We start from the raw sequence: 72089 nt of genomic DNA, 5'->3' as shown, positions 1-72089 counted from the left end.
TCCTCCTCATTTGTTTGGTCTGGTGGGTTTTTACTCTGCTCCTTCATCTCCTGAATATATCTCTGTCTTCTCATTTTGCTTAACTTACTGTGTTTGGGATCTCCTTTGTGCAGCCTGCAGGTTCATAGTTCCCATTGTTTTTGGTGTCTGCCCGCAGTGGGTAATGTTGGTTCAGTGGCTGGTGTAGGCTTCCTATTGGAGGGGACTGGTGTCTGTGTTCTGGTGGATGAGGCTGGATCTTGTCTTTCCGGTGGGCAGGACCATGTCTGGTGGTGTGTTTTGGGGTGTCTGTGAACTTATTATGATTTTAGACAGCCTCTCTGCTAATGGGTGGGGTTGTGTTCCTGCCTTGTTAGTTGTTTGGCATGCAGGGTCCAGCACTGTAGCTTGCTGGGTCTTAGCATTGAGACAGAGATCTCTGGGAGAGGTCTTGCTGATTGATATTACATGGGGCTGGGAGGTCTCTGGTAGTCCAATGTCCTGAACTCAACTCTCCCACCTCAGAGACTCAGGCCTCACACACTTTTGGGAAGTCTGAGGTCTTCTGTCAGCATTCGGTAGGTATTCTGTAGGAGCTGTTCCACATGTATATGGTTTTTTTTTTGTTTTCGGTATGCAGGCCTCTCACTGTTTTGGCCTCTCCCATTGTGGAGAACAGGCTCCGGATGCGCAGGCTCAGCAGCCATGGCTCACGGGCCCAGCCACTCCGTGGCATGTGGGATCCTCCTGGACCAGGGCACGAACCCGTGTCCCCTGCATCAGCAGGTGGACTCTCAACCACTGAGCCACCAGGGAAGCCCCGTACGTGTATTTTTTATGCATTTGTGGGGAGGAAGGTGATCTCCACGTCTTACTACTCAGCCATCTTGAAGCATCCAGTGTGCTTTTTTTAATATGCAGTTTCAAAACATTTTTTTTAATTTCCAGTAATAATTTCAAGTCATATTGGACAGCTTCCCAATTCCCTGCATCTGAGTGATTATCATTTATTTATTTCCTCATTGAGTTCCTTGTTGAGAGACATTTAGTCTATTTCTCAACATTTCTTGTTTCAGGCAATGGTGCAATTATGTTAGATCTTAGACCTCCAGGGCCAGTGTATGTACAGGAAACTCACATAATGTGAAATCACTGAGCCCATGGGAATGTGTAGATTCAGTGTTAGCAATAGTCAAAGGGTCAAGAGGTTCAGTGAAACAAATTTGGTAATATACTGACAATTGTTGAAGTTGGGTAATGGGTAGTATGTGTTCATTATGCAATTCTTTCCCCTTTGTGTATGTTTGAAATTTCTCATAATAAAAGGGTTTTTTAAGGTTTGGTTCTTGGTGTTCTGTATGATTAAAAAATTACAGGAAAAAAAGGCTGGTTTGTTCTCAGGTAAATGGCAATTTAGTAGAAAGGATGAGATATATAAAAAATAACTCCAGCACAAAGTAGAGACTCCTAGAAAGAGAACTTAGAAAACAGAAAGAAGGCAGGATAAAGAAAAGATTCCTGGTGTAGGTGACATTTAAGTTGAATCTTGGTGAGAGGAGGATGACAGTGATGTCAGCCTGGGATGGAAGCTTATGTGGAAAGACAGAAGGTGGAAAGTTTCAGAGCACAGGTGAGGGTTGCAGAGTGAGTTTTAACTGGATATTGTGATGCTTAGAAATAACAAAAGTGAGGTCAGTTCATTCACTCTACATGTATTTCTTGAAAATGTATGATGTCCAGGTTTTGTCCTACTGGGGAAACAACTGTGAAAACAACAACAACAAGAATATCCACCTTGTGTAGTTTTCATTCAACTGAAGGGATTCAGTCAGATAGTAAACAAATAAATCAATAAATATTACTGTAATTTTGGAGAAAAATAAATCAGGGAAGGGGATCAGGGTGAAGGGAAGGGGTTGCATATTAAATAGGCTTTATTTCCTGAGAAGGTGACACTTGTACAAAGACTTTAAGGAGGTGAGGATATGAGCCAGGCACATCTGGGTGAAGAGCATTCCAGGTAGAGGGACAGCAGGTGCAAAGCCTTAGGGCAAGGCCGTGACTAGAGTGTCTGAGCAGAAGCCAGGAGGTCCTGTGATGTTCAGGAGTGAAGTGAGAGGCAGAAGGGTAATAGGAGAAGAGTCAGATGAAGGGGGACCCAACTGTATAGGGCCTCAGGGAACACTGTATGAGATGCTATCCATTGGAAGGTCCTCAGCAGAAAAGGGACATGATCTCATTAATGTTATAAATGAGTTACTGAAGCAGCTGTGCTGAGAATAGCCTTTCTGGGGTGAGGATGGGAAACAAGAGTTGATGAAAGGGGACTAGTTAGATGAATCTTGCAGTAATTCAAGCAAGAAATAAGGAGGCTTGGGACCAGACTGGTTGCAGTGGAGATAGTGATAAGAGTTATGATGCTGGACATAATTTGATGATAGAACTGATGAGGTTTGCCAACAGTTTGGATGTGGGATGTGAAACAACTGGTCAACCAGCATGATTCCAAGGTCACTGTCCTGTCAGAAAAGATGGAGTTGCTATTAACAGAGATGGAAACAATGCAGGTGGAGCATATTTGAGTAGATTTAGGAAGGTCAGGTTTTCAGCTTTGGACATGTTAAGACTGAGCTTTTTATTGTACAGCCTTGTGATAATGTTAAGTAAGAATCTGGTGATCTGGGGTAGATACGTGAGCTCTAGATAGAAATGACAGAGTTGACACAGGGCCATACCAGATCAGAATGATGGAAAACTATCAGCATAGAGGTTTCCTGAATTAAATAGAGTGAAAAATAAGAGATTCAGTGATCTACTTCAAATTTCTTTTCAAACTTTTGTTTCAAAGGTTTGGAGGACACTGGGATTGAGTTTGAACTCTTTGGCATGCTTTCTAGGTGCACCCCCTACAGAAGCTTCATGCTGAAGAGAAAAGCAGAAATGACCTCCTTGGAGAAGTCGTGTCTGGGGTCTATGGACAAAGGCTTCTGCTCCTCTACTAGACACAGGATTAACATAGCCTAACATTACCTTCCTCTCTTGCCCCCTGCAGCCCTAACAACACATTGGTGCCCAATGCCCTTTAATAAACCCCTCTCTTTGAAACACTGGAGTGATTTCTGATAGTCTTGTCAGTCATAGTAAATGGGTAGCACTATTGGATAAATGGTGTTGAGAAAACTGGTGAACCGTTATGTAAATTATAGATAGGTCTCAATGTAATATGTCATCATAACATAAATTATAATATCACTTTCTTCACTCTATTCCAGTTAGTCCTTTTATTTTAAGGACTTCCTTCAGCCCATGCATCTAAAAATGAGACACAGGACTTCACTATAGTCTCATCTTTCAACCCTCTTATACTATCTAACAACCCAGATTTCTTCTCTTCTAACCCCTCACCATTGCTCTGTCCTTGACTCTCTCCTCAACCACTTTATTGTAAACTCTGAAACTTTATTATAAACTCTGAAAATGGTGCTCTCACTGGGCCCTCCTCTGACTCACTCTCCCACTAACTACCTCCAAATGTGCCCCATTGGGAGTCTTCTGGCTACTCTCCTACTTAGATTTTTCAGGACTTGCTGTTGCCTGAAGTACAAATGCATATTCCAAAAACTGAGATGGGAAAACCTTAATGGTCCATGACCCTCTCTTCCAAACGAGAGAGGAAATAGGGTACAGATCCCATACATCACTCAACACCCCCAGCCAGGCCTGAGGTCGACTTTGCAATTCAAACACATTGATATTCCTGTAGCAAAATGTGTAGAAATTTATGTCAAAGAGAGTGTAAAAAGAGTATAAACGGATTCTCTTCAGTTGAGGTCAGGTTTGCTGCCGTTTCAGTTTTGGTGCCAAATTTAAGAAGAAAGCCTTTCACTGGTAAGAGCTTTATGGATTTTGAATTGTGGGAAAGGTCTGTAGATTAGTGCCTGAAGAAAGAAAGTGATGTGCTATTTTCAGCACAACCCTATCATGCTTCAAGTGAACCAAGAGCAGGTAGGAACAAAACAACCTTGACTTCCTTCATCACAGGGCTTCAAGGCTGAAAGGGAAAGTGACCCCTATGCAAATGGTACACAAATCTATGAATAGTCACAAGTATGTTTATTGCTTTGAAAGAGAAGTGCAGGAGGCATGGGGGATTTAAGTCACGCACCCTGACACAGGAATGGAAAAAAGGGTTCCTTGATAGAGCAACATTTCAGGTAGATACTAGGCTTGATTATCTCATAACTGTTCTATAAGGGTTCTTCAGTGTTTGTGCTTACTTGTCAAACAGCTCATGAAGGCAGGAGTCCAACCCACATTTACCTTGCACTTGGCCTTATGCCAAAAGGCAACATTTCTTATATCACTTGTGTTGGAGTTATATCTCTGCAACTATTTTTAAAACTGGTCTATGCATGTAGAAATTTTAAAACCTGCAATTTTTTGGACATTCTTCCCATTGAGCAGTGGGGTCTAGGCCCCTCCCTATAACCAGAGCTGACATGCTTCTTACTTGTCACTGACAGATGTTCTGGAAATAACACTGTGTAGTGTCCAAGGTTATGGTAGAAAAGGCCATGAGGCTCTGCCTGGACACTTGTCTGTGCTACCTTCAGCCACCGTGGAAGAGTTCTGAATGCCCTGAGCCTGTCCTGCATTGAGGAAGCACAGCCACATGGAGAGGTCTCAATGGAGTCAAACCCAGCAGACATGGGAGTGAAGTCAGCTAGAGGATTCCAATCCCTGGATGTCAAGGGAGCCCAATCCCGTGAGTCTTCTCTGCTGAAGCCCCACCATCATAGAGCAGATGTGCCCTGAGTTCCTTACCCTGTGACCATGAGCAAAATAAAGTGGTGTCTCATTCCACTATTATGGGGAGTTCATTTTTTAAAAATTTTATGGTAAGAACAAAAAGAATGACACATCTGTACAAAATTCAAAAGGAAGAATAGAATGTACATTAATATCTGAATTTTCTTCCTTCTCTGTTCTGCAGCCTTCCAGGTTCTGTCTCTGGAAGGAACCATTGCTAAGTTTCTGTCTTCCTTCCAGATTTATTAATTGGACTTTCATATAGCAGTGATACTGTGACAAGCATTTTTCTAAGGGCTTTACCTGTATTTACTCATTTATTCTTATTTACCATGGATACTCAGGTGACAGCAGGAAGAGAAGTCCTCTCTTCATTCTGACTGCTCCTCATAAATGGGAATGTGAATTGCTCTTTGTTACTGGCTTTTGAATGCTGTTCCTCAAATCGGATGGTTATATTTTTCTTATTCTATCCCCTAATTCTTTTTCACTTTCTCTCCCAATTTTCTATCTACACACACACACACACACACACACACACACACACACACACACACATTTTTTCTATCAAGCTGGGGGGCATTACAATTCTTCACCAAGAGCAATGCAATATTACCTGATTTTTTTCCACCCTCACTCAGTCACTCCCTCAACTGAGTAATCCTTGGAGAAAATATGCCACCGTCTATATTTTTTATATCTCATCAATAATCCATTTGATATATTAGTTCTAGATATTTAGGGTGAATCAGGAGTGACAGAGATTTATACTATAGCATTCCACACCTTGAAGGGAAGGATACTTACATTGTTTTAAATATGGCAACTCTCTGATCTTTCTCCTAAAATTTCACTATTCATGCTTCAAGGGCCTAATTACTTACCTTCCAATAGCCAGTTTTATAACATTATCATAAGAATGGGTGTAATTTGGTGTTGAATTATGAACCAGAACACACATTTAATCCGAGTTTGGGGTTATCTAAATGTCTTCACTTAGAAAAGCATTGATTATATGTTTTCACCCAACCCACTGGTGATTCTCCTTTCTTAATTGCTCAGTGAATAGCTGGTCTTTTACATACACAGTGACAGGAAAAATGTTCAGTGCATTCACAGAAACTGAGAAATAATTAAGTATATAGATTTAGTTTATAGATTTTTTTGGAGAAAAAGGAGGTACACAGAGAATGAGAGAAGGATTTACATAATTTGATAAATACATGCTTAGAGAGAGAAATATGACTTTTTAAAATTGAATTTCTATTGATACTGATTTTTATTTCATGTGGAACAAATAGTTTGATCTAGAAATATCTGGTGACTCAGGAATAGTAGGAATGGATGGAGATGGGATTTCAATCAAGAGTGGAAGCTCTTTACTTTTTCAACGTGTGAGCTCTGTCCCTATCACTCAGAAATTTTCACTATCAGCTATATTTTTCACTATCAGGCTGTTTTTTTCCTCATATAACTTGTTTCCATTAAAGGAGGGCAATGTGTGGGGCTGGGATTCAACTTTTGAAACAAAATCTGTGCTCTGAAATGCCACAATTGTCCATGGAAACACACACCTGTCTAGAGAGCAGCAGTTGGACCCATAGTGTGCAGAGTTCTGTTTACTCTGAAAGTTCTGTGATGATCCATCGCCATGGTAATGTGATGATGCACATCTTTCTTTCTGTTCCAACTCACACTGTGAGCTGAGAGTTTCAAATTTGGTAATAAGTGAGAAGCTCATAGCTTCCCACCTGGAGTATTCAAGAATGGGAAATCTGTATTGTTATTCTGGAGTTATGTTCATAACTCTTTTCTGAGTGCTGTTCCTTAAAATGAGCTGGTTAACTTTCACTAACAATATTTTCCTCATTTCTCTTTATTCCCCCCACTCCAGTTTGTCTACAGAGTTATAAATGTATTTTATAGTTTTGCTGTATTACTTTTTATATTTTTTTATTCTTACATCTAGCTGGCTGCCTTAATTTTTTTTTTTTAATTTAGAAAAGTGTACTATTTCCCAATGTCGATTTTTACATATCCTTACAGAGAACAGACACAGAGAACACACCCACACTGCTTTCAGGGGATCAGGGGAACGTTGATGCCACTCTAGCAATAGACATTATGGGAAAGGGGAATTGCAGCTCAACTCTTCCGGATATAGATATCAAAATCTGAAACCAAATATTAGCAGTCTAAATCCAGAGATATTTTTAAAAGGAAAAAAACTGGGATTTCCTGGCAGGATTTCCATGGGCTGATGTGGACAGGATCACTGATGGTTTGGGCATTGCCTGGGAGTGTGGTGAGAAGAGACAGTGCCATCTGGTTAGTGGAATGAACATTTGGCAACAGAGGGAAGGAGGGTCCATTTAGTGGTCCTCAGGGGGAGTCCTGGGATGGGGTCTCCGGGCTGTGGGTATGGAGAGGACCCTCTAAGAGGAGATGGGGTTCTGTCCCCTGCCACTACAGGGTCTAGAGAAAGATGAGGAGTTTATAGAGTAGTGACTGGATTTGGGTAAGGAAAATTTGAGCTCCTGCCCATACTCAGCCAGGCCTTGGTCCAAGTTCTCAAACAGCTGCTCAGATCAATAATAAGTGAGACACTGAACATCACAAACTTAATTTCTTAAGCCACCAAAGCACCAGCCCAGATGGCCATTTTCTCAGTTCGTTTGTATGAACTGCTCATCCAGGGTTGGTCAGTTGAAGGGAAGCTAATTCTTGGCAGAGCAGTCATGTGACAGTTGGTTTACAATGTTGTGAGCTCTGAGCCCGCTCGGGAGCCAAACAGACCACTGGTCACTCAGGGTGGTCCACTGGTCATCAGGAAGACTCAATGTGAGAAAGCTGACAGTGTGAAGATGGCACAAGCCAATGTCCACAGCTGGACTTCCCCTGGTTCTTCAGAGGGGCTTTGTTTAGAAACTATTGCAATTTGGATCAGGGATTGAAACATAGAGGCAAAGGCTAGGTTAGGATTTGGACTCTTCTCCTGGCTCAGACACCTCCTCCAGGACATAAATGTGCTTCTTTGGAATGAGATCTGAACCCAGGCCGTCAGCCACGGACATTGCTTTGCTGTGTTTCTTTGTTCCTATAATGCCTCAGCTAAATAAATGTAATAGCCCACAAAACCTGTCTGTTGGGTGTTTTAAGTGCACACCAAACTTCAAGATCTTTCTAAGTCCACCTTTGATTCAGGAGTCTCTTCTGGGCAACTGGTGAATAAAGGGATCAAAAGATTGAACTTGGATAAATTATTATTGATTTCCCTGTGGTCTTCTGCCAGCAAAATGTCAACAGTTCTGTCTATAGTAGTGCATTTCCCAGGATCTTGCCTCAAAGTTATAAAAAGAAAAGGTCATCTGAAGTCAAGAATATCAACTGCTGGCTCCAAGCAATGGATCACAAGAATCCGCGTCTGGCCAAACAACATGGTGCAGCCCATAGACGACAACCCAGTGGAATATCTGTGGATGTATTCATTAAGCTAGTTCAGGAATAATTATTCTAGTTTATTCAGTGTCCCATATTTAAGAAAAAAATTATTAAAGTACTAAGCCATATTCTTCTTTTATTTCATGCATGCAACTTTAAAATTATTGTCAGTAGTGCTATAACTACAGAAATAAAGGTGCATTTACAGCTCAGAATTTGGTTCACGTTTAATAGTGAACAATGCTGAGACATCGACTGATTTTCAAACATTAGCTGAAATAGATCTCTCCCTGAAACAGTGTTTCCTGATTTTTTAAAAAATTATTGGACATTATTTAGAGCAGCTTTATATCAACATGAAAGTTGGACAGATAATAAATACAGAAAGTTCCCATATCCCACCCTTCCAGTTTCTCCTATTAATAACATCTTACATTAGTGTGGTACATTTGTCACAATTAGGGAAACAATTTTGATACGTTTTTATTCATTAAAAGTCCATAGTTTACATTATAAAAAATCACTCTTTGTGCCGTGGCAGTTTTGACAACTGCATAATGGCATGTGTTATCTTTACAGTATTATATAGAAGTTTGTACCAATGTTCATAGCAGTATTATTTCCAATAGCCAAAAGATGGAAACAACCCCAAAGTCCATCAAATGATGAATGGATAAATAAAATGTGATATATACACACAGTGGAATACTATTCAGCCATAAAAAGGAATTAAAATATGCTGCAACATGGATGGACCATATTAATAAAAAGTATTATGGTTAGTGAAATAAAGCAGGCACAGAAAGACAAATATTGTGTTATTCTACTTTTATAGGATTCCTAGAATATTCAGATTCGTAAAAGCAAAAAGTAGAGATTAAGAAGGGCTGGAGGCAGAGGGGAAGGTGTAATTATTTCTTAATTGATAAAGAGGTTATTTGGACATGATGAATAGATTTGGGTATAGAAAACAGTGATGGGCACACAGCATTGTGAATGTAATTAATGCCATGGAACTGTATCCTTATAAATTATTAAAAGGATAACTACTATATATATTTCATCACAATAAAAAAGTTAAAAATCCAATAGGATAGATAATGAATACAGTAGCAACATATACAAATGCATGGAAGCCGAAATGGTCATGTAACTTCAAAAAGTGGGAATTTGGCTGAGTTTGAAAATGGGGCAGTAGGAGTCATGGGAATCTGTCATTGAAACACAGCACGCATTTCACTGTTTACCCTGTTTCAGATTGACTGTTTCCTGTCTTTAGGTTTCCCCTTAACTAGAAAACCAAAGGCTTGGTTTCTTGTTTTTTCCTGCTCCTTTGCCTTCCTTCATCCACCAAGGGGGATGGCCCAGAAGGAGCTTAGTCCATACTTATTAAACAGCCACATCCATATACTCTTGCCCTGTATCCACCTCAAGCAAAGCTCCCTGAGTAATTCCTGAGCTCACCACCAATGTCCTGACAGCTACTCTGTGTCATCTTAGCTCTTGCTGAGGACCTGTTTGGAAGACCTTCCCGGTAATAGGGCAGAGAAAGAGGCCCTGTCTACCCCCAAAGTAAGCTCACTTTTCTTTGTCTGAAATAGAAGGGTTGCTGCATTTATTCTTTTTCAATTGAATTCAGATATGAAAATCTGACAATGTACATTATAGATGATATTTATGATTTCCTTGTTTGGGGGAATGTTGAATGAAAGTCTATTACCAAAACCTGATTGAAGAGGGCATTGAAAAATGACAGCATCAATTACAAACTAGGGCAGTGAGTACTTTCCTCAACAGAAAAATCTCCTTCTTGAAGGAAAACTTTGTATTTGCCTGTCAAAATGGACCTGAGAGATTGTCTATGAAAAGCTGGAGCCTTTGGCACAGATGTCCTCTATGTTTTCTTTGGGGGCCATTGACTCAGCCACTCTTTCCCATTTATTTCCTAAATTCACCAAGAGAACAAAAGACCTGTACCAACAGTGCACAGGATGCTGCTATGCTCACAATGCTTTCTTTTCTCTAATCACAAGTGGATGCAAGAGCAAATGAAAACTGTACATATTCTGGAGCCAGTCATTTGCTGAGCAAAAATCTAGGTGATGAAGAAAGTGGGGCTTACTTGCCTGCTTGGTCTGGAAAGCCTCCTTGATTCCGGGTTCCTGCTGAGAATGAAGGTTGGAGTGTAGTGAAAAACACTGATTTCCCAGAAAAGAAAGATGGGCATGTTGTATGGTCCCTGGAAGCAACCATGTCATTTAATTGGTTGGCTTGTGCATATGAGGGTTGGAGGGTGTTTATATGGGAGTCTAGGTGGTGTGATTGTGAATTTGTATGTGAGTCTGTGTGTGTTTCCTCAGGAGATATTTCCCAGTTATACAGCACAATACACGTTAACATTTTTTTTTAAAAATCTCTTCATCACTGTACACTTTCTGTACATTATTAACTCATTCTTCCCTTATCACAGATGTTTCCAAAGGTTTGTTTAAAATTCCCCTTCCTCTGATGGAAATGGTGCAGAGATGAATGGCCCAAGTTTTTGACCCTCCTAAGTGGGAAAGCCAAAATGTAAGTCCAGCTGTGGGTCCCACTGTTGATTCTCATGGAGCAAGGGATTCTCAGCATCCACGTACGTACATGGAAGTACTAGAGTCTCCAGAGGTCCTAGACACTGCCCCTCATTATAAGGAGGCTCAGTAGTCACAGAACCCAGGGCAGCTCTAGGTGCATTTTAACAGCTGACTTCAGTATAGTCATTAGGTGAAATGCACATGGGGAGCCCACATGTCCCGGGTCAGTTCACAGATTCTGAGAGGTGAGGGCCCATGGAGGACAAGACAGATCAACAACTATCAGTGCTGGGGTCACTTCTTAGCACTTGGACAAAAGTAGATAAGAGTTGAGGAGCTATTTTAGTGTATTTGATAACATTATCTAATCCTTAGAAATGCACATATCCTGTAAGCACACACCCAACAAGAACTCAAAGTGAAACTTGGTTGTTAGCCTGGTGTCCCTCACCCTTGTTGCAAATCTGCACAGCTGGGTTAGATAGTGTCCAGGCCTCCTCTCCATAATGAACTATCCCATTTTTAGATGGCTTGTGCCACTGACTCACTGGACACACACACATTATATAGAAAAGACGAGGCTGAAAAAAAAATACATCATATGATTGATAGTAGCTATTTTTAAATGGTAGAATTTCAGTATTTTCAAATCTTCTATATTTGATTTTCTTAATGAATAAGCATAACAGGCTACTTTGTCTAGGATTCAATTCAGTCCCCCAATACAATTTGCTTTTTTTTTTAATGAATTTATTTCTTTATCTATTATTTCTTTATTTCTTTATTTATTTTTGGCTGCGTTGGGTCTTTGTTGCTGTGCACAGGTTTCTCTAGTTGCGGCGAGCAGGGGCTACTCTTCATTGTGGTGCACAGGCTTCTCACTGCAGTGGCTTCTCTTTGTTGCAGAGCACGGGCTCTAGGAGCGGGCTTCAGTAGTTATGTCATGCAGGCTCAGTAGTTGTGGCACACAGGCTTAGTTTCTCTGCAGCATGTGGGGTCTTCCCGGACCAGGGCTCGAACCTGTGTCCCGTGCATCGGCAGGCGGATTCTTAACCACTGCACCATCAGGGAAGTCCCTACAATTTGCTTTCAATCAAGTACAAGTCTTACAGAAGAGATGATAAATATAGTAGCAGCAGTTGTGGATCCTGGGGGAAGAAACGATCTTGGAAGAAGTCAAGAAGAAAGTGTTCATCTAGCCGAACTTCAAAATAGGCAGGAGGAATCATGGGAATCTGTCATTAAAACATAGTGTGAATTCTTATTATTTACCCTTTTCTAGATTGACTATTTCACGTTGACTATGTTCCCCTAGCTAGAAAGCCAAAGGCTGTGTTTCTTATTTCTTCCCTGTTCTCCTTTGCCTTCCTTCATCCATCAAGTGTGATGGGCCAGCAGCAGCTCAGTCCATACTTACTACCCACCCTCATCCATACGCTCCCACCCATGTCCACATCAGGCAATGCTCCCTGAGTAATTCATAAGCAGCACCCAGAAGGCCCTGATAGTTGCTCTGTCCTCCTCGCTCCCCATGAGGACCCCTTGGAGGCCATGTGCAGTGACAGAAAAGAGGAAAAGACCTAATCTATCCAGGTAAGCTCATCTTTCTATGTCTGAAATAGAAACATTGCTTTATGTATTTTTAAGAGAATTAACATATGAAAACCTGAGCATTTACATTACAGGTGATATAAACAATTTCCTTGGTTGGGTTAATGTCCAGTGAGTCTATTACCAACTGATACCTGAATCAAAAGGGCATTCAAAAAATGATAGCACAAGTTACAAACTGTAGCAAGCTTTTCCCCTGCAGCAATTTTTCCTCCTTGGAAAAGAATTCTGTGGTTGCCAACCAAAATGGACTCGGGAGATACATCCTCCAGGACAAACTCTTGGCTTTTGACCTGAGTAAATTTGCTCTGTCTTCCTTTTGGGTTCCCTTGACTCTGCCACTGTTTCCCCTCTGGTTTTCTACTGTCACCAAGCGAGCAAAAGACCTATATAAATGGGACACAGCATGATCAGATCCTCATGGAGTTCATTCATGTTGCCACAAATGGCAGGATTTTCTTTTTTTTAAAGGCTGAATAATATTCCACTGTATGTATATACCACATATTTTTAATCAATTCATCTGTTAATGGACATTGGGGCTGTATCCATATCTTGACTATTGGTATTATATGTTGCAGTGAACATGGGATTGCAGCTATCCTTCAAGATACTGATTTCATTTCTTTGGATACATACTCAGAACTGTAATTCTTGGATCAGATAGTAGTTCTCTTGTAATTTATTGAGGAACCTTGATGCTATTTTCCATAGTGGCTGCACCATTTTACATTTCTATCAACAGTGTGCAAAGATTCCAATTCTCTACATCCTTGCCAACACCTGTTAATTTTTTTTGATAACATAACATCCTAACAGGTATGAGGTGATATCTCATTGTGCAAATCTCATTTTAATTGGATTTTGTGCTTTTAAAAATTGCATTATGTGTTTTTAAATTGAATTATGTGTTTTTTTATTGCAGTTGAGTTGTAGTAGTTTCTTATATATTTTGCGTATTAACCTTTTTTCAGATATAAGTGTTGCAGATATTTTCTCTCATTCTGTAAGTTGCCTTTTCACTCTGTTGGCTGTTAAAGAGACTATCCTTTCCCCATTGTGTAGTCTTGGTACTCTTGTCAAACATCATTTGGCCACATATGTGTGAATTTATTTGGGGGTTCTCGATTATGGGACATCAGTCTTTTGGCCTGTTTTTATACCAGTACCATACTGTTTGGTTCCTGTGGCTTTGTAATGTGTTTGGAAGTCAGGAAGTATGAAGTCTTTATCTTTGTTCTTCATTCTCAAGATTGTTTTGGCTTTTTGGGGTCCTTTGTGGTTCCCTATGCATTTTAGGATTGTTTTTCCCATTTTTATAAAAATAACATTGGGATTTTGATAGACGTTGTATTCAATCTGTAGATCACTTTGGGTAGTATGGAAGTGTTTAACACTATTAAATCTTCTGGTCTATGAACATGGCATGTCATTCCAATTATCTGTGTCTTCCTGAATTCTTTTGGCAATGTTTTGTAGTTTTCAGTGTACAAGTCTTTCACCTCGTTAGGGGCCTTTGCCATTGCCTTCCCCATTTTCTAATCCATAATCAGAGGCTCATGAAGACAGTGTCCCTCTATCCCCTCTGCCCCTGTTCTCTGATGGTGCCAGGACAAAGACTCCAGGCAGCAGGGAGTCACTGCTCCTCTCAGAACCCACTGCTCCAGCCAGACAGCACTGCCCCTGCTCTCCCACACCCCAGCCATGTCCCACCCTATGACTTTTCCTTGGGCCTTCCCAGGTCCCCTCCTTCCCAGTCTTTCCAAAGATCAGGGCAAACCTGGCAAGTTCCATGTATTGATGTGGCCCTGCTGCTGTGGAAACCCTGTCACCTTGCTTAAGGGAATTTGGACAAGTTACTTTACTTCTAATCATGTGTCCATTCTCTAACAGTTTAGGGAACTTATGGGGTTGTTTAAAGGTTAAAGTGTCTCCCAAGTAAGTTCATCTCAAGCACAGAACAGACACTTCATATGTGGAGTTGGTTGTCCCTCTCCCCACAGGGCCCACAGAATTTCCAGGCTCATAACACATGCTTCTGAAATAGGAAGGATCAATTGATTTATTGGAGTGGGTGGTGGTATATATTCTACGTTTCCTCCAATTTTTCCATATTAAAGACCAATTAGATTGGTGGAGGTTTACTAGGAGAAAGGCAATGGAGAATAATTAGGAGAAACAAAAGAGGGAGGGAAGTGGTAAGGAAGAGGAGGGAACAGGGAGGAAGGCCGTGTTGTGCACAGAAAGGCATGGAGATGGTGACTGCCAGTGAGAGGAACAGGATGACACAGGTGTTCATTCCTGGCCCTATTTAGAGAACTTGAGGGCTGGAAAAGTATTTTGGCATCAGAGAAATGCACGACTCTTTCATTGCAGAAGTGAAACAATGGAGGCCTTAGGAGGCCCTTAGAGATGAGGACAGAACGGGTCCTGAGGTCAGGCTACCTGGTCCCAGGAACATCAGGGCTCCAAGTTCTCACCTCAACTCTAATTCTCTGCCCTCCGTCGTTGCTGCTGCCCTTGGGCCTCAGAATGCCACTTTGGGGATTTTGAAGATGTCAGAAGGGAGATGGACAATCTGCATGTAATTTATTTCCTCTTTAATCTCTTTTTCATTTTCTCTCTTTTTCTCATCCATAAGCTGCTCTTTGTAGCTCTTCCCTATCTCCTCATTCCCTCTTTTTATGATTCTCATCCTGAAGGACATGGTCTCATCCACGCAAGTGAGGTCCCAGGATCTTCAAGAAAATTTAGAAAATCTCTCTGCAGCTCTCCTCTCCCACTTTCCTGGCATCACCCTGGTTCCTGACACCCGCCCCCCCCCACCCCCGCCCCCACCACTGTGTATCACTAAATCATGTTGAGCAACCCTGAGTGGTTCGGCCAGGGAGCTGACCCGGGAATCAGATGAGTTGGGTCCACCCTGCTGGAGGGACCCCCATAAAGTCTGGCACTGCCCTGAGGCCTCCCATATGGGTGTTCTCCTGCCCTGGCTTGCTCTGGACATCCACAATGCAATTTTTCTCTTCCCTCCACCTGTATATAAAATCTCTCCAAGATAAAGAGTAGGAGAAGCCATTTGGGGTGAAGATGACCTGGAAGAGGAAAAGTGAATGTGGAGGGCTGGGGATGAAAAGGTAAGGCAGACAAATACCCATGTTCTCAATCACATCCTTAACTTATTTGTTGGCACTTCAGCTAAACCAACAAAAACACTCAGGTGGCTGCTGTTGTGTGTGATCACGAAAGTGGAGACAAGAGGATGGGAATAATCCATGCAGGCAAGTGGAGGATGTCCTGACCACATCTTCCCAAGGAACTGATACCATTCCTTAGAAGCCCCTGAGTTTGCTAGGTAGCATCTTCCAGCAGCTCTTACATTTGGAGGGGAGGCTGGGGGAACCTGTAGGGCCACCATGTGCTTGAATCCAAGAGGGACCGTTCACATTGTGTTCTTTGTGAATCCCTGGAGTGGTTCAACATCTCCTTCTGCAAGACGTACCCCTGTCTCCTGACCCCTCCAAGTCAGCATGGAGCATCCCCAGTAAACCACAAGGGGTGGCCCTGACCTCCCCCTTTTCAGGGTTCTTGGGAAAAGAGTGAAGAAGACAAAGCCCCTCAGTGCTCATGCTGTGGGACAGCTCACCTGGCCCAGCTCTGCATACCTGGATGCTCTGTCAAGTAGGGGACACTACAGGATCCCAGTCTGACTGAGAGTTGCCAAAACTCCTTGCCACTGTGGAGCCCTGTGGAGGGCCTGGGTCACTTCATGGCACTGCTTCTCATCCTGAGGCTTGAGGTTCTGTAGATGTTTTGTGTGTATGTCCAATTCAAACAGAACAAACACCTGAAGGCAATTCCATGCAATACTCACTTTGGATGAGTTAAAGGGCAGGATTCAAATTACTTCTGTTCCTTTAATTTATTTCCAACTTTGTAACTAAATAACATAAATACGACTGGTTTTATTATACTTTAAAGTGCAGTGTCTTCTGTAAACTTTTTGTGTTGGAATATACTCAAAAGGTAAAATTTATGATTTTATTACCAGCTCATAATGATTTTTTTTTTAACTAAAAAGTAGAGTCAAGTTTGGCTGAGGTGTTATAAAAATGGTTTTGGGGAGAAAAAGCGAGCACTCCAGTTCTCTGTCCATTTCTACTGTGCAGGTCTCAGGATGGGTCCCAGTGAGTGTGGGGTGAAGGGGCAGGGTCACCACTCCCACCTGGGTCATCAGACTTCCTCCTCCTTACAGTCCCAGGTGAGGACTTGGCCTTTTCATCCTGGACTTTCAGAGCCTCCCCTTTCTGCTTTATCACTTTCACCATCCAGGGACCAGTCACTTGAAGGCTGCACAGCCGAATGCACAGGTAAATCGCTCCTAGAGGACATTTATAGACACTCTCTGCTAACAGACAACACCATCAGCAAAGAGCTGCCAAGAGACCCCAGTGCCCTGGGGACTTGACCCCTGGGGATGTCAGGGCCTAAGGTTACCTCCTGGGTCTAGCACACCCATCCCAGGGAGCCCTCCTCCCTCTGTCTCTGCGCCTCCCCAGTGATTCCAGCACCTGTGTTTGTGTTGCAGGTTCTGGTCTGAAACCAATGAAGGTTATGACCTGGATGCCTCAGCCTAGGCCTTGGAGGGGAAGGAGCTTATACAGCATCAGGAGGCTCCATCTGGATGAACAGGAGCGGCTTCACTGCTCATCTCCCAAGACACCTAATTTGGTACAAATTTAGTTTTTCTACTGCATAGATTTAGTATTAGTTATAGATATATATTCTGTAACTAATCAGATATGGAAGTTGTTTATATTAAATGATATTTATCTACTTCTAGTTGCTCTAAAAATATTTTTTAAAGAGAAAAAAGAATGAAATAATGTCATTTTCAGCAACATGGATGGACCTAGAGCTTATCATACTAAGAGAAGTAAGTCTGACAGAGAAAGAAAAACATCATATGATATCACTTATATGTGGAATCTAAAAAAAGAGATACAGATGAACTTATTTACAAAACAGAAACAGACCCATACGCATAGAGAACAAACTTATGGTTACCAAAGGGGGAAGGGGAGGGAGGAAGGATAAATTAGGAGGTTGGGATTAATATATACACACTACTATATATAAAGTAGATAACCAGCAAGGACCCACTGTATAGCACAGTGAACTGTACTCAATATTTTATAATAACCTATAAGAAAAAGAATCTGAAAAAGAGTATATATATATATGAATCACCGGGCTGTACACCTGAAACTAACATGACAGTGTAGATCAACTATATTTCAATAGTAAAGTAAAGAAAAGGAAACACATATACAGAAAAGCACCTTAAACAGAGGTAAGAACTTAATGAATTATTGTAAGGCAGCCACTCTAGTGACCACCACCAAGATCACTCCCTCTCTCATATAACATTCATTTAATCTTAACTGAACAAGGTAACTGCAAACTTAGTACTCACCATCTGTCCTTGTGTCAGTGTCTTTCTAAGGATCATTTTGTTTAAAGTCTGTTCATTCAGTTGATCATGAAAACAATATTATCCTAGACCTTTCATGATGATTTGGATGTCAGGGCCTTTGCTATCCAGTTAGCTTGGCTGCTATAAAATCCATGACTCCTCATTTCTCTCTTTCTGCGTCTTAAATAATTTGCCCTGACACAGAGTATTTCTCTCAAAGAAAATGTTGATAAAATTCTAAATTTTGTTCCCTTTTATGTCATTTGCTTTCTTATTCTAGATGTCTAAAGTATTTTTCTTTTTCTTTAAAGCCCAGTAACTTTACTAGAATATCACTTGCTCAGTCATTCCAAGTGAATGCTCAGTGTTCTCTTTAATAAGCAATTTCAAACCATTTTATTTCCAGAAAAAAGTGAATTATAATGTTTAATATTTGCTTTGTATCTTTGCTTTGTTTTTTCTCTTTCAAATGCCCCAGTCATTCACATATCAGATCTCTTGTGATTATTTTCCACGCTTGAAACTTGCATCAAATATTTTATAATCTCTTCCTTATATTATCTTTCAAGAGTTGCTTCAATAGTTTTCAAGAGTTTCCCCTTTTGCACTTACTGTTTCTTATAAGGAATTATTTGTCATCATGTTTCTTCTAGCTCTAATTTTATTTATGAAGTGATCAATTTTTTCTTCTTCTTTCCTGAGTTGTGTCACTTTATTTCTGAGTTTTTCTAATTCTGATTTATGATGTACTTTCATATCTTGCATCACTTTCTTAATGACTTTGACCTCATTTTTTAAAAAGCACATGACATAGTTTGTAAAGTACAGCAGGAGGGATACTCTCCATGTTTTGCAGTGGCATCACTCTATACTTTTTCTTTGTCCCCCCCCCCATAGTAAGTAACTTCGTATTGATATTGGTATATTCCCATCAATAGTTTTCAGTTAGTCTTTTATATGACATTTGTGATCTTGAATTTGTAGTGAGCAGTATGATCCAGAAAAGCTTTTCCAACTTCACAAAGCTTCTCTCTGATGTTTCTGGAATGTGCTCACAAATGTGGTATCCCGTTCCCTGATATTTCCTGGCTCTGATGCTCTCCCACCCTCTCCTATGGGTCCTCTCTCCCATCACCTCTGTTGTACCTGGCCTAATTTGTACTTCTCTAATTTGATTCCACTCCTGATTATTCCTCCTCCTTGTAAGCCTTGTCTTAAAAGGTAACAGCTGCCACCATCTTCCCAAATCTATAGACACAATTTTTTAAATGGATGTGTATTTTCAGAATCATTTGGATAATAGAGTCACTTTCCATTACATATTTTAAAACATTTCCTTTCTGAACTATTTATTTGACTTATCTTTATCAGGATTGTATTCTTACAACTATTAATTTTTAGTTTCTTCTGGTTTATTTCAGTCATGGCATTTCTTTGTTTTTTTGGTATTTATATTAGAGTCATGCAATTTTAGAGGTATTATTTTTCTATATATTTATTTTTAGATGGATCCATTTTCAGAATTATCTTGTTTTAGCTATGGGGACTTATTTTTAGTTAGTAAATGACCTTTATTTCTAGTCCTTTACATCCCAGATGTGTGCATGCTGGGTCATTTCTCACTAAGCCACAGCTCTACCTGTAAATGGCTTTTGCTATTTACAGGCATATATAGCAGGCTTACCATGGGGCCTTGTATATGCCACAGGATCCCTGAGGACAGTCCTTAAATACTTGCCCATGTTATATTTAAAGCACTGTTTTAAAAATAACTTCTAAAAAGACTTTTTTTACATTTCCTTGACTGATTTTTAAAATGTAAGTCCACATGTAAAAACATGTCAACCATTACAATGCTTGTGAATCCTATTATCGAACAATTTGAAAACATATACATATATATACAAACTAAGGATTGTTTTGATTGAAAACAAAATGTTGCTCTCCTACAAATGGGATCACATTTCAGGATTTCAGAAATGCACTTCAGGCTTCCTGTACCCCAGGGACGTTCTGCTGCTCACTGGCATGGACTGTCATTGACGCAGGTTATTGAACCAGGTTCAAGGATGCATCTGAAACATACCCCCGTGGCATCTCTCTTTAACAAAAGGCAGGGGTCTCTGGCCTGTGTAGTGCTGTACAGGCTACTAATCCCTGAAAAGTCCAGTAAAGACTAGTTGAATGCATGGATGACATGGTATATACCAGTGGCCTCAAGCATGTAGGAACAGCAGGCACTGGGCAGCATGCAGCTGAGTAGGTGGGCTGGCCATCTGGTGCATTATGGGGTCAGTCCAGGGTTAGCAGGTCCCCAAGTGATGATGGCAGCAGAGGCAGCAGCAGTTACAGCCTTAGGCCCAGGAGGGTCTCTGCATGGGGGTGTGCCAGGACCAACAATGGCAGGCTGGCTGCTCTGTCTGTACCTGGACCCTTTCCCTATATCATCTGCACAAATACAAATGCCTAGCCTGAATGCCAGGATGTGAACTGCGGAACTCAGGCAGCAAACTTGATCAGTAAATTCCTGGAAAATAATTGGATGCATGGACATTGCAATAAATCATATCAGGGAGAACAGAAAAATAACAGAATCCTTCAAACAGTTTAGTACTTCTTGTTTGAAAACTGCTACAACATTACAAAGGGAATATCCACAAACTTAGAATAGTAAATTAAATTTAAAGATCATTGCAGTCCACAGAAAAGAACACTTTTTTTCATATGAAGCCCCTGAAGAACCATGTGTTAATGAAGAAGACATTTTTAAAATTAATATTCCATTAATTGAAGATACAGTGGTAGCACGGACTCATGATCGAGGGTCCTGCCAGTGCAGACCCCATCCAGCAGTGAGGAAGAACCACTGTCCACACAGAACTACCCTTCTTATAGCCCTGGAATTCAGGATGGAGGGCAGTTGGAGAGGTAGGTAATTGTAGAAGATGCCTTTTAAACCTGATATTCAAGAGAAGTCCTAGTGTTTAAGAATATTTTTCTGTCATAAGTAGAAATAGAATCTCAAAATAGAAATTAATGGAATTTATTGGAAAATGAGGGAAGACATGTTTGCATAATTCGTTTTGTGGCATAGGTAGTGCATGCCTAATACTTTGTTTCTAATTGTGCTCCTTGGCTCCACGGAGTCTTGTGGGAGGCGAGGTAGCCCTGGGGAGATGGAAGGAGGAAAAAAATTTTAAACAATGTTTTATTAATAAAAAGTTTATAGCCCAGAATGATGTAAAACAAGAACTTAAGTCTCCCCTGTCCATCCCCACCAAAAGTAACTTTTAAAAGCATTTACTTGGGCATAATTCCATAAATCCTGTCAATGTTAATAATATAATAGCCAGTTATTTTACCAGCAAAAGTGATTTTATTCAGGAGTAGCAGAGGAATTACAATTCAGGAAAAGCAAGCTATGATGGACTGTAGGCAAATCCAAAGAACAAGGAAGGGGAACTTGCTTTTATAAGGAAAAGGGAGGAGTTGGAAGGGCTGTGATAACCAGAGTCCATTGGAGGAAGGTGTGAGTCCATAGTATGGAGTCTTTTCAGTGATTGGGCTTCTACTGTGTCTGATTGGCTGATCTGTCATGGAGTGAAGAGAAGTTCTCTTCTCCCAGCTGGATAGTAGAGGTTTCTTTTTACTGGACAAGTAGGGTGTAGGCTGTCTCTTCCTGTTTGGAGTAATTGATGATGCATGGCAAAGTGTGAGAGCTGTCTCTACAGGTCTGTCCCAACTCAATTTTAACTGGGTTTTTTTCATTATTTCCACATTTCCCTCTTTGGATCAAGATATTTCCAAGAAAGCATCAATTCAGGGTTTCTACATGGAGCAGTTTGTCCCTCAGAGCCAGGAAGGATCTTCCCTGGTTGTCAAGTCCCATGTTGAAGGGAAAGTACACAAATCAGAAACTTCATGAGGCTGTGTTGACCCATATGTAGAAATTTCTCAGGCGGAGCAGCAATTATAACCATACTCAGTGTAATAAGGGCAAATATTTTGGAAATTAATGTAAAGAAACAAGTTCTTAGCAGAGAAATAAAAACTATGAAAAAGAAGGCAATGAGAATTTTAGAACTTAACATTTAATATCCAAAATCAAAATTCACTGGATGGATGCAACAACAGTATGGATAAAACAGAGGAAAGAACAGATCATTAAAAATGGTACAATCTGAAGAACATACAGAAAAAAGTTCAACAAAATTTAACAGGGCCTCAGGGATGTGGAGGACTCATCAAAAGTTCTAATTTCTATGCCATTGGAGTTCCTGGAGGAAGGAAGTTTATGCAGAAGCAAATAAATGAAGGAAAAATGGCTGAAAACTTCACAAATTTGTGAAAAACAGATCTAAGAAGCTCAGAAAACCCTCAACGAACACATCATAGTCAATCTGCTAGAAATCAAAGATGAAGAAAATCTTGAAAGCCGTGAGAAAAAAATGACACATTATACAAAAAAAAAAAAAAAAAAAAAATCAATTCCAGGACCTGTGATTTCTCATCAGAAACCAGATGCCAGAAGAGATTGGAATAACATCTTTAAAATACTGAAAGAAAAGAAACTATCAACCCAAAATACTATATGCTGGAAAGTTATCCTTAAAGATTGAGGGCAAAACAAATATGAAAGCAAAACAAAAGCTGATGAAGATAAAAAATAAAGAGTTAATCATCAGGTAACTAGATATAAAATGATGTGAAAGGAACTTCTTCAGAAACAAGTGAAAAAACACAAGAGTTCCTCACGGCCCCCATCCTTACATGGTCCTAGCAACAGGTCAAACAGAGGGCACTTTGCCTTTGGCTGAGTTGACAGCTGAAGGAGAGTGCTTGGAACCCAGCTCTCTATCCAAGGACTCACCTTACCCAAGTGCTTGATGGACAGTTAACTAGACAGGTTCTGCTTCTCAATCTTGCCTTGGGCACTGGGGTCCAGCACCTGCCAGGAGGACTTAGCCATCTCCAGCCTGTTCCCTGTGCTCACCGACTTCCCTTGGCCCAGTGTGGTCCCCTAGCTATCCATGCTTCTGGATCCACTTGCAAGCCAGCCTACAAGTATCCAGTGACTTTACATCTGCACTTTGTCATAGCATCTCTGAGGCAATATTCCATGATCCTGCAGACCCTGCACTCCTTTCTGGGCATCCTTACCTTAATCTGCAAGTATGGCCATCAGAAGAAGGCGGTACTACCTGCTCACACCTGGACAATGTCCTGCAGCTCAATGTCTTCAGTGGGCAGAGTCACTGTGTGGTGCAGTGACTCTTGCTAGTCCCTCCTATGCTGCCCACAACAACCAGGATTGCCTGGGACTCCTGCACAGAGATGATCATGTGAAGGCCCCTTGGAGAGCACAGGGGTGGAATGGCCAAGCAGAAAGGAGATCCCCCAATCATAAAGAGGTAGGACTTTAGGAAAAGAGCCCCAAAGGGCTTCACAGTCTGCATTTAGGCCCATGGGTGTCCAGGGAGGCCTCTCTTCCTTCGTGCATAGGCCTGGGCCTCTGGAGAGATGCCTCCATGCCAAGAGCTCAGAAGACATACCCAACATGAAATTCCAGCCCTCTTGCATGAGCTCCTACTGGAAACGCCATCACAGGCACATACAGCTTCACCCAAGTTTTCCCACCAGTGCAGAGGAGGGGTCTTGCCGCAAACCCCTCCTAGCTTCCCCAGATGGAAGTCCTCAAGGGAAGTGAGTGAGGAGGGCCCTCGGTCTCCCTCTGCAGCTCTGGTGGTTTCCCAGAGGAAGAGCCAGCTTGAAAATGATGCAGATGCAACAACAGGGCAAAAACGACACTGGAAGAATGCTCACCCACATCTGAAAGTTCCAGGTCCTAAAAGTGCAAGATTTTTCTGCTGCCACACAGGTGAGGAGGTCCTCTGAAACTTCCATCACCCTCTGAGCTGGGTTTCTGAGTCACTGCTGAAGACTTAGACTCGGAGAGGGCAGCAGCACTCAAGCGCATTAACAGTGCATTGCAGGGTGAGATGAGGCCATCTCTGACTGAGGAGCTATGCAGCCTTCTTGTTCTTTCCCACTCTGCACAGGGACTGCTCCTCCACCAGCTCTCTCTCCAGCCCTCAGCATGAATCCACAACTGGAGAGATGTGGGAAGATGCAGGAGTCCCCAGGCCCAATACCTGTCCTGGAATCTGCTGGAGTGGCGACCTCTGTGCCTCCTTTGTCTGTGCGAGGAAGCACAGCTTATCCAGCCCCATCTTGTCCCTGTCAGAACCCCTTCCAGGCACTCTTCACATTTGCTGACTTCAGCCCTGTTCACCTTGCTGACCCCTGCTTCTTCCCCAGCACTGATGCAGGGCTGCCCTGTCTGCTTGGTCCCCAAATCCCTCCACCCCTGCTCCCTCCCCTGGACCAGGCATGGATGGTGCAATGAGAAGCCCAATTCCTGACTGTCCTGTTCCTGCACCTCCTGTGGTTTCCCTTCCTGCCACATGTTGAAGCCTATCTGGAGGCCCCCTCTGAGTGGGGGTTTAGGAAACCCTTCACATCCTAAAGCATCAGTCACAGGTGCAGTAGATGCAGTTCTGCCTTCTCTGCTGCTCCCAGCACCTCCAGAATGGAGTCTCCCACATCCATGTGTATATATTTAGCTCTCAGAGCCCCTCTCTTATCACCAATCCTGGTGGCCCTCCCCCCACCAGCCTGCTTCTGACATTGAGTGAGGTTGCCCCCATGGACTTCACTCCACCTTCCCAGCCTCTCCTCTTGGGGTCTCCCTCTGTCTCCTGTGGGTGCTTCTTCCCATCTTCCTAGGCCCTACAGATGCCCCCCCCCCACCCAATGACAGCACAGCCTCAGTCACAGTCACCACCATCTTGGATTTGAACATCTGGGCCCACCCCATCGCCAGAGCACCTCCATGGTGACCACAAGATCCAGCACTAAGAATAAGCCTGTGTTTGGAGGCACTATGACTCCTATCTTAAGTCACATCCTTGGTGGTGCACCCAGGCAGAGGCCTCTTACTTCCAGCCGAGGGCCCAGCACCACTGCCAGCAAGGCTGCCTTTAAGGAGTATGTCCATCCCAGCCTCTTCTCCTAGCAGCCCTGCCTCTAAGGGGGCACAGTGAGGAGCAGGCTTGCCATTAGGGCCCCCTAATCACACATCCAGGGTTTGGTTGTACATAAACCTGTTGGGACAGCAACCAAGTCATTTTCCTCCAGGTCAGGATTCACTCCCTTGGGATCTAAGGGGAAAATGCTGACCTGAGCAAATAGCTTCCTAGAGAAGTAGCCAGTGTCCACTTTCTTCCCAGGCTGAGCTTCATGGGCCCCATTTAGCTGTTAAATGCAAGTCCAGCCCTGACCTCTACGATCCTAGAACAAACTGGGTGCCAGAGATACAGCATTCCATTCTTGCCCCTGCCTGGCAGTTTTTCCCCCAAAGGTGGGTAGTTTGAGGCTGTTGTCCAATTCCAGTGATTAGAGTCCCCAAGACAATAGACAGAGGTCTTTGTCCTGTCCCCTCCAGTCCTGGAGCAGGGGGGTCATTCACTGCTGCCAACAGCAGACTCCTCCCCTTCCCCCATTTTCCTCTCAGAAACCTTTTGTCTTCTCCATAACTTAAAGCCTTGTTCTTTTTCCTTTGCATAGTTCCCATATGTCTGTGCTCTGTAGGTCAAGTGTTCAAAGCACTGACTCTTATGAGCAGTGACATGGGAAGCCAGACCTCTTTAAAGTTTCCTGTGGCCCAGCTCATGGGGTGTGGAGAGTAGCACAACTGATGGCTAGAAGGACTGGCACCTGAATTTATTAAAAAGTTTGATTTGAGTTTAAATGATGCAGACCAGGATAAAATGGACCCAGGGGGTGATAAACAGGGCGACTCATCCTTGCTTGTTAGAATAGCTGCTTCTCACCTCCCTCTAGGTGGGCTGGATCATCCCTAGTGTACATCAGGAGTCCATGCTCTACACGTTTAGTCCCTTAGAATGTAGCAGTTTCTTTTTTGACTTTTTTGCTTTTAAAGTCCTAGGCATGTCACATATATATACATTTCACCTAGAGAGTATGGGCCTGACATCAAAGCTTCTGGGCCAGGGTAAACTTTAATTCTAGGTTGTGACATGTCCCTGAGCAATTTGTGACACCCTGCTTTAAAAAAGCAGGACTCCCTGAATACATCTCTTCCCTTATCCAAAAATAAGGATGAAAGGGAACTCTTTGCAAAGGAAACAAGTTAAAATTAGTTCATTTTAACTATAAAAGATTAAAAGACTTCCAGTTCGTGGTCCAATATGTATGGAGCTTAAAGATCAACAATCCTGTTTTCACAACAAGAGAAAAGCTGAATAAACTGAGAATCAATAATTCTTCCTAAATCTTTCAGAGCATTGAGGTCACAGGGTAAACTATCACCACAAAAATTGGTGAGACAGGTGAATACAGAGAATCACAGCTTAACAAAGCAGAGGCCTGTGCTGGAGCCCAAAGCTGGGTAGCAAAACTTAAACTGTAATTGATGAATTTCTGGAAGCTAAGTGTGGAGGAGATTGAGAGTTAAAAACTCCAGGGGGAGCCAGTCTTATGGGATCCTCCACATTTTTATGAGTTTTACCTCTAGCAGCCTAACCACATTCTCAAGGTGAAGATCAAAGAAAATTCTTTCATGCCTCTGGCAGGAGGAGAAGAAAAGCAACCACTCTGAAACACACCCAGAGCAGTCTGTTCTCCGTAAGAAAGCCTTTCATTTTACAAGGAGCAACCACCTTGGGTTCTACCAGAGCACAAGTGAGAATGGAAATACCCAAATCTTGTCCCTTCTAGTTTTCCATATAGAGGAAAGGAAATTCTCAACTCTAACTCCCTCTGACATTCTTTCACCTACCAGGAAAAAAGTCTGAGAAGGATTTGTAAAGTTCAAATCCCAGGGACACAGGTTCACTAAAAGACTGAGATCTAATCATAGAACTATAGAACACTTCCTCTTCCCCTACACCTTACCACTGCATTCATAGGACTCCTTTATCAAAATGAGATCGTAACTGAAACAACTTGACATCTCAGATTTTAATGAAGAATAAATATCAAAGGAAACCAAAGAGAACAGGGAAGACAAAATAAACAAAAAAACTCAGAAAAAACAAAGGATCCCAGAAGAAATGAGAGCTCTGACACCTATGACTAGCAGCAAACAGTAAATATGGTTTAACTCCTAGAACGTTAAAAACTCACATTAAAGGACCATTTACCTCAGTTGTTTTTACCCAATACATCATGTCCATCTCTTGACCAAAACTTAGAAGACATACTAAAAAGCAAAAAAATGAAAAAAAAAAAAAACCAGAAAAAGCAGTTTGAATAGACAGAGCAAACATCAGAACCAGACTGGGATATGACAGAGATTTTGGAATTATTAGACTGGGAATTTAAAATAAGTATAATTAATATGCTAAGGGCTCCAATGGAAAAAGGAGACATAGTGAAAGATGGGAAGTGTAAACATAAATATGGAAATTCTAAGAAAGAAGCAAAAGGAAATAGTAGAAATAAAAAACACTGTAACAGAAATGAAGAGTACTTTTGATGAGCTCATGAATAGATTGAGCATGACTGAGGAAAGAATCACTGAGCTTGAAGATATGTCAACAGAAACTTCTCAAACTAAAGAACAAGAGAAAACAGACTGAAGACAATAGAAAAGAACATCCAGGAACTATGGAAAAATTCCAAAAGGTGTAACATCTGCGTAAATGGAAGAAAGAAAGAAAGAAAGAAAGGAAAGGAGGAAGGAAGAAGAGAGAGAGAGAGAGATTTAAAGTAGCTTTTATTTGACATACAACAAACCACAGATTTAGGAATGTCAGAGAACACAAACCAGGATAAATACCAAATGATCAATACCCTTGTATATTGAATTCAAACTTTAGAAGGCAAAGGCAAAGAGAAAACCTTGAAAGAAGGCACAGGAAAAAAGCATCTTACCTGTAGAGAAACTAGTATGAGACTTATATTGGATTTCTCTTCAGAAGCCATGCAAGCAAGATGAGTGTAGACCAAAATACTTAAAGTGTTTAAAGAAAAAATTACACCAACCTGGAATTCTGTATCCATCAAATTTCTCCTTCAAAACTGAAGGAGAAAGAAAGACTTTCTAAGATAAATAAAAACTGAATTTTTCTCCAGTAGACCTGCCATAAAAGAAATGCTAAAAGAAGTTCTTCAAAGAAGGAAAATGATGTAAGTTGGAAACTTGGGTATACAAAAAGAAAGAAAGAGTGTTAGAGAAGGCATAAATGAAGGTAAAATAAAATATATATTTTTAATTTAAATTTTCTTATTCTCATGTGATCTAAAAGATTCATTTTGTTCAAAATAATGATCACCAAAATACATCACCAAAATATCTTCATGGATAAGGAAAATGATGAGAGCCATTTTATAAGGGATGGAAGGGAGAAATTTGGAATGCTCTGCACTAACCATGAAGAAATATGGTGTTATCTGAAAGTGAAATTAGGGTAGTTTTAAATTTACATTGTGAACTCTACGGTATCAAATTTTTTTAAGAAATAGGTATAATTAATATGCTAAAAGTGGAGAAAAATGGAATCATATAAATTGCTCAGTTAAAAATAGGAAAGGCCAAAAATAATTTAAAAGAGTAGAAGGCAAAAGGACAAGGGCAATGGGTAGAAAACAGTTACAATTATGGTAGATATAATCCAACTATCTCAATAATCACTTTAAATATGAATAGTCTAAATACATCAATTAAAAGAGAGACACCATCAGAACAGATTAAAAAATAAGATCCAACTATATGTGGTCTACAAGAAACCCACTTTAATTATAAAGGTGTAGATAGGTTAAAAGTAAAGGGACAGAAAAAGATAAACCATGCTAACACAAAGCAAAAGAAAGCTAGAGTAGCTATATTAACGTCAGACAAAGCAGTCTTCAGAACAAGGAAAATTATCAGGGATAAGGAGAGGTATTGCATAATGTTAAAGGCACCAGTTCTCCAAGAAGACATAGCAATCTTAACAGAAATGCTTTTAACAACATAACATCAAAATATGTGAGACAAAAACTGATAAAACTGCAAGGAGAAATAGACAAATCCACTATCACAGTGGATAAACATAGAAATAGACAAATTCACTATTATAGCACTAAACACTGCTCTTTCAGTAACTGATAGATGCAGCAGGCAGAAAATCAGTAAGGATGAACTGAACAGTATCATCAATCAACTGGATCTAATTGAAATTTATAAAATACTGCATCTAACAAGAACAGAATACAGTCTTCTCAAGTTCACATGAGACATTCACCAGATAGACAACATTCAGGGTAAAAATATTAAAAAGAAAAATCCACACATCAACAAATTTAAAACAATGGAAATCATACAAAGCATGTTCTCAGACTAACAAGTAGAAAACAAAAACAGAGAGATAGCTGGAAAACCCCTAAATATTTGGGGATTAAACAACATATAGATCAAAAAAAAAAGAACTCTCAAAAGAAATTTCAAATCTTTTTTACTAAGTGAAAATGATTATACAACTTATCAAAATGTATGGAGTGCAGTAAAAGCAGTACTTAGAGGGAAATTTATAACATTGAACGCATATATATTATAAAAAAAGAAAGACTCAAATTTATTATTGTTCCACCTCCAAGAATGAAGTCAAAAGTGAAACAACCCAAGCAACAATATCTCTTTCAAAAGCATTTCCTTTCCTAGCATTTCCTCTGTTCACACTGAAGGATGTAAGTGTGCCAAGGAAGAAAGCAAAGCCCAAGAAGGGACCCAGCACCTTTTCTCCAGAAAGACTGTGCCATTTATTACTAACATTAATGAATTACTTTATAGATGCCAGACTGGTCTGTGTGAAACCAAAATATTAAGAAATAAATATTTTGTAATCACGAGGAAGTGAATCTTTCAGATTCCTAGTTTTAAAACTAAAAACTCAAATTCCATTTCATAGCCACTGGGATGACTCTCTTTCTCCTGGCTGGAGTGCATTCCAAAAGTGACAGGTGCCTTGAGGGTAAAACTTAAAAGAATCCAATAGTGTTTTTAAAAGACGCTCTGTCAACCCTGAATATAGTCCTAAACTATATATAAGATAATAGGCATAAATTCTGATCAGTGCAACCAGCAGACAAACAAACAGTACTGAAAATTTTAATACTGTGTGCAGTGATATTTCACGGGCATGTGTCTATCAAAATTCATCAGGCTTTAATGCAGTACCTTCCACGAGTAATCAAAGACAAATACAGATATTCCACATTTGTCAAAAAGGTGTGTACCTGTTCTTAACAGCAGTATTTGTTCAACCCTCAGTTCACATGACTATCACCTCCCACCATACATTGGCCTCTGCCGCTGCTCACCAGAGCCAAGGTGCCTGAGGTACCTGCGAAGCCCCAGTTACTTAGCCAGGAGAAAACTCTAACCTCTTCCTGCTCCACCTGATGCTGAGGGACAGGAGGGAAGGGTGCAAGCAGAGCAAACCACTCCCCCCCACTACCCCTGCTGAGACCCCACCCTCTCAGATCCCTGTCCAACCAGGGCTGTCTGGCTGGGGTGAAACCCACCCCTATCCAGGAGGGAAGCCCGATTACCACGCGGGCACCCACTCTCCTAGCATTTCCTCTGGTCACAATGAAGAATGTAAGTGTGCCAAGGAAGAAGGTAAAACCCAAGCAGGGACCCAGCACCTTTTCCCTGAAAGACTGTGCCATTTATTACTAATATTAATGAATTACTTTATAGATGCCAGACACTATGTTGAGTGCTTTATTTGCATAATCACCTGAAAAAAAAAAAGCCTCAGCAAAACCAGCTATTCATGGCAGAGTTAAGGGAATGGAGGGTCAGAGAGGGCCCGGAATTCACTGGAAGTCAGAGGGCAAGTGGGCAGCAGTACTCAGAATGTAGGTTTCCGCAGATGATCCCAGAACTAACTATCCGCAGTCGAGGGGCGGTAGGGCCCCAAGGTGCTCATCTTTTTGGGAGGACGTGGCGGGGGAGATTCTGCCTTCTTCCTGTCCAACTTTTGGACTGACCATACTCCCTTGGGGAAGTGGAGCCTGAGATGCCTTCCCATGTTCCCTAGGGGTGCACTAGAGACAATGGACCTGAGGCCAGCAGGCACACAGTATTTGCAGCGGGACGCTCCTACTGAAGACTGGTGGGGTACAGGAGGCTCAGGGAGGTGGCGTGAGCTCTCCTCCAGGCGGGGAGGAGACAATGTGCACAGTGGGACCAGATGCCAAGGCTCCTGGTGCCTGGCCACTGCTGGAGCAGTCCTGGCGAGAAGGACTGGTGGCCCTCTGAGTGCTGCCTGGTAGCACAGAGCGGAAGGTAGTTGGGCAGGTGCACTGTGGGCATGGCCCCCTGCTGCTCTGAATGCCACCCTGCTGCTGCTCCCAGGGTGGGCGGGGTGGGGGGCTGAGTATTTGCAAGGGAGGCTTCTGACAATCAGAGGTAGGGGTGGAGAGGTGGGGTGGGATTAGGGCTGTACCCTTCTGGAGCTCTGAGAGCTCCTAAAGACCCAGAAGCTCAGAAGATGCTGGCATTGTGGCCCCTCAGTATTCTGGGATTGGGGGAAGCAGGCTGAACTCCCCAAAACGTAGAAATCACTGTGTGTCCCTGAATGATCCTCTGTCTCTTCATTCAGCAAACACATCTGGGTCAGGGGTCAAGACCCTTCCTCCCACCACTGTGTGCTTTGAGCAGGTGACTTCATCTCTCTGAGCCTCAGTTTCCTCATCTGTAAAATGGGGATGACAAAAGTACCACTTTCAGAGCTTTTTCAGGGTTTTGATGAGAAAATAAGCAAAGCCCTCAACAAGGGGGGCTGTTATTGTTGATGCTTTCCTCCACCCCACCCACTGCACCCCTTCAGCCCAAGGAAGACCTCTTCTAAAGACAAAATAATGCTTTTTACTCCAAGCATATTTAGTTTGTTATTTATTAATGTAGCTTCAATTGTTATTCTTTTTCCACTAGTATTTGCCTAATCTTCTCAACATTTTAATCAAAAGCATTTATGTGTGCTTATATTTAGGAATGCATTTTATAGTTTATCCACTCTGGATAAAGCTTTTTAACTCTCGTGTTAAGTCCATTTAAATTTAGTATGAATGATAATATAATTGTATTTATTTATTTTATTTTTTTGCTAGCTGCCCTGATAGTTTTATGATTCTGCTCTCTTTTCTTTCTACTTTTGAATACACTCACTATTACAAAAAATTATTTTGTAATTTTTACCATTGTGCTATTATGGAATTCATATACGCTATCATTTTTAAAGTTACTCTGAAAATTTTAACAAGCAAAATTAACTTAAAGTGCAAAGTAATCAGTATGCTTACCTCACTCCACACAAAATGAGAACACTTCCAATCGGATAACCATTCTTCTCACCCTAAGCGTTACTTTTGTTTAGTGGTAGTTTGCTTCCAACTTTTTTGACCCCCCAATTTGGAAAATGTTATTATTTTATCTGGTGACTATGTCATTTCTGCTTACCAATATTTAGCAATATTTGCTGAACATTCTGATGTCACAAGCTTTCATTATGAGATCATTCTCCTCAGTTTGTCTTGAAAAATCATCATTATTTTCACTGAATAAAAGTTTATGTCTATAATTCTACACAGACCTTCTTTTAAATCTTAGCACATTCAGGTGTTTTTCAGTTTCTTTTGGTTCTACTTTTGCTGGTTACTCTTTCTGGGTAAGCAGCATGTTTTTCTCATCTTTCCTTTTGTTTTTCTTGAGATGAAGCTTAATATACCTTTATGTGGATTTTTTATTTATTTACACATCATGGTTTTCATCCTGTTTCCTAAAGCTGAGAATTTATATATTTTATCAAATCTAAGAAAAGATCAGCTGTTATTACTTCAAATGTTTTCTCTCTTCCGTCCTCTCCATTTTCTCCTTGGAATAAACTTAGAAGATTATCAGATCTTCTCATTCTGTGTTTCATAATATTTAACCTCTTATTTGAGCATTCCATTTCTTTGTATACCTGAGTTGGGAAAATATGTAAAATCTAACTTCCATTTCTATGTTTCTTTTTCACCTATCTCTAGACTTCTGGAAGAGTCCATAAAATGAGTTTTTAATTTTAATTTCTATATTTTTCATTCCTAGTAGTTTCATGTTTAATAATCTATGATTCCTCAACCATGTTTTTAGTTCTACATTTAGTTTTTTTATTTTTATTTTTTATTTTTGTCTGTGTTGGGTCTTCGTTTCTGTGCGAGGGCTTTCTCTAGTTGTGGCAAGCGGGGGCCACTCTTCACCGCGGTGCGCGGGCCTCTCACTATCGCGGCCTCTCTTGTTGCGGAACACAGGCTCCAGACGTGCAGGCTCAGTAGTTGTGGCTCACGGGCCTAGTTGCTCCGCGGCATGTAGGATCCTCCCAGACCGGGGCTCGAACCCATGTCCCCTGCATTAACAGGCAGATTCTCAACCACTGTATCACCAGGGAAGCCCCCTACATTTAGTTTTTTAAATGTTTTAAAATATCTATGATTCTGGCAGCTATAGAATCTTAAGCCCCTGGATATCTAATTTGACAGAAAAATATAGGTGAATTTCTAATTAGCTGAAAGTTCATGTGTTTTATCCTCTCCAGCTATCTGGATTTTATATTTATTTGTTTCTAATCCTCTTTTCCTTCCTTTTATTACTGTTGCATTATGAAAATAATGAAATTTAAAATATACATTCTGTATAAGCATGTGTTTACTCATATTTGGACATATTTATATAGAAGGAAAAGCAAACAAATTATTTTCTCTTGACATCATAAGCAGACTAAATTAACGAGAGCCCTTAATAAACTTGGTCCTGTGTCAGCACTTACTTCGGATGAACACATCACTGTCCTGAAATAAAATTAGGATCTTATTAAGGAAGCAGCGAGAATGGAGGAAGGGGTAAGCAACCTGTATAATTTCCATCACCGTATGATTGACTCCTCATTTTCTGTATGCATGTGGATTCTTCACAAGTGCAGTACACATCCAACAATATGCTCAATAAAAGTGGATGAAATCATGGAAATTAAAGTCTAACCGGTGGACGAGAAGAATTTGTAAAGAAATAAAATCCAATGTATATTTCTTTAAAAAGCCCCACGTCTGATGCTGTTCATGTGCTTAGGAGACTTTCCCTCCCATATCCAAGGCTCATGCAGTGGTGAGTGCTAGGCAGTGGTGCTCCAGGGTGGTCCTGGCGGTGAGGTTAATTGGGTGTGCAGGTTGGAGGCTCCTGCAGCCACCTGGGACCTTTTGGTGTTGCCAAATATCAATAGTTACTCTAAACATCCCCAGGTATTTGTTGCAATTGGGCACAGAGGTGTGATTTGGGGTTTGCGACAAATTACTCAAATACCCAGTCTGCAACTATTTGTCACTGCTGAGCTTTTCATAACATGTTTGAAACATTACTGTTTCTTTGTTTCTTTGTTACTTCTTACTTTTAATGGAAATATTATATGCCTACCAAAAATTCTTTCATGTCGTGATTGTACAGTTCAGTGAATCTTTACAAACTGTGTAGTCATTCCCTAGATTAAAAAACAAAGAAAAAAAATACCTGACTGGAACCCAGTACCCAAAAAATTTCCATCATGAACCTCACCTCCAAGGGTCACCACTGTCAACCACTTCCAAATAAAGGAAACCATGCTTTATTTTGTGTCTGGCTTCATTTACTCTACATTCTGTGATATTCACTCATGTTATTGTGTATTTTTAAGGGTCATTCTTTCCTATGAAGGTATAGCATACAGTTGTTGAAATATGCTAGAATTTGTTGACACATACTACTGTTATGAGAGTCTGGGTAGTTTACAGCTTTGGGAAATTAAGAATAATGCTGTTAGATACCTTGCTGTAAATGTCTTCTGGGGAACATATGTATGCATTTCTGTTAGGTATTTCTCTACCAGAAGAATTACTGGGACATAGGGGTGGCTTATGTTCGCCCTCAGTGGATATTGACCAAGAGTTTCCCAAATGGAGTGCACACCTAACGCTCACACCTGCTGTGGAAGAGTTTGGTTGCTGCTCAACCTCACCCACAGTTGGTATTGTCAGAATTTTAAAATTTTAGCCATTTTGGGAAATGTGTAAAAGATACATAGAAAGGTCAGGTGCTTCTGGTCAGCTTGCAGATTCTGAGTTTGGAGGCAAGAAGAATGGCAATCTGGTCAACCTCTGCCATTGCTGGGATTATTCTTTAGCATCAAACCTAAACAAATAATTGAGGAGATATTTTAGTGGTATTTGATAGCATTATCACCACAAGCCCTAGAAATGCTCAAATCCCAGGAGATTCATAACTTAGGGAGAGTGACAAATAAGGGCTCATAGTACCGGTTGGTTATTATCCTGATGTCCAACCCCTTTTTTGGCAACTCTCTTACATAACTGGTTTAGAGTAATGCATGAACAGTCCCACCAACATGCTGAAAGTTCATCTATGTCCTCCTAGGCCCACAGAGGACCAATTGGCTGGCCAATAGAGCAAGCCTCATCTAATACTAAGTTAAGATTGTCTGAGATAGAAATGTTGCTTTCTTGATTTTTTCCTTAATCAATCTAGTTCAGATATGAAAACCTACCATGTACATTAGAGGTTAATTACAGTTTTTTTCGAGGGCTGGAAGGATAGTCACTTTCCAACTGTTGCCTGACTCAAGAGGCACTCAAATACTGGAGCATCAGGTTATAAACTGCCAGTAGGAGACCTTTTCTTCAGCAAAGATGTTTCCTCTTTAAGACTTTTGTAGTTGCCAACCAAGATAGACTTGACAGACACACCCTCCAAGAAAAGGTCATGTCTTTTGGTGTGTGCTCCTCTGTTCTTGCTTATAATTTCTCTTGACTACTGATTCCCATCCAATCTTCTAAAATCAACAGGAGAAAAAAAGAACTGCGCAAACAGGACACAGAATGACCTGATCTTCATAGTGCTTTCTTTTCTGTAACTGCAGGTGGCCTCAAGAGAAAGGAAAATCTGTGCATATTCTGGGTCAGTCACTTGCTGAGGAAAAAAACCACATGATAAGAAAGGTGGATCTTCCTTGCTGGCTTTTGTCTAGGGAATCAATATGATTCCAGCTTTCTGGTGAGAGTGAGGATTGATGGTTGGGAAAAAGAAAAAGATTTTATGGATAAAGAACTATGGCCGTGTTTCCACAAGAAGTTGTATTCCTTGAAGATATATAGGTTTGTGTCCTGGGGGATGGGGTATGTCTATATGTGAGTTTTTGTGGTGTGATAGTGTGTGCATGTGTGTGTCCTTCCCCTGGGGTTATATTCCTCTTATACAGTAAAACTGCAAGAGTCAACTTTCTTAATTAAAAATCCTATCACCATTGCTTCATGGGTATACGTGTGCTCTCTCCCCACCCTAGTTGGATGTACTGCAATGCCATTCAGACACTAACCACCCAGAGTTGCTATCAGAGCCCAAAGTTAAGAACAAAGTCTTCCATAAGACTGCCCTTGTTTTTTAGAGACCAGCCACACTTTGGGGGTCCCCAGGCTACCCACACTTCCAAAAGACTGGCTATAAATTCAAGGTTTCCCAAGACCTTCTCAAGTTTGATATAAGTTTCACTATAAGGGACTCACAGAACTCAGAAATGTACTATACCTATTATTACAGTTTTATTATAAAAAATACAGATAGGATGAGATCTTGGAGGGTCCTAGAAGCAGAGCTTCCATGCCCTCTCTCTGAGGAATCAGAGCATATCACTGTCCTAGCAAACAAAAAACTCCACTGAGTTTCAGAGTGGATAATTTCTGAAGGCATAATTGATTAAAGCACTGCTCACATGACTGAAGTTGATGTCTGTCTGCCCTCCCCTCTTTTGGTCTTTGGCCATGGTTGCCTGACAGCAAAATGATCATATCTGTCTGAGCACCTACATTTGGTGTGGCATTTATATAACAGATACAGCAATAGTACTAACTTGAATATTCCTAATATTTGGAGGAGCAAGTGTGGGGTACAGATGACAGATGATAGGTTTTAGTTCAAATATATTTCCCAATATATTTGACTATCAATATTGGTATCATAATCTTACCAACAATGCCAGTGTTAGACTATATTGCAATATAATAGATGTAACCTGAAAAGTAAATTCAAAAGGTACTAACACATTACTAGAGTTCCTTTCAGTCATTAAAAATTAGTCCATCCCATCATCAAATTTTATGAACAAAATGTCTCCTGGGGCAAGGCCACACAAGTTTGCAGGCTCCCTGTTGAGATTGTCAGGTTCTAAAAGAAGGAGTGGTCTCAGCTATATATGGCTTCACCCTTTCAGGCAACTGGCGTAACTAAGATATTTTTTTGAAGAATACTGGATTTCCCTCTTTGCATAACCCATGTGTTTATTCCTTTAGCCTCAACTATTATTTCCCCATCTCTCCCTGTGTACAGAACTAATGGGCTATTTTAACTGCTAGGCAATATAGGTGCATTCACTGTTAACCCCCTTTGGCCAGATAGAGTGAAAGCACATTTGGGCATCCTTCTAATAAGCCAGTTTCCCTTTGCGCTCCTGCCTGATCATATGGCCAGGCTATTGGTCACCACCCATGCATTAGTAAAAACTTAAACACAGGGTCAGACAGCATGCAAGTTAGCCCATTGAGCTCATTTATTTTTACCTTCTTTGATCAGAATGATGGACTTCCAAACTGTTCACTTTAGACCTGCCATCCAAAAGCTAAGCAGCTCTGTGTTTGTCAATCAAGAGCTGTTTACAAGGCACTGTCCAAGTGGCAATAGAATCAGACAGCTCCTCATGTAATTCCAAAGTCAGATCTAGGGGAAAAGAATGTACGTGCTCATGAATATGCTGAGAAATTATTTGCATTACCTTCATAGCATGGTCTTGGGCTAACCATTTCCATTGTATTACGGAATTCATCCGGGCATTGCCCTCTATAATGGAGTGTCTCTCTGCTATCACCCAAGATATTATGGGTATTTGGGGTTTCAATATTATTTTATGTCCTTTATTCACAGGGGCAGAGTCAATTAACGTCCAATAGCAAGATAGCAATTGCTTCTCAAATGGAAATTTTCTAGTCCATGGTCCCAGCAATTGTCACTGGGAGAAGCTCATGGGATTTTGCCACAAACCCCAGACTACACTCTATGCAGGGTTATTGTACAGAGAATTGACTTGTACCAACACTCCAGCTTCTATTTTACATTGTGTGGGCTCTGGCATTCCTATTGATTCCCACTTATCATGTCCAGTAAATACTGTGGAAGGGTGGTATTATGTGCCTTCTCTTTTATAATGTCGGTTGGGGAAACATTCCCCAATCAGACACAATGTCCATCCCTATAATACATTTAGGTAAGACAGACACAATCATTTCACAAAGGAACTACATAAACATTCCAATTTTTCATCCAAACTTTTTACCTTAATCCTATCAACTCTTGAATTCCTAAACTTTCTCAATGTAATTGTAGGTTCCATTAGGGTCTCACCAACAGATTTTGGTACTAAAGAGTTCATGAAGTCCCCTTGTCAAGAAGTCTGAGAAATTTCTCTTCTCCACTCCTTAGTCAACTCACTCATGAGCATAAGGCTTTGGGTCCCCAGCAGAGGGTTGAGCCAAAATACATTGACCCTTTTGTCAACCTTTATCTTGATTAATCTGCTTGACTATGGCCCCAAGTAATTCAGGTTGGATTTCTCAACGTAATCTTTGCCTTCTAACTTTTACAATTCCTCCAAACTGGGTTACATAGAGTGGACAGAAATATTTAAGGACCTTTAATGTTGGGGAGCCCAAGGAGATCCCATTGGCCCACTCATCCTTTGGTAGTGCTCCATTAAGACCTTTATTTCAACCCCATTATTGTCTGCTTTATTCACCCCATTACTTAAATACCATGTAAAGATGTCCATTCTGCCATGATGAGTCCCTTGACTATCCCTTCTGCTTTTCCCCATTTTTGTGTTACTTAATCTATTTTTATTAGCATCTATAAGATCCACAAAGGGAAACGGAGACAGAAAAATCCAATAAGTCATTTTGGGCAATTGTTCAAATTTGCAGCAGTGAGGTTGTATGGTGTCCCAAGCAAAAGGTGCCCTTTAATCACAGCACTTATCATACCATGGAAAAGGGGCATATTTCACAGATTAATATCTGATCATCATAAAGCCTGTCCAGTATAGCTTGCATGCAAAGTATATCAGCTACTTCATCTGAGATGTACCACTCAGCATTTATATGGGGAGTCAGACAGTACCCCTTCTCAAGGTAGACAAACTTTGCAGTGCCTTTTACTTTGTCCACCAGGCCAGCTGTTAATTCAGGAATAATCTGCGGTGTGTCTGGATCATGCATAGCCATCTGTGATTGTTCCATAGTGTGATGTAGGTCATGTATCAACCTAAACATACTTTTCCACTCTGCAGTATTTAAAACCAAAGACACAGCCCCCAAATTAGACCCTTATACATCCCATTTCAATAAGGATTCTTCAGGAAGTTGATGATACCAATCCACAAAATGAGAAAAATCCTTCATACTGTAACTCCTGGTTTCAGTAACTTCTTGATCTTTCCATCCCCTTGACCTGGATGACCTTTTTGATGACAAGGGCTCTCAGAGGTAGTCTCTATTGTCCAAGCATAACTTTTCCCTTTGGTGAAAGCTTTGAGGCTAGTGGCCATAGCTCAGACTGACCATAATCTGAGCTTGGTCGGCACCAAGATCTGACCCAGCACCCTTTTAATTTCACTTTAGCTGTTACAGATAACAATAACCAAGGAATTACATATTTAACCATTTTCCTATTATTTTACTCATGCATCCAGTGGGCCAACTCCCCAGGAGTTTGGTCCATCATCTCTAAATTCTATTGTTAACGGTTAACGTGACTAATTGTGTTCAGCACAGCTGCTATTCCATCCCATAGATAACCTTTTGGCTGCCCAGTAATCAAAGGATCCTCATCCCCCCACCCTTTCATCTTTTCTCTTCCTAAACCACATGTCTCAATGAGTCAGCGTCCTTCTAGCAAATCCCACATTTCTAACACCAAATGCTCTGTTTCCCTACTAACTATAGCAGTACGATTCTGCTAACCACTCAGAGTTGGCATCGCATCCCGCAAGTTAGGACAAAGTCACATGCAAGACTGTCCTTACATCAGACAAGAGACACAATTTTAGGATCCCTAGGCATCCCGTACTTCTGACAGTCTGGCTATATATTTACGGATCCCCACAACCCCTCAGGTTCAGTAATTCCCTGGAACCAATTACTAGAACTAAGGAAAGCACTATACTTAAAATTATAGCTTTAATATAAAGGATACACATAAGTGAAGCCTACAAGTGTTCTGGAGGCAGAGCTTCCTTGCCCTCTCCCTGTGGAGTCCTGCACAGATTTTCTACATCACCCTCCTGGCATATCAATGTGCTCACCAACCGGAAGTTGTACTGAGCACTAGTGTCCAGAGTTTTTACTGGGGTTTCCTTATGCAGGCATGATTAATCAAATCATTAGTCAGCTTACTGAAGTCAATCTCCAGCCCCCTCCCCTCCCTGGAGGTCAGTTTGGCTCAAGGTTTCAACCCTCTAACCAGGCAGTTGGTCTTTCATGGCCTTCCTGAAGCTACCTAAGGGCCCACAAAGTCACCTCATGGCCTAGCAAAGCAGTTTTACCACTCGAGAAATTTCAAGGATTTTTGAAGCTCTCTGCCAAGAACAAGGGACTAAGTATAATCTTTATTACAATGTAGGACATATGTTAAAATTTATCAAATTGTAATCCTTAAATATGTGCAGTATACTGTAGGTTAAGTACACCTCAGGAGGTGAGGAAAAATCACCGTCGCCATCCAGGAAAATTTTCACACGGAGTTCTAAATGGACAAAACTGTGTTTCACGATCCCTATTACTGGGACAGTAACCACTTCATTTAATAATAAATCTTAACTCTGAGTAGGTCTTTACATTCGTTCATGACATTTTGATTGATCACACACACACAAAAAAAATCTACAACTGTATTTATTTAACTTATGAGAAAAGAGAGTTTTGAGAAGGTGGATGAATTATGCAGAGTTGTACAGCCAGCAAATGGGGAACCAGGCACTGTAGATTAACACTTCAATTCCAAATCCTATGCACTTTCACTCACACCTCTGCCTCTTGGGAGAGACTCCAAGCTTATACTATGAGTTTGGCATCAATTACAATTTTATTCCTTGTTCCCCATCCTCTCTGTGTGGGGCACTTGCCAGGCCTGAGACTGCAGTAACCCCAACCCTTGCTCCCTCAGAAACTTTAGCATTAAAGGAATACTTTCTTGAATGTAGCTTCCTTCCTGTCCCTCTCCACATTTCCAAAGCTCTTTTATTATAAGGGGGCTCAAATTTAATCTTCACTCCATCTTAGCTGGAGTGCTGGGGCAGAGCTCCTTCCTTTTGCAAGGATGCTCTTTTGGACCCACATGCATCAGCCAGTTCTGGAGGAATCTGAGAAAGGAGGAGCCTCCAGGCAGAGTTGGGGTAATTTCACTCTCAGGTTCACCAAGGGAGTTGTTTTAATTCAATATAAATATAAAATGAGGCAAATTATGACTTGAGGATCCTTTTGGATCATGAATCCTGTGTGAAATACATGTATTTTAATAGAATTTGATTGCCTTGCAGGTGCTGATATTTTTTCCCACAAAACAAAAAATGAGAGTGCTTGGTTAAAAAGATCTCTTTTTCTCCCCCAGAAACAAGCTTCTCATAATAAAATTATTCGAGAAATCCTTAATCTCTACATCACAATTTCCCAGTGATGTCTGAAGGACTCCTGACAGTGTGTGTTTAAATGTTAACTTAATGATACCAAGAGCAAGGGCTCTAGAAATCCAGAGAGAGCCATGTGGTGGGCTCCATAGGAAAAAGCAGGGCCCAGAGCCTTGGATGGACCTTAACAGGGAAAAGGTATAGAGGGGCAGAAGGAAGACACAAATGGTACCTGGGCCATGGGAGTGATGGATTCCAAAGTCTGAAGATGAGAATCAGTACAGCATCACCACCTGAGTCCATCCATAGCCATCTGTACAATGATATTGATGCTCCTTCTACGTGGGAATGAAACAGGATGCGAGCATAATGACTTGGTTGAGAATGGCATCGATACTGTCCTAAATGTCTGCAGAGAGGAGGTTCCTTCCTGTTCTGTTATCTTCTCCATCTACTGTGACATATCACCAAGTTTCCTTCATGGAACTTGGTGAGAGGCAGAGAACAGGAATCAAGTCTGACACGGGTCAGTGGGAACGGGCCACAGAGTCTGGCTGGAGACAGGAGGCTCTGAGACCTGTTCTCCCTGATGTCAGGACAGGGACCAGTTTTACTTTTCATCTGGTTCTACAAATTACCTAACAGTTAGTCCTTTTCTAGACAGTATTAACCAATGATTGTCTGGCCCAAAAAAGCATTTAAATTGAAGAGATCCCACACCATGTGATCAAAGCAGCTGTAAAACATTCTAGTTGCAGCGGAGGTGGGTAGGGTATGGCCTCCAGAGGAGAGTGAGCTCAGGAAAGGGTTGGGAGCTGATCTCAGAGGTGAGGTGGTCCTTGCTACTCTTCTCTATGACCAAGAGGCATCAAATTGAGAGTTTCTCTGAAATAATCTTGGAATTCTCAGGCCCAAACTCTGTGTCTTCCCACTCATGAGGATAGGAACCCTGGCCATGGGTGATCAATGTAAGGGTACCACCTACGTCTTCCTCATTCCTTCTCACCCCAGTGCTCAGTCCTGGGCACTTCATCTTAGGCCCCATAAATGTATGATAAATACACCCCTGGGCTGAGATCTAGTTCAGATGTGGAAACTAGCTTATCCAGGCCCCATTGGGCCCCACACTAATCTAGGTGTCTCCCAGGCTCTAATCTAGATCAAGGGTGAGAAGCGTGGGCTCATGAAGATGGTGTCCCTCCCTCCCCTCTGTCCCTGCTGCTCTGATGATGTCTAGCACATGTGTGCCAGGCCATGCTCTTCACCTTTGCTTACAAGTGAGCCCCATGCTGGGAATCCTCCAGGACCTGGGTGTTGACCATACTGTTTGAGTGTCCCCAGGGCCTCACATAGTGCCTGGTACATGTATATGAGCCCAGGAAGAACTTACACATGAATGATAAAATGAGACTTCCAAACTACTCTGCAAGGAACAAGCAGGGATGGGAGCCTACAAATGGATAGGAGTGGAGGAGCTGAGGAGAAAAGGGTGTGCATCTCTCAAAGGACCTAATGAAAAGGAACAGGTTCCGAGACAGGATTCCATGAAAAATCCCCACTGTTTGAAATGTTTTACTGCTCCGAGGTAGAGGCTGTTTCATAGTAGTGAGGTTGAGAACCACGAGTGTGACGCTGGTGTCAATTAGGACTAAAAGAGATTCATCCCCAATCTGGAGGAATTTTTCTCCAGTTAAGAGGGAGGATTGAGAAGAGCCCCTGCAGTTCCTTAGAACCTCATCACTGAGAATTGGGAGGATGTTGGAAAGGCTGGTTAGAGGTCTCAAGGCACCTGAAGGGCTTGAATTTGTAATAATCTCTCTTCCAATGTCCTGGCTCTTTGCAGTAATAGCAGGAAGTAGGAGAGTTTCATTTAGGAGCCTTCCTTTGCTGGAGTTGAAGATTAAGAATTTTAGCAGGTGATTTTTAGGTGATTCATCTAGCGTGTGAGGAACCTGGTTTACTAGATTAACAAAATCTGGAGTGGACAGAGTTTCCTATTCCATTCTGGTCCTTTTTACTACAAGGGAAAGGTCCCAGTTGAGCTCATTAATAAGCACAGAGTTAAAAGCTACCCAGGTGGAATTAACATCTGAAGGAAGACCAGAATTTTCTTTAAAAATAATCTGAAGTCAACTGTAATAGTCATGAAAAGGTTCATCAGATTTTTGTGTGCAAACCTGAATTTTGTTCCAATCAACAGGCTTTGGAAAAGCCCTAGGAATTGCTTGATGAAGTCACCTAGCAATTGTCCAAGCCTGATCATATAATAAGCTAGTGGGCTGGTCTCCCAGTTGTAATTCTTGAGCCCTTTCAGAATTTTCCCAATTAGCCCTTTTCATCCAAAGCTGGGCCTAGCCTTCACTGACAAGCCTATGAACTAGCTGATATAAGTCAGAGAGAAGCCAGGTTGATAAGTTTGAATGACTATATTAAATTTTTCAGCAAACCTTGGAGGATCTTTGATTCCTTTGGGAAAATCTTTGGCTATGGCTTGCAGTTCAGCTTTAGCCCAGGGAATAGAAGAAATAAGGGTTTAACCTCTGGATCCACAGAAGGCTTCATTTTAAAGGGACAGTTTCCCATAAGTTCAAGGAAGGGGGGTGGGGAGAGTTTCAGAGCAGAAGGTAAGCTCAGTGAGAGAATTAGTATGGGGGAGCTGAGGGTATAGAGGAGGTATAGGAGATACGGAAAGGAAAAAGGAAGATGGCACCAGAGGCGGAGCCTGAGACAAAACGCGAAGAAAGAAGAGGATTTGGAATCCATTTTCTTTTTCTTCAATTGTTTGCCTCAGTTAATCTTAAAATATTATTTTACAGAGAGGCAATTTTAGGCTCCTGATAACATTTGGAAGCCTAGAGCTACCAGTTGAAATAGTTATTCCATTCAGTTCTGGAAATTTTTGAGCTATGGTAGTCCAATTCAATTTTAAGGAGATTAAGTGTGGGAATTTCAAAAGTTCCCCATAATTGCTATTGATAGTCTAAATTGCCTTTGGTCAAAAGGACTGTGGTTTTTAAACATAAAATCGGCCAGAGTTCCTGGGGTGGGGGGTTGTGCCCTCATAGTATTTAGATAACTGAGATCCCATTTCTCAAGGTTTTTCTCTAAACTAAAAGAATAATTTTCAAACAGCCTAAATAGATTATACTTCAAACATCTTACAGAGCAAACATTTCAAACAACCTGTAAACTTAATACAAGCCAGTTCTAAGGAAACAAATTTGTCCTGGAAGAGTGAGGCCAAGGGCTTTTCAGGGCAATTCCCATAAAACAGCCCCTATTCCAAAGGAACAGGCCAATTGCTGAAAAGAGCACAGTTTCAATGAAACAGTCCCTGTTCCCAAAGCAATGGGTCAAAGTCTAACCAATTTCAGTTGAAACAGTCTAATCTCAAAATTAGACCAAAGTGCCAAATGAGTACTTGCATAGAGAACAAGGCCTTAACCAGGAAGGAAAAATCCTTAAAGTAGATCCCAAATACAGCCTGGAGAGCTTCAAACACAAATAGGGCAGAAGCTCATATTCAGTAGAAAGACATGCCTTCAAACTCCAGGGCCAATGAGAACAGCAGCGAGCAACTAGCGCTCAATTATGGATACCTCATCTTTTTGCTCACCATCCCTGGAGCAATCAGAGGTCTTCTCTGGTCCCTTATGGGCTACCAAAATGTTGATCTAAAACAAATAGACTGCCAGTTATTTCTCCAGCAAAAATGGGTTTAGTCAGAATTAGCAGAGAATTACAATTTGAGGTCTGCAACCATGGTGAGCCACGTACAAGTTCCCTCATGGCAAGAGAACACTTTTGTAGAGGGAAAAAGGAAGCTGAGAGGGCTATAAAAACAGAGTCTGTGGCTTTTCATTAGCTGAGTTGTTGCCAGGGAAGAAGGGGTCTGTCTTTTCATTTAATTGAGTTTTCTGTTTATTAATTTTTTACGATATTTTCTAAACCTTGCAATTCTAAGGAGTGGAGAAGTTGGTAAGAGTTTCACAGTCTAAGTTTTCATTCCCAAACTTAATATTTCTCTTTAAATGTTATAATGTGTAATATCAAGTAATAAAAGAAATACACTGATGGTTTTGTAATTCAGCTCTAATGATTACATTTGCATACACCCTGGCTTTTTTTTGTTTTGTGGTTTTTTTGCGGTACACGGGTCTCTCACCGCTGTGGCCCCTCCCGCCACGGAGCACAGGCTCTGGACGCGCAGGCTCAGCGGCCACGGCCCACAGACCCAGCCGCTCCGCAGCACGCGGGATACCCCCGGAACGGGGCATGAACCCACGTCCCCTGCATCGGCAGGCGGACTCCCAACCACTGCGCCACCAGGGAAGCCCCACCCTGGCTTTTTTAGAAAAGAACTACAGTGCTAGTTTTACCAGAATTAAATGTAAATCTCATTGTCCCAAATGAGCTGCCTGTCCCTGAAGCATATTTCTTGGTAATGGTAGATATCTAAATGAGAAATAGCCAATTAAAGGACTCTAAATAACAGAAATAATTCAGTCATGTTTAATGACAAGTTTTTGAAAAATTGTTTTTTTCTTTTAATATACAAACAGCTCTAGATTGTCAATAAAGAATAATAAGCAATTTAAAAGCTGAACACTATTAGAAAAAATAACACCAAAAACGAAAAATGACTACTAAAAATGTTGAAAGACTTCAGTCTCATGAGCAATCTAGCGGATGGTAAGGGAACCTGAGACAGCAGCACAGCCTAACTCTTCTAATTACTGAAGGATGAATAAGCAGAAAAAAATCAACATGAAGCAGATGAATAAATTCTTCAGCAGAAATTGTTGGTGGGGGTGGATAATATCCTAAAGGTTAGGTGGAAGAGTTTTCCTCTAAATTATATTTACATAGAAAAAAAGAAATCAAATAGAATGCCTGTTCTATTTTTGGTGGGAAACTAGAAGACATATCATCAAAGACAAAAGAAGTGCTCTGATTACAACCTGTTAGTAGTCAAGACACTTGCGAAGCATGTTGGCATGGATTAGAGCCCCTCCACTCTCCAGCTTTGTTTCCCACCATCCTTCCCCCACCATCCTCTCCCACCCCAACACAGCTGCCCACTCCCTGCCTCAGCAATTTTTAATTATTTGAAGTTCATCAAATACACTGTGCTGTTTCATTGTTCATGTCTGGAAAATGCTTTGCTCTTTGTATTACCTCAGTTGTTCAATTTCTTATATCCTTTTGTTCAGTTATTCAATAACATTTCATTTTTATTGACTACCAGCTTGGTGACTGCCACTCTACTAGGCACTGGATTTCTAAAGATAAATAAGACATAGTTCCTGTTCTCTGGAAGCCTGCATTCTAATTAGGAAGAATTGTAAGAAACAGTTTCATTAGGCTTTTTAACCAAGATAAGCATGGGGTCTGCTAGAGCAGGGGGTACCCGGAAGAGGTGATACCTCCATTGAGGACAATATCACCCATGGGAGTGAGCCTGGCAAGGAGTGGGTGATGAGAGATTCTAGAAAGATCAATCAGTGAAAAGAAAGTGAAAGGTAACGTACGTTTCCAGAACATGAGTACAAAACAAACTCCCATTACCCACCCCCCTTCCCGAAAAAACCTCACAGTCTCTTCCATCTCAATGAAAGGCAATTTGGTTCATTCAGACACTCAGCTAGAAACCTTAGACATGTCTTCAAGTTCCTCATTCTCTCATATCCTACATGCAATCCACAGGCAAATTTTATCATCTCTACCTTTGGTAAATATCTAGAACTCAACACAGTCTTGGTGGGTTCAAACATGCCTGCTTTGGGAATTTATATAGGATTTTCCTCTACTGGGAGCGTGTTTCCCTTGTAAGCTGAGTGACTCTCTCCCTCTCTCCTTTGGAGTCTCTGTTCATATATCACCTTTTCAGGGAGTATTGTTCTGACAACACCCAAAATAGAATAGTGACCCATAACACCACTCTGGCACTCCCTGTTCCCATTACTCTATTTGCCTCAAGAACATTCATCACAATTAGACATATCATACATTTGCAATGTCTGTCTCCACTTTTTTACAACATAAATTCCACCAACAGAGGGGTTTTGTATGTTTTGTACGTTGCCTTATTCCTATGCCTAATTCAGTAACTGGAACATAGCAGGCACTCTGTAAATATTTATTGAATCAATTAATTGACTAAATAACAAGCTACCAGGTTTCTGGCTGGGGAAATAGGTTTTGTGTGAGGGAGTGGTCACAAAAAATGAGTATGGGAAATGAAGTAAGCCAGCCTTATTGTGGCAGAGACTGGTTAGTTTTTTTACCAAAGCTGTTTCCTGACATGTTGGGGAAAAGATGGTAACTCAAGTGGCTGTTGGCAGGAAGCAGTTCTTCATGACGTGTTGGACTGAGCGCCTCAGTTCCTCACTAACTGTTGGCCCAAATGTTCACCAAAGGGCATCTCCAAAAGGAAGATCACATGGCAGCTGGCTTCCCCCAGGGCAAGCCAGCCAGAGGACAGGACGGAAGTAACTTGACATGGAAAGTATCTCCTCAAAGATTTGTATTCATTAGAAGCAAGTCACTGGTCCAACCCATCCTCAAAGGGAGGGGATAATTCAAGGGAATGAAACCAGGAGGTGAGGAGTCATGGGTGCCCATCTTGAAGCTTCCTACCACTAAACAAATGAACACGTGAGTAAATATACATTTACAAGTCACCATGAGAGAGAATAAAGATGTTGAGAGTGAGGCATATAATACATTATGTGGTCAGGAAAGGCCTCTCTGAGGAAGTGACAGGTGACCTGAGATCTGAATGGGAAGAAAGAATCAGCCTCATGAAGTATATAGGAAGAACATTCCAGGCAGAGGGCACAGTGTGGAAGAATCCTGTGGAAGAACTCAGGTCATTGAAGAAACTAAAAGGTGACCTGTGAAAGCAAAATGGTACTTGGTACGAGGTGAGTAGGTTGAGGTAGGCTGAGGCCAGATCATAAAAGGTTTGGGGTTTATGTTAAAATATTTGGATTTTATATTGAGTGCCATGAGAGGGCAATGAAAAATTTCAAGCCAGAGATGGACACAATTTGATGTCTAAATTGGAAAATCACTCCTTATTGGGTAGAGGATGGAGTGAGAAGTCAGACAGATACATCAGTGAGGTTGCATGCCATTATGGTAGCTCAGGCAAACAATGAGCTGACATGGATCAGAGCTGACTCCATGGAGGCAGGCTCTGGACTCTGCTGTATAAATGCCAGAGGAATCAACAGATTGCCTTTGTGGAGCAATGGGAAGTGAGGTGTGAAGACATCCTCTTGGACTTCCTGACATGATTTAGAAATGACTACATATGGGTGATATTTGATATCACAGAACTGGATGAAATCAGTGCCACATCCTTCATGAGACTGACTCTTACTTATGCTTCAAATCTCAGCTCATCTGTCACTTCTCACAAAGAAAGGACCTCAGACTGAGCCCTTAGGAACTCCACTTGCTTCAAGGTTCTGGAGAGTGGAAGTTGCTGGCAGAGGAAACTGCGAAGAAAGGGCCAGAGGGATAGGAGGGCCCTCAGAAGGGGCTGGTGCTGTGGAATTTGAGAATGGTGAACTGGGGATAGAAAATTGTCCAGTGTTGAGCACTCAACTAGCTAGCCAGGTAGTTTTATCTAACTTGTAAATGATCATGATTTAAATGTTAAAATTTTTCTGAGCCGAATGTTAAACTTTTTCTATTTTCATGATAAATTTCATAGTTTTACGAATCACAAGTACATTAAAATAGTTTAAAACTAATTCTATCTGCTTTGCAAATGTTTGAAGAGAAAAGTAAATGAAATATACTCTGCATATTAAGGGATAAACACAAGGTGAAAGCAACATAAAAACAGAAAGGTAGAAATTTAAAGGATTAGCAAACATATTAGAGGATATGTAAATATATACATAAAAAAGGAAGAGTTACTAGAGAAATACTACACAAGGAAGTAGTTACAGGGGAAAAACATTAAATGAGATAAAAAAGATCATTTCAGAGAGGTAAAAATGTACAAGAAATGCATAACAATGGAGAACTGTAAAGCACCAATAACAGGTCAAACAAGTTTGAAAGGCAATAAGAAACTAACAAAACAAAATTGTAGAAAGTCCAGCTCGATCTTGTTAGTCAATTTATGGTAGAATAAGAGACGAGATAGATGACTTAAAGATAGAGGAAATGTTTAAAACTTAATCTAAAATTTATATAAAATATGTATCAAACATTATCAATTAAAAAAAGAAATACATCATCTTCAACATTTATAACTGAACTTATATTTATGAACAATTATAATTCCAAAAAGGAGGAAAATTTGCAGGCTACATTTTCTGACCACAACACAAGAAAAAGTAGAAATTATAAATAAAAATTCAAGCCAACAATAACAATCAAAACTATGGAAAAGATTTAATTAATTATTGATTCAAGTAAGAAATAAAAAATGAAATAGCACATGACTTAGAAATAGCACATGACTTAGACAACAATTAAAATACAAATATAATCTTTTATCTCAAAAGAGATAAGGAAAAAATAAATGGACTAAGCATTTAACTCAAGCTGCTGATATTAACAATCCTAAGGAGAGCAGATAAAAATAAGTGACAGTGTATAAAATAGAAATGACTATATTGAAATAAGTAAATGTGGAATAAGTAAACAAATAAGTAAATGAGTTTTTTCAAATAGTCTATTAGAAAATCTAATGAGTAAATTTAAAAAGTAAATAAATAAAATTTAAATATAAAAAGCAGCAATTAAAACATTAAACATATGAAAATGTTTTATAAATAATTTATTTAATGAATTTTAAAACTTAAACTGTGATTTTTGAGAAAAAAGAAATCACAAAGAAAAACAAAAACCATATAGGATGCATAGACAAATAACTGAGATAGAAATTGAATAAACATCAAAGAAATATTTGCCACAAATGGCTTTGGGTCTAGGTCATCTTAAGGGTAAAATTATTTCAAATTGTCAGAGAAAAGTTCTCAGATACATACCTATTTTCTGGAAATATAAAAAGATGAAATGCTTTCCCCTAATTTTACCAAGCAAATGTTTTTTTTTCAAAATCAACTCTCTAACAAAAAATAAATATCAAATAAAACTATAAACCAAGCCCTTATTAATAGAGATGTGAAAACAAACAAAATAATCAGTATAAGATTAAAAGTGTAATCTGTCATGACCAAGAAATATTTATTTTAGTAATTCATGAGTGGGTGAAAATCAGGGTAAATAATATATTACATCAGTAAGTTGAATTTTTTTTATAAGGTCATCCCAAAAGATTTATAAAATTTACCTGATAAAATCCCAAACTATCCTTAATTCAAAATTTCTTTTTAAAAAATCAGAATAGATTAATATTCTTTTTAAATGATAAGCAATATTTAATTCAAACCAGTAGTTAATAAAATACTAGTAGCAAAATTTAGTCATTTTACTAAAATTAGAAATAAAGTAGTGATAAGTACTGTTGACATTTTTTTATATGAAAGATCTAAAAAATGCTATTAGATGCTAAGAAAAGAAAAAGAAAAATACTGGAAGGAAGAGACAAAATTATTATTATTTTGAGGTGATATGATTATATATCTGAAAAAGAATTTTATGGGAAAAACTTCTAAATTAATTTTGTGAAGTGGGGTCAATTCAAAATAAATACATCAAACCGTATAGTCTTTTTGCAGAACTGAAATAACCATTTAAAATACAATGGAAAAAAGAGACTACATGAATAATATCAGTAATGTAATACCATTACACCAATGGACAGATCATCCAGACATGAAATTAATAAGAACACAGAAGCTTTAAATTACACAATAGACCAGATAGATGTAATTCATATTAATAGGATATTGCATCCGAAAACAACAGAATACACTTTCTTCTCAAGTGCTCATGAAACATTCTCCAGGACAGATCATATCTTGGGTCACAAATCAAGCCTCAGTAAACTTAAGAAAATTGAAGTCAATCAAGTATCTTTTCTGACCACAATGCTATGAAACTAGATATCAATTTCAGGGAAAAAAAAATCTGTAAAAAATACAAACACATGGAGGCTAAACAATACACTACTAAATAACCAAGAGATCACTGAAGAAATCAAACAGGAAATCAAAAATATCTAGAAACAAATGACAATGAAAACACGATGACCTAAAACCTATGAGATGCAGGAAAAGCAGTTCTAAGAGGGAAGTTTATAGCAATACAATCCTACGTCAAGAAACATCTCAAATAAACAATGTAACTTTACACCTAAAGCAATTAGAGAAAGAAGAACAAAAAAACCCCAAAGTTAGCAGAAGGAAAGAAATCATAAAGGTCAGATAAGAAATAAATGAAAAACAAATGAAGGAAACAAGAGCAAAGATCAATAAAGCTAAAAGGTGGTTCTCTGAGAAGATAAACAAAATTGATAAACCATTAGCCAGACTCATCAAGAAAAAAAGAGAGAAGACTCAAATCAACAGAATTAGAAATGAAAAAGGAGAAGTAACAACTGACACTGCAGAAATACAAAGGATCATGAGAGATTACAACAGCAACTATATGCCAATAAAATGGACAACCTGGGGGCTTCCCTGGTGGTGCAGTGGTTGAGAGTCCACCTATGAGTCCATATATGACAAGAAAAAAAGAAAAAAGACAACCTGGAAGAAATGGACAAATTCTTAGAAAAGCACAAACTTCTGAGACTGAACCAGGAAGAAATAGAAAATATAAACAGACCAATCACCAGCACTGAATTTGAAATTGTGTTTAAAAATCTGCCAACAAAAAAAGCCCAGGACCAGATGGCTTTAAACACAAATTTTATCAAACATTTAGAGCACAGCTAACACCTACACTTCTCAAGCTCTTACAAAATATAGCAGAAGGAGGAACACTCCCAAACTCATTCTACGAGGCCACCATCACCCTGATACCAAAACCAGACAAAGATGTCACAAAAAGAGAAAACTACAGGCCGATATCACTGATGAACATAGATGCAAAAGTCCTCAACAAAATACTAACAAACAGAATCCAACAGCACATTAAAAGGATCATACAGCATGAACAAGTGGGGGTTATTCCAGGAATGCAAGGATTCTTCAATATATGCAAATCAATCAATGTGATAAACCATAATAACAAATTAAGCGATAAAAACCATATGATAAACTCAATAGACACAGAAAAAGCTTTTGAAAATTCAACACCCATTTATGATAAAAATTCTCCAGAAAGTACCTGGACTCCCCAGTAACTCTCCAGTAAGAGGGAACTTACCTCAACATAATAAAGGCCATATATGACAAACACACAGCCAACATCATTTTCAATGGTGAAGAACTGAAACCATTTCCACTGAGATCAGGAACAAGACAAGCTTGCTCACTCTCACCACTATTATCCAACATAGTTTTGGAAGTTTTAGCCACAGCAATCAGAGTAGAAAAAGAAATAAAAGGAATCCAAATAAGAAAAGAAGATGCAAAGCTGTCACTGATTGCAAATGACATGATACTATACATAGAGAATCCTAAAGATGTTACCAGAAAACTACTAGAGCTCATCAATGAATTTGGTAAAGTAGCAGGATACAAAATTAAAGCACAGAAATCTCTTGCATTCCTATACACTAATGATGAAAAATCTGAAAGAGAAATTAAGGAAACACTCCCATTTACCATTGCAACAAAAAGAATAAAATACCTAGGAATAAACCTACCTAAGGAGACAAAAGACCTGTATGCAGAAAATTATAAGACACTGATGAAAGAAATTAAAGGTGATACAAACAGATGGAGAGATGTACCATGTTCTTGGATTGGAAGAATCAATATTGTGAAAATGACTATACTACCCAAAGCAATCTACTAGTTCTGTGAAAAATGGCATTGGTAGTTTGATAGGGACAGATGCAATGCAATCCCTATCAAACTACCAATGAATTTTGCACAGAACTAGAAGGAAAAATTTCACAATTTTTATGGAAACACAAAAGACCCTGAATAGCCAAAGTGATCTTGAGGAAAAAAACACAGCTGGAGGAATCAGGCTCCAGGTCTTCAGACTGTACTACAAAGCTACAGTAATCAAGACAATATGGTACTGGCACAAAAACAGAAATACAGATCAATGGAACACGATAGAAAGCCCAGAGATAAACCCACACACATATGGTCACCTTACTTTGAAAAAGGAGGCAAGAATATACAATGGAGAAAAGACAGCATCTTCAATAAGTGCTGCTGGGGAAACTGGACAACTACATGTAAAAGAATGAAATTAGAACACTCCCTAACACCATACACAGAAATAAACTCAAAATGGATTAAAGACCTAAGTGTAAGTCCAGACACTATAAAACTCTTAGAGGAAAACATAGGAAGAATACTCTTTGACATAAATCACAGCAAGATCTTTTTTGACCCACCTCCTAGAGTAATGGAAATAAAAACAAAAATAACAAATGGGACCTAATGAAACGTAAAAGCTTTTGCACAGAAAAGGAAACCAGAAACAAGACAAAAAGACAACCCTCAGGACTGGAGAAAATATTTGCAAACGAAGTAACTGACAAGGGTTAATCTCTGAATTATACAAGCAGCTCATGCAGCTCAATATCAAAAAAACAAAAAGTTCAATCCAAAAATGGGCAGAAGACCTAAATGGAAATTTCTCCAAAGAAGATATACAGATTGCCAACAACATATGAAAGGATCCTCAAAATCACTAATCATTAGAGAAAGGCAAATCAAAACTACAACGAGGTATCACCTCACACTGTTCAGAATGGCCATCAACAAAAAATCTACAAATGGGCTTCCCTGGTAGCGTAATGGTTGAGAGCCCACCTGCCAATGCAGGGGACATGGGTTCATGCCCTGGTCCAGGAGGATCCCACATGCCGCGGAGTGGCTTGTCCTGTGAGCCGTGGCCTCTGAGCCTGTGTATCCGGAGACTGTGCTCCGCAATGGGAAAGGCCACAACAGTGAGACGCTCGAGTACCGCAAAAAAAAATCTACAAACAATAAATGCTTGAGATGGTGTGGAGTACTGGGAACCTTCTTGCACCGTTGGTGGGAATGTAAATTGATACAGCCACTATGGTGAACAGTACGGAGGTTCCTTACAAAACTAAAAATAGAACTACCATATGACCCAGCAATCCCACTATTGGGCATATACCCTCAGAAGACCATAATTCAAAAAGAGTCATCTACCACAAAATTCATTGCTGCACTATTTACAATAGCCAGGATATGGAAGCAACCTAAGTGTCCACTGACAGATGAATGGATAAAGAAGATGTAGCACATATACACAATGGGATACTACTCAGCCATAAAAATAAAAGAAATTGAGTTTTTTTTAATGTGGTGGATCGACCTAGAGTGTGTCATACAGAGTGATGTAAGTCAGAAAGAGAAAAACCCATACCGTATGCTAACATATATATATGGAATCTAAAAAAAAATAGTTCTGAAGAACCTAGGGGCAGGACAGGAATAAAGACACAGACATAGAGAATGGACTTGAGGACACAGGGAGGGGGAAGTTTAACCTGGGACGAAGTAAGTAGCATTGACATATATACATTACCAAACGTAAAATAGATAGCTAGTGGGAAGCAGCCTCATAGCACAGGGAGATCAGCTCGGTGCTTTGTGACCACGTAGAGGGGTGGGATAGGGAGGGTTGGATAGGGAAGGGGGAAGGGAGATGCAAGAGGGAGGGGATATGGGGATATATATATATATAGATATATATATAGAGAGAGATATATATATATATTTACGTATAGCTGATTCACTTTGTTATACAGCAGAAACTAACACAACATTGTAAAGCAATCATACTCCAACAAAGATGTTTAAAAATAAAAATCTTTATGGCAGCGGTGATTGGGTGGTGAAACTATCTCTACTGTGCATTGTTTTTTCTAATATTCTCTACTGCCAACTTTTTCTTTAATGAATATCAAAAATTTTATTTTTGAGCAAAAAACAAAACCAAAAAAATGCAAACAAAGACAACATATTTGCATCACTGACTAGGACAATGTCAGCTGTTTCCCAAGGCCCAGAGGGAGAGGGGTAGACCCTTGTGCAGCATGGATTGCAGGCCCCCACTTCTCCCAGTACAGCTACTTCTCTGAGAAGCAGGTACCACTTTGATTATCTGAGGCAGGAGTGCTTTAGGAATGAAAGAATTAGGAACAGCTGGGGCAGATTCAGACCCATGACAAGCCTGCCCCTTCAAAGGCAGCTCAGAGGCAAGCAAGGTGAGCGAGGGTTCAGAGCAGAGTCAGAGCTTACAAATGGCTGGATTAAGCTAAAAATGTGCAAAAGGCATCTCTAGGGCACTACTAGGGCTTGGAGTGAGCAAAGAGCAGAATGTGGCATTTGACACCTGTGGACTAACCAGCAGCTGAGTACAAGCTGCAGGAGAAGAGTTCAAAGCTACAAAAGTGACTGTATTAGCCCATGAAAAGGCCTTTGCCATGGTTAGAAGAAAATCTTATTTAAAACTGGCAGCAAGGGATAGCATTTACAGCTAAGCCTTTCTTGGTTTTTATAATTTGTTTGTAATTTGTGTGCTGTAATTTACAAGTGTTGTTTTCTAACAATTATGATTTAATTTTACATAATGCAAGTTGTTTCCTTTTTTTAAAGGGAATATAAGAGAAACTAGAAGAATTGGCCCCTGGCTTGCATTTGCTTGGCCAGATGGATTAATTATCATGAGCCTTGGTTTTCTTTTATGGGGATCAGGTCATTCATTTAGGCAATATTTGTTGCTCCTCTCTACTCCAGACACTGTATTTGGCACTGAAGGTCCATGGTAAATAAAATAGATGAGCTCCTTGTGTTTCAGAGGACCATTGGGAAAAGCAGAGAATTACCAGCCAGTGGGATGAGTATCATGGGGGGTGAAGGAGGCTTCCCATGGGTGACATCTCATCCAAGACCAGAAAGTGCATGGCATATGTGAAGAGCTGAAAGGGGTGTTTTCTGTTTGGCCTGAGCATAGAGGAACATGTCATGCTGTGCCTTGTCATCCATTCTGGACTTTACCCTGCAAGGTTTGGGAAAACATTGCAAGCTTTTAAGCAAGAGAGTCATACAAACAAATTTATGTTTCAAAGTTCTCTCAAGGGCATATGAGGGAGGAGACCAGCTAGTGCACTCCGGCAGAAAGTCAGGGGAGAAATGCCAGCAGATGGGCCCAGAGCTTTGTCCGTGAGGATCAAAAGAGAGACAGGATACAGGTTGTAAGAGGAAGAGGGAATGAAGGATGTCTCCCAGGTTTTCGACTTTGATAACTGGGAGAAAGGTGGTGCCATGATCTGGGGAGAAATGAAGAGCAGATTTGGGAGAGAGAAAATGGTGATTTCTGTTCCGAACATACTGATTTTGAGAGATCTGTGATGCATTTAATTTGGGAAGTCCCGGTTAAATTGTGGAGCTGATAACAAGTCTGAAGCTCAGGATGGAGATCTAGTCTGAAGACAGACTTGGTAAACATGAGCAGATAGACACATGTGAATGAAACCACCCAGGGTACTTAGATGGAGAAGAGGATCCATGGCAGAATCCTGACAAATACCAACATTTAAGGGACAACAACAAGAAGAGGAACTCAAACAATCACTGAAGCAAAGTGGTCAAAAAGATAACAAGAAAATTTTGTGGCTGCAGTCAAGGAACTCAGGGAGGAAGTGGTAAAAGGAAATAATGAAAAATGAAATAATGCAAAAGCTGAGAATTATCCACTGAATACAGCCACCAGGGGCTATTGGTAAACCTGGTGAAAGCAATTTCTGTGAAATGATGAGGGTAGACCCCAGACTGCAGTGGATGAGGAGTGAATGTCACACAATGAAAAAGAAACAGCCATTGTAGGTGATTCATTCAATAAATTCAACTGTGAAGTGGAAAAGGTAGGGAAATAGCTCAGGAGATTGTGTTTGTTTCCTAGGACTGCCATAATAAGCGACTACAAACTAGGTGGCTTAAAACAGCAGACAGTTATTCTCAAACAGTTCTGGAGGCCAGAAGTCCGAAATCAAAGCAACACCAAGGCCAATGACCCTCTGAAGTTTCCAGGGAAGAATCCTTCCTTGCGTCTCAAGTTTCTGGGTGTTCCTAGCAATGATGTGTGTCTCTTGGCTTGTAGCTAAAGCACTCCTATCTCCATCTTCACATGGCCTTCTTCCTTTTGTGTCTGTGTCTCTATGTCTGAATCTTCTTTCCTTTCTCTTCTAAAAGCACCAGTCATTGGATTTAAGACCCATCTTAATCCAATTTCTCAGTCAGCTCAGACTACATGACAAAATACCATAAACTGGGTGGCTTAAAAACAACAGAAATGTATTTCTCACAGTTCTGGAGCCTAGACATCTGAAATCAGGATGCCAACATGCTTAGGTCCTGGTAAGAGCCCTCTTCCAGGTTTCAGAAGGCCAACTTCTTGAAAGAGGGCAAAGAAGGTGGAAAAAGGGCAAGCTAGCTCTTTGGATTCTTCTTATAAAGGCACTAATCCTATTCATGAGGACTCCACCCTCACGGCGTAATTGCCTCTCAAAGGCCTCACCTCTGAATATCATCACATTAGGGATTAGATTTTCAACACATGAATTTTGGGGGGCATACAAACATACAGTCCAAAACATCCAGTATGAGCTTATCTTAACCTAACTAATTACAGCTGCAAAGACCCTTTTACCAAATAAAGTCACATTCTGAGATTCCAGTAGACATGAATTTCGGAAGGACACTATTCAACCCAGTACAGAAATACGCAAGGGAAGTGATTTTTATTTGTTTGCTAATTTGAAAACCCATGTACCCAAAAGATGACAACTATTTCATAAGAGGTTCTTGCAAAACTTTATGAATTTTACACCAGATCTGAAACTCGTGAAGAAAATCATCCCTGAGGGGTAAAAATGGTAAGGCCATAATAACTTAGCATAATTTCTTATGGATCTCAACAACTGTTTTAAATCTTTTGAAATTACAGTAATGTAGACAAGACACCTGGGATAGAATAGAATAAGATTTTGTATTTTATTCATTTCCAGATTTTCTGTAGGATAGTGTGATTTTAGAGTAATCCATTTCCATGAAGAATATTTTGGCCACATGTTTACAAATCACCAAAAAAGAACAATATGGTTTACATACTGTTTAAATAAATTGACCATTTGAGGAGTATATCATGTAGTTACAGTTTGTTATCATTTTATTAGGACTAAAATAATTAACTTTTATACCTCATTTCCTCATGTCATGACTAAAACAAAATAAACAGGTCAAAAACAGATCCCTTACCTTGAAAAAGAAAACAGACAAAATTTCAAGGCCAGTGACACAAAAACTATCTGAAATAGAGCTCATTCTCTCTTTATTGAGTTTCTGTTAGAAGAATTAGAATTCTGAATATTAAATTCACATTGGTGACAGCTATTCAAATAATCAGGAAATGCAAAAAGGATAATTCTTATATATCATTTTCACTCCTGCCTCCATCCTTTATAGCTGTAACTAAAATGCAGCAATCTAAAAATACATACATGTTATTCTGGTGCCAATAGAATAACCGTGATTTTTGTTTACTCTTAGTTTCTTCCTGAAGGCAAAAATGCAAAAAACAAAAAACCTGAAAGGAAACTCCTGCAGACTCTGACCCGTAGTCTTTGACTTTTCCAGTGATACGATCCACAGACTGGAGCATAGACACTCTATATGTTTCATTTCAGGTTGGATGAAGAAATAATTGTGAAGTGCTTTGTAAACGATCACCTGCTCTTTTCCCCTTGTGGCAAAAACTCAGCATCCCACTGACTGTACACACTAGCACATGACTTCTCAAAGCCTGCTCTGAAGGCTCTGCATGGGCGTCTCTCAGCGCCACATGTGGGGCTCACCAATACCTTTCTGTGATGGTCAGTGGAGCTTGGAACTGAATACTGCCCACTTTGCCCAAGCTTGTCATCACACACTCTAATCACTGCCCTTCTCCATTATTCACTGATCTTCTGAACCACAGCAAAGGAACAATAATAGTTATAAATAACATTCAATTCCCCAAAGACCCCAGAAAAGTGTATTTCTATCTCCAAGGAAATTCTAGGCTGAATGCTATCTAGGTTTAATGTCTTCTTTCTTCACAGGGTAAAGTTATTTTGGTTCATTCCTTAACAAGCTCATGTTTTATAAATTTATATGTATATAGAGACTTATGGTATACTAAAATTAACTCATTTTTCTTTTGCATGAGTCAGAAACCAACATAGAAATAGCCTCTCCATTGGTTCAACAAGTAACATACCAATTATGTGCCAGGCACTATGATTGGCATTTAGGTGTACAATGATCAGCAGAAAAGCAGTGGTCTCTGCCCCCATGGCAGTCTGGTGAGGAAGACATATAATAAGCAAATAAGTCCATAAATAGAGTGTTGCAAACTCTGGAAAATTCTACAAAGGTAAAGAACAGGGATTTGTGAGAGCATAGAAGAATATAGACAACATGAAGTTTCCGTGAAACAATGACCATAGAAATGAAATCGCATGGAAGAGTAGAAATCTTCAGTAAAGTGCAGAGGGGAAAGTATTTCAGGTATAGAGACAGGTACACACAAAGGTGAGAAGAGAACATGATGCATTCAAAGAAATGAACAAAGTCAATATATACATCACAGGAAGTTTAGGAAGGTGGTGAGAGAATGTTGGGAGGAAAGGATTTGGGTTTTATCCTAATAACAACGTGAAGTCATTCAAGGGTTTTGAGCAGGATATTGATATGATAAAGTTTATGTTTTTAAGAGATTACTTGGGTGGCAATGAAAATGGCAGATTATAGAAAGTGAGGAATGAATGTCTGGGAGATCATTTAGGAGGCAACAGCATCAGTCCGAGCAAGCAATAATGATAACTTTGACCAGAGTGATGACAGTAAGAAGGAGAGTTGACAGGATTAGATTTGTTCGAGAATGATATCTAGATTCCTGGCTTCTGAACTTCCATGAACGATGGCACCACTCACTATGGTAAGGGTGACTGAAGGAGGTTGCAGATATCTTCATAAGTTGGGTTTGGGGCATGTTGTCTTTGGAGTCCTTGTGAGGCTTCCTGGTGAAGATATCAAGTAAGCCAAATACACAGGTCTGAGATTCTGGAGAGACTCATTCAAACTGGAAATATGAATTCGAGGGTCATTGATACATAGATGATAACCGTGGCAAAGAGATCAAATACAGGATCAGAAGAGAAAGAATTCTGGAAAGAAGCTTTAAGGAACTCCAATATTTAAAGACTGGGTAGAGTAAAATGAGCCAGCAAAAGAAGTCTGAAAAGGGCAAGAGGGAATAAAACCTCAGGAGAATGGCTTTATTTCAGAAGACAAGGAAAAAGATTGTTTTAAGAACAGAATGATTCGCTGTTGTGAAATCAACTGAGGAATCAAGTATAATGCAGGCTGAACAGTATCCTTTAAATGCCAGGCCCTAAGGATGATTGGTGGACTTAGCAGGAGCTATTTCAAGAATGATGGGGGTAGAAGCCGGATTGAAAGGGGTAAGGAGTGTGTAGGAAGTGTGTTGTTCAACAAAAATTTGCTATTTTATGAGCCTCTCATATGTATGCTCATTATCTAACAGGATGTGGCAATTATGTATGAATAATATTCAGTTGCCTGGTTATGCTGTAGGTTTGTTGTTGATGAAAGAAAGAGAGAAAGAAAGAGGAAGGAAGGAAGGGAGGGAGGGAGGGGAGGGAGGGAAAGAGGGAGAGAAGAAGGGAGGGAGGGAAAGACATTAAATTAACTCAATGGCAAAAAGTGACAACTGCAAATGGAAATGCTGGCAAGTGATCTAAGGGTACTAGCATTACCTTCCATTTAAGACTCAGGGGTAAGATTTCACCCAAAACAGTGGTAACATGAAATACTTCACTGCATTGGAAGAGCAGACATTTACCTGACACAAATTCTGTCTTGTGAAACACTCTGCAGCTTGTTAAGTAGTATGTTCTAAGGTGTCTCTCCTCAGCATGGCCAATTAAAGAAAGGAAGAAAAGGCCTTTTACAATTAAGAGATATGCTTGCCTCCAGAATTATTTTGCTTTTATCACATTAACTTAACAAACATTACATTAAACTTACAGTCACCTAGTAAAAGGTCTTTTGGGGTAGAATTCTAATTATTTTTATTCACTGTGCACAAGTATGGCACGTGATTTAAAAGAAAATATTCACATTTTAAAAAACCTATATTTTGTCCATCATAATTTCTCCTTCAATTCATGGTCTAAATTGCATTAGTCCTTCAAGCCCCACCTCACATCCTCCAGCTCAATCCCCTCCACTGATTTAATCCTGCCTTCAACCACTAGGTCTTCTGCTACTCTTGAGGTTCCTCCAATATCATTTTCCTCTGGGACACTCTCCAACTCTCAGTTTCCCCTTTTTCCCATCTCCCACTGTCTAGCACCAGTTGGAGGAATGATTCACACTTTCCCAACACCCCAAAGCCCTAGAGTAGAGAATGAACTTTTTAGTCATAAGTTTTATGGGACAAAAGAGTGGAACACTGCTTCCAGGAAGCTCGATAATAAGGATCTGTCCTGAGTGTCCCCTATACACCCTTATATCTCTAGGTAAACCAATCAGTCTACACATAATAGGTAACATTCATTCATTTCCTCCCAACTTCTATTAGCAGTTCTCTCTTTTATACTTTAATATTCTTATAAAGACCCATTTGAGCAGATACCCATCAAACTAAAACATAAAAGTAAATGCCAACAGAGGAACTGAGTTCTAATAATCTAGATCCTTACAAATTTTAGACTTTTTGAACCTCTCACAGTGAAGGGAAAGAACTTTCAGAAGACAGTTTCTCTTTCACCAGGAGGGCTAAGAAATAGTAGTGCTGGGAGATTATATGGAGGAGAAGTGAAACAAAGCAGAAAGAGTGAGAAGAGACTGCATTGTCTGGTCCAGTTCTCCTGGCTCCTCCCTCAACTGGTCTTCACTGAAACAGAAGAATCAAAAAAGGCTGAGAAAACTAGTTTGTTTCTAAAAGTAACAATAGTAACCTTCTAAATTTTATTTGAGCATTTACTGTTTCCTCAATCCCAAACTATGGTATATTAGATGTGTTGCATTTGCTCACATATTTTTTTTCAACATCAATTCACGTATTGACCACTTTTTGGAGCCAACAATTGTAAGGAAAGAATAAAATCTGTGACTCACCACCAAGACTTTCATTAGTCTTCTTTCAGCCACCAGGATCCAGTTCCTATAAATAATCTCTTCCCTGATCCTGAGGACTCCCTGCTGTTTATTATAAATATGCAGTACTTTATATTTTTGTCGTCATTATTCTCAACTCTTCCATGCTCCAACCCTCTTGTTTTTCAGCACCGGATCTTTACCCTAAATGAACTCATCTTGCTGATATCCATATTTTTGTGCCTTCATTTCCCCCCATTATTTAGGGCAAAATCTTGCCATATTCTGTGATTTATCCTTTTCTCTCAATTTCCCAAATCCAATCAGTTATTAAGTCATATAATAATAGCAACCATCCTGTGAATTCCTATTGCCTACTAAGATGTGCTTATAAAAAATGGGGTCACACTGCATGCTGCTTTGCAAAGAAGTGAAGCTTTTTTGTTCTCTAATACTGCTCTGACTTTTCCTCATAAGCCCTATTTGAAAAGTAGCAGAAAAAAATCCCCTAAATATTAGTCCAGTCCAGCCAATAGGACAATTTAACTGGGTCCTTTAGATACATGCAGCCTCTTCCTCTTGGGATAAAAATATTTGATCTCTCATATATCTAACTGTTTCCCTCTGCTCTTCTCCCAGATGGCATCTTGGCAACATCTCCTCCTGGTGAGGTGTCTAAATGAGATCCTTGGACAGAACAGTGTACCCTCTGTTCTGCTCACTGGGTTGTCTTTTGAACTGGTGCCAATGAGTCAACACTGGTCTCATCTCTGGGAATTCTGGCTGCATCTGCTTTTGAAGTCTGTGATTTATAACTCAGGCCCAGTCATCTGCCTTGATGCTTTGCTCCCACTGGTGCTAGAGACCTTCTAATGGTTACAGTTTCTCCCATTGGCTGCTGGTTTAAGCTCGTCACTTGGAGCCTCTGTGGTGGGTCACCACACCCCTACAGAGACTGTACCAATGGGAGGACCACAATGGCTCTCTGCTCAACTGTTTTCTGTGGCTCCACCATGGTCATCTGGGACATTCTGTTTCCAGTTCACAGCACACAGAAATCAAAAACAGCTCAGAAAAAGTCAACTCTGGCTTTCCTTCTACCTCAACAAGCTACAAAGATGGAGTTACTTTGGTTGAGCACCACCTACACTCTTAGACTCCACAGAATCAATCATTCCTCCAGGGGAAAGAGATCCACCCAGGGATCCCTACCCCTGGCCCTCCTGCCTCCCTCCATCTTCCTCTTCCCATAACCTCTGGAACTGCAGAGGTCAAGTCCACTGCCCACTTTTCTTCCTGAGTGGATAGAGCCTCCCTTATATAAAACACCAATTCAGCCATGCTTGCCTCTTGATTTGTTAAGGTGGAAAATAAAGAAATTTTTACCTCCCTCCACCAAAGCCTGTTCTATAAATGCAGTCTTAATACAAAATTTTATTTTGGATACCAGATGCTGGAGTAATACTTGTTTTTGCTTTCCATCCCTGCTGTAAGTACAACTCCCTACACACACACACACACACACACACACACACACACACACACACACACACGCACGCACACAGGAAATGCATGGTATGAGTTGGCTAGAGAGGCCATCATGTGCTAAAAAATGCAAAAAGGACAGGCACATTTGTATTTGTTTCTCAAAATATTGCACACATTGTACTCATTATCTCTAATCCTCACAGCTTTAAGAGCTTGTTTTAACAAATAGAGATAAAGTTATTTACTTATGTTCACATAGCAAGTGACACAGTCAGGATTCAAAGCCAGGTCTGACCAACTTAAAAACTCAAAATCTTTCTACTATACCAGGAAGCCTCTCCAGAGACTCTCCCATTCATCCCTTCCTTTCCATTTCTTCTGTTGCTCTGCTAATCAGGGCCATCTTGCTTCAATTGTAGTTGCTGCCACTTGGTCTTTTTCCTCTAGTCTCTAACCCTAACCCTAACCCTATCACCATGGTTGTCATCTCTCTTAAATGTCTGCCTGGTTAATTTCCCTGCAGCTCAGTCCCAGATATGGTAGTCATTTGCTCAAAAAACTTTTACTGCCTCCCTGCCTGCAAATGAATTCAAAACTCTTAGCAATGCATGAGGGATGGTTTGCAAAAATGGTCATAACTCTTCCCACCCCTGTGTGCACACCCCTTTGTCATATGACTTTGCCACTTCTCCCATCAAGAGATAGAATCTAATTTTCCACTTTTGGAATCTGGACTTGGCCATATGACTTACTTTGGCCAATGGAACATTAGAAAATGTGACATATCTGAGACTTACAAAGTGCTTGCACATTGGGGCTTGCTTTCTCTTGCTATCTTTGGACTCCTGAGTCAACCCACATGAAGAAGCCCATGCTTGCATGCTGGAGAATGAGGCCTACTAGAGAATGGAGCAGAGCCATAGATCTCTAGAACAGAGATCAGCAAACTCCAGCCACAGACCAAATCCAGCCTGCCATCTGTTTTGGTACAGCCTGAGCTAAGAAGGTTTTCATAGAAAAATATTAACAGTTGATTTGTGCATTAATTTTGTACCCTGCAACTTTACCAAATTCACTGATTAGCTCTAGTAGTTTTCTGGTGGCATCTTTAGGATTTTCTGCATATAGTATCATGTAATCTGTGAACAGTGACAATTTTACTTCTTCTTTTCCAATTCATATTCTTTTTATTTCTTTTTCTTCTCTGATTGCCATGGCTAAGACTTCCAAAACTGTGTTAAATAATAGTGGTGAGAGTGGGCAGCCTTGCCTTATTCCTGATCTTGGTGGAAATGCTTTCAGTTTTTCACCATTGAGAATGATGTTTGCTGTGGGTTTGTCTTGTATGGCCTTTATTATGGCCAAACTTTGTATGGCCCACCTTCTGGAGAGTTTTTTATCATAAATCGCTATTGAATTTTGTCAAAAGCTTTTTCCACATTTATTGAGATTATCATATGGTTTTTATTCTTCAATTTGTTAATATGGTGTATCACATTGATTTACGTATATTGAAGAAACTTCGCATCACTGGGATAAATCCCACTTGATCATAGTGTATGATCATTTTAATGTTCTGTTGGATTCCGTTTGCTAATATTTTGTTCAGGATTTTTGCATCTATGTTCATCAGTGATATTGGCCTGTGGTTTTCTTTATTTATGATATCTTTGTCTGACTTGGTATCAGGGTGATGGTGGCCTCGTAGAATGAGTTTGAGAGTGTTCCTCCCTCTGCAATTTTTTGGAAGAGTTTGAGAAGGATAGGTCTTAGCTCTTCTCTAAATGTTTGATAGAATTCTCCTATGAAGCCACCTGGTTCTGGACTTTTGTGTGTTGGAAGATTTTTAATTACAGTTTCAATTTCATTACTTGTGATTGGTCTGTTTATATTTTCTATTTCTTCCTGTTTTAGTTTTGGAAGGTTGTACCTTTCTAAGAATTTGTCCATTTCTTCATGGTTATCCATTTTATTGGCATATAATTGCTTGTAGTAGTTTCTTATGATCCTTTGTATTTCTGCGGTGTCAACTATAATTTCTACTTTTTCATTCCTATACTCTAACAAAGAAAGATCAGAAAGAGAAATTAAGGGAACAATCCCATTTACCATTGCAATAAAATGAATAAAATACTTAGGAATAAACCTACCTAAGGAGGCAAAAGAACTGTACTACAAAAACTATAAAACACTGATAAAAGAAATCAAAGATGACACAAACAGATGGAGAGATATACCACATCCTTGGACCAGAAGAATCAATATTGTGAAAATGACTATACTACTCAAAGAAATCTACAGATTCAATGCAATCCCGATCAAATTAGCAATGGCATTTTTCACAGAATTAGAACAAAATACTTTAAAATTTGTATGAAAACATGAAAGACCCTGAATAGCCAAAGCAATCTTGAGAAAGGAAAATAGAGCTGGAAGAATCAGGCTCCCTGACTTCAGACTATACTACAAACCTACAGTAATCAAGACAATATGGTACTGGCACAAAAACAGAAATATAGATCAATGGTACAGGATAGAAAGCCCAGAGATAAACACATGCACCTATGGTCACCTAATCTATGACAAAGGAGGCAAGAATATACAGTGGAGAAAAGACAGCATCTTCATTAAGTGATGCTGGGAAAACTGGACAGCTACATGTAAAAGAATAAAATTAGAACACTCCCTAACACGATACAAAGAAATAAACTCAAAATGGACTAAAGACCTAAATGTAAGACCAGACACTATAAAACTCTTAGAGGAAAAAATAGGAAAAACACTCTTTGACATAAATCGCAGCAAGATCTTTTTTGACCCATCCCCAGAGTAATGAAAATAAAGACAAAAATAAACAAATGGGACCTAATTAACTTTAAAAGCTTTTGCATAGCAAAGGAAACCATAAACAAGATGAAAAGACAACCCTGGGAATGGGAGAAAATATTTGCAGATGAAGCAACTGACAAAGGATTAATATCCAAAATATACAAACAGCTCATGCAGCTCAATATTAAAAAAAAACAACCCAATCAAAAAATGAGTAGAAGACCCAAATAGACATTTCTCCAAAGAAGATAGACAGATGGCCAAGAGGCACATGAAAAGATGTTTAACATCACTAATTATTAGAGAAATGCAAATCAGAACTACAGTGAGGTATCCTCTCACACTGCTCAGAATGACCATCATCAGAAAATCTACAAACAACAAATGCTGGAGAGGATGTGGAGAAAAGGGAACCCTCCTGCACTGTTGGTGGGAATGTAAACTGATACAGCCAGTATGGAGAACAGTATGGAGATTCCTTAAAAAACTAAAAATAGAGCTACCATATGACCCAGCAATCCCATTACTGGGCATAACCCCCAAGAAAACCATAATTCAAAAAGACACATGTACCCCAATGTTCACTGCAGCACTATTTACAATAGCCAGGACATGGAAGCAACCTAAATGTCCATCAAGAGATGAATGGATAAAGAAGATATGGTACTTATATATAATGGAATATTACTCAGCAATAAAAAGAAACAAAACTGGGTCATTTGTAGAGATGTGGATGGACCCAGAGTCTGTCATAGAGAGTGAAGTAAGTCAGAAAGAAAACAACAAATATCATAAATTAATGCATATATGTGGAATCTAGAAAAATGGTTCACAGATGAACCTATTTCCAGGGCAGGAAGAGAGACAGAGATGTAGAGAAAATACATGTGGACACAGGGGAAAAGGGGGTGGTGGGACAAATTGGGAGATTAGGATTGATATATTGACACTACCATGTGTATCATTGATAGCTACTGGGAATGTGCTGTATAGCACAGGGAACTCAGCTCAGTCTGTGAGGACCTAGATGGGTGGGATGGAGGGTTAGGGTGGGAAGGAGGTCCAAAAGGGAGGGGATATATGTATACATATAGCTGATTCACTTCATTGTACAGTAGAAACTAACACAACATTGTAAAGCAACTATACTCCAATTAAAAGAAAAAGATTGATTTGATGACAGGGAATCCTACCTTTGAACCTAATTAAGTATGGTATTACCCCTTCCCCCCAAAAAAAGTTCCATTATCCTCATTAGAAGACCTATATCACAAAAAAATCCTCAATTTTTATTTTATTTTTAATTTTGTCCATAAAAAATCTATGGAGATAGTTTTCTCTCTGTATGTATGTACATACAGAGAAAGGTATGTATGTACCTACATAATACCCTCAATGTTTTCTTTTGGCCTGAAAAGTCCAACATATTTACTACCTGATCCTTTATAGAAGAATTTTGCTGAACCTGTTCTCGAGCAACCAGCCTGCAAACCACCAAACCTTGAAGAATGCCATTTTAGAAAACCTGCCCAGCCACACTGCTGATATATTGCAGAAGTCAGCTGACTGTGCCCAAACCAGGTAACCCACAGAGTCATGAGAAGTAACAGATGTTTGCTGCTTTGAGATACCAAGTTTAGGGGTGGTTTGTTATGCAGCAAAACCTAACTTATTCATAGTGCATGCAAGCTGTTCTATGATCTGGCTTAGGTCCCTGTATCCATATCACCTCACCACTAAACTATGTTCAGAAACCTCAGTTCCATTCTATTTCACAAACCCACCCCGTCTGTCTGCTTAGCCTCCAGCCTTCCTTCAGCCTAGAACATGCTCTTCCCCCAAGCACTTCTTTTGGAATCTTGCTCATTAGTGATGACCTCCTCTGTGAAGCCTTCATGAGTCTCCTGGTCACACATAAATTCATGTTGTGCTGATACCTAGAGCGACTTTTCCTAGATGATAGGTTCCATGTGTTTTTCATCTTTATGTCCCATATACTTGACCACAATATTTGTTAAATCATATGTCTCGATTCTACTTTCACAGCTTTGTCTCCGTGAGCCCCACACATACAGCCTTATATCACTCTTGAAGATATCTATGATTTTTGTTTCACAGTTTAATATTTTAACCCTCAGAAAAATACACTCTAAAAAGTGACACCCTGACACACTTCAGGCAAAGGTATTCTTACCAATTTATTTGATTTGTCAATTTCTGGTTTGAGACTATCACAGGGAACAAATTTGAATTATGTACCGTATTTTGAATGAACTCAAAACACACTGCTTTGTGAATGGGATAAAGAGGCAGCAAATTTTACTCTTCTTCACTCTTCTGTGCTCATTGTGCTATTTCCATATGTCCCAAAACCCTCTCAATTTTAACTTTTATTTTGGCCTGAAGATGTTTTTCTGTGCTATTACTTTATTTTTAAATGTGGTTTGAGTACAAGGTAACCATGAGTCACAAAGAGGTTGCCTGCCAAAAGTGGATCATCTGACTCTCCACTGCCTTCCAACAAATGACTCCTTCATACCCTACCACCAGCACCCCAACTATCACATCCTCTCTTCCTCCTTTGTGAAGTACAATAAACCTTCCTTACACTGAATTTTATGTTCCAAAGTAAAACATTAGAGTTCACTGGTATATTTTTCTATTTGTGCAAATGCTTTTGGACATCTCAGTTTAAGATGAGGTGCTTTACAATTTTTCCATTAAAATTAACAAAATTTTTTTTTTATTTTGATGCTTTTTAACTTAGTGACAAAGTTTTGGAGGAAAAACATATTCTATCCTTTCCTTCCTTATTTTTTTTTAAATAAATTTTATTTATTTATATTTTTGGCCGCATTGAGTCTTCGTTTCTGTGCACAGGCTTTCTCTAGTTGCAGCGAGCGGGGGCTACTCTTCTTCGTGGTGCACAGGCTTCTCATTGCTGTGGCTTCTCTTGTTGTGGAGCATGGGATCTAGGCGCGCGAGCTTTAGTAGTTACAGCATGTGGGCTCAGTAGTTGTGGCTCGAGGGAAGGCTCAGTAGTTGTGGCTCATGGGCTTAGTTGCTCTGTGGCATGTGGCATCTTCACAGACCAGGGCTAGAACCCATGTCCCCTGTATTGGCAGGCAGATTCTTAACCACTGCGCCACAAGGGAAGCCCCCTTCTTTATTTTTAACAAATATTTAGGAGTGACTAATGTATACACAGTGACTGCAACCCTTCTCCATGGCTCTCTGTTACTTTAACGCAGTGGTTCTCAAGAGCTTAGGGAATAAATTTCCACCCCCACCCCCAAGGCATTTGGCAAAGTCTGGCAATAGTTTGGTTGTCACAATTCAGGAGTGTGGGGGTGGGAATACTATTGGCAATATTGGTAGAGCCCAGGGATGTTACTAAACATTCTACAATGCACAGGGTAGCCCCTGACAACAAGGAATTATCTGCCCCCAAATGTCAACAGAGCTGAGGTTGAGAAAACTTACCCTAAGGTATCCCATATTTCCTGTCACAAGATCATTGTTCACAGTAGAATATTTCCCTCTTGTCATTCCTCTTGACCTCCATATCAACTGTTGAGAATTCTAAGCGCCCATTTTGTAAAGTTATGGAAAAGATCCCTTTATGATACCTCTTTCATTCCTGCTACTGAATGTGATGTCTCCTTTCTCTTGAACCCCACAGTATTTCATCTATGCCTTTCTCACGGATCATGTCAAGCTACTGATCGCTGATCACATTATTTTCTCCATGAACCTAGTGCTCTTTATTGGAAACTTGGGAAAGTCTCTTAATCTCATCGGGCCTCACCTTTGTCATTTGCATAATAAAGGGGGAAGACGTGATGCCTCTAATACTCTTTCCATCTCTGCTCTTTTGATCCCCTCCTTATCAATGGTGTGTGATCCCTGTCCCCACATACCAGTATTCAAATGAAGTCCTACCTCTGAAGGATTCTTGTTCCAACTTGTCACACCAGCATCCACTATCATCCATTAAAATTCTTTTCATAATTATAGATCTCTAGCTCAGTGTGGGGGGGAATTGAGAAAAAGCAGTGACTAAGAAATTATTGATAGACCCATAGAGATTACAGAGGTTTAAATATGAATATCTGAAGTGGTTACAAATATCAAGAGGAGAGGGCTACATCTCTATTTCATTCTACGTTTTTTTAGTCCTTTAATCCAAGTGGAATTTAAAACACTGTCCTACCACTTATCCCTATAATCTGTCTGCTAAGCACGGTTTTCTGAACCTTGGAAACAACCTACATATTATGTAAATAATGAGGTGTAATATCATAAAAAGTGAGATAATTATATACTATTTTAAAGACATAACTAAATTGCTTACATTTTTTAGTCAAAGTAGCAACATATTTCAGCTTTATGTTTAGTCAAAATAGAGATGTGGGAAATAGGGTTTTTTTTTATAACTTGTCAGTCTATTTTTAATTTTTTTAATAAGTCATTCCATGATTAACCATATAGTCTCTTTCAATTAACTTCACCTCATACTGTTCTTCAGAAACTTTAATTACACCTTAGATGATCATTCAGAACACCTGCTCTTGTGGGTTTCAGTAATTTCAGCCCTGAATATTTTGACAGAAAGAGCTATAATCATTGAGAATTTTCTGGTTTTTAAAAAGTATTCTGTGCCCTCACCTTTCTAGCTAACTACAGCCTGTTTTATATGCCATGACTTTTTGCTTACTGAAGCTATTGTCCTTCACCTTTCATCTTGGGTTACTAATTTAGGGAAATCTGTATACTTAACCTGAAAACTGAGAGCATGAAGAAG

At 40.0% G+C, this 72089-nt stretch overlaps 1 long non-coding RNA gene across 1 annotated transcript; it reads right to left on the bottom strand.

The window, feature by feature from the left end:
- Nucleotides 1–31403: 31403 nt before the first annotated feature.
- Nucleotides 31404–63729, bottom strand: LOC137202815 (uncharacterized). The gene is made up of 5 exons (XR_010932795.1): nucleotides 62990–63729; nucleotides 37597–37753; nucleotides 35048–35158; nucleotides 33768–33789; nucleotides 31404–31655 (listed from the first exon to the last, which is right to left on the bottom strand). It is a non-coding gene; the product is annotated as an uncharacterized lncRNA (long non-coding RNA).
- Nucleotides 63730–72089: the final 8360 nt, after the last annotated feature.

Source organism: Pseudorca crassidens, chromosome 11, assembly GCF_039906515.1.
Source record: "Pseudorca crassidens isolate mPseCra1 chromosome 11, mPseCra1.hap1, whole genome shotgun sequence".
Lineage (NCBI taxonomy): Eukaryota > Metazoa > Chordata > Mammalia > Artiodactyla > Delphinidae > Pseudorca > Pseudorca crassidens.
The sequence above is the reverse complement of the archived record's forward strand: the minus strand, read 5'-3'. Positions and strand labels throughout refer to the sequence as shown.